At 30.4% G+C, this 72,089-nt stretch overlaps 2 protein-coding genes across 10 annotated transcripts in view; one reads left to right on the forward strand and one right to left on the reverse strand.

The window, feature by feature from the left end:
* Nucleotides 1-24,506: 24,506 nt before the first annotated feature.
* Nucleotides 24,507-57,417, forward strand: LOC111635713 (leucine-rich repeat neuronal protein 1-like). 8 transcript variants are annotated; one of them, XM_023380761.1, is made up of 5 exons: nucleotides 24,507-24,829; nucleotides 43,377-43,456; nucleotides 50,650-50,904; nucleotides 52,399-52,596; nucleotides 52,716-57,417. In XM_023380761.1, the coding sequence occupies exon 5, from the start codon at nucleotides 52,755-52,757 to the stop codon at nucleotides 55,464-55,466; it is 2,712 nt and encodes a 903-aa protein (XP_023236529.1). In that variant the 5' UTR covers nucleotides 24,507-24,829; nucleotides 43,377-43,456; nucleotides 50,650-50,904; nucleotides 52,399-52,596; nucleotides 52,716-52,754; the 3' UTR covers nucleotides 55,467-57,417. The 8 variants fall into 8 exon arrangements, with proteins under 8 accessions (XP_023236529.1, XP_023236528.1, XP_023236527.1 ...); XM_023380760.1 differs by having other exon boundaries at nucleotides 52,399-52,567; XM_023380759.1 differs by lacking the exon at nucleotides 52,399-52,596.
* A 7,377-nt stretch (nucleotides 57,418-64,794) lies between these two features.
* Nucleotides 64,795-72,089, reverse strand: part of LOC111635701 (ran GTPase-activating protein 1-like) — a 71,636-nt gene continuing 64,341 nt past the window's right edge. The window contains exons 15-16 of one of the 2 annotated variants that reach the window (XM_023380743.1): nucleotides 70,644-70,768; nucleotides 64,795-67,266 (exon numbers count right to left, since the gene is read on the reverse strand). In XM_023380743.1, coding sequence (XP_023236511.1) covers nucleotides 67,197-67,266; nucleotides 70,644-70,768 — 195 coding nt within the window. In that variant the 3' untranslated portion in view covers nucleotides 64,795-67,196. Of the gene's footprint in view, nucleotides 67,267-68,098; nucleotides 68,578-70,643; nucleotides 70,769-72,089 lie in introns of those variants that run through there. The other variant, XM_023380744.1, reaches the window with a different exon arrangement.

The following is a 72,089-nucleotide window of genomic DNA, read 5'->3' on the forward strand; positions in this document are numbered from 1 at the left end:
TTAATAAAGCATTTTATTTGTTTTTTTATTCAAGAATATGATGGATGGATGAATTGATACCTTTATTAAACTGAAATAATTCGTGATGAATAAAACAAGTGGATGATGACTGTTGCAAATAAAAGTTTAACACCAGCAAGGAGAATAAAATGAGCCTGCATTGCACAAGTGTGCAATTGGATGTTGCATGCTTGGGAAGGTATTAAAATGGAGATTATTATTAAGTCATTCAAGAAAACCAAAATATCTGATGCTCTGGGTGGTTCAGATGAGACAATCTATGAAGATTCTGGTGATGATGATTCAGTCAATACTTTAGGAATTCAAGAAAAAAGGGATGATGAATCAGTAATTAATGACGTCATAGATATGTTTCCTAATAGGTATAATTTACCAGTAGATAGTAGTGATTCAGTTGAAGAATTTCTTGGCCAGTATGATTAATAAAACGCATCTTTAGACAAGCCCATTAAAAAAGTTTTTTCTAAATTTTTTGTCTCAAAATAGGGGTGCGTCTTATACTTGACAGCGACTTATACTTGTCAAAATAAGGTAATCATCTATATTACATCTTTTGATCATCTTTTAATTAAAATATAATTATATAAAAATGTATAAAAATATTAAAGCAAAAATTTTTTAAATCTCTTTAATGTTTATTGCAAAAGAAGAAAGTACATGCAAGATTTGTTGTCATCAACACAGGACGTAAGGGAACTGATAAAAGAATCAACATAAATGTATTAACTCAATGGCCATATATTATTTTTTCACCTTAATGACCAATGGAAAATGATTAATTAATTTAATGCCTTTTGCTCATGCAGGGCTAGATTTCTTGGTAAATGCAAACATGCTTGCATTTACCAAGAAATCTAGCCCTGCATGAGCAAAAGGCATTAAACAAATTAANAAGAAGAATAAAAAAATCATAAACAAAAAAAGAAAGAAAATTCTAATTCTAAACTATGAACTATAAATTGAAATTATACAATAAAAATATCATATATATATATATATATAAACAGATACATGTATACTAAACATGTATCTGTTTAATATACAGCACATATAATGTATATCTATAGTATATTGAATTTTGAATTATATATTCTATAACCTAGTTATGACCACTAAAGATGGTTGAAAATATTTGTAATAAACCATTTCTAAATTTTTAAATGTATTTTGGTTATATTTCATATATTTTAATTGTAAGAAAATATGCTTTAATTTGTATTTAGGAATTATGAAATATGTTTTATAATACCTTCCATCATCATAAAGTAAGACAGTAGGCTATTCAAAATAAATTGAAATTTCCATAGAATCTTCTTCATATTAGGAAAGATTGCTACTTCATTCTGCTTCTTTTTTTACTCTGAAGAAGACCATCATAATTAAGTCTCCAGTTAACAAAAGAAAAAAATAAAGTTGCAATCTCCCTTCATATGAAGATGATCCTTTGGAAGATTGTCCTCTCAATCACAAATTGAACGATAGTTTGAATAAAGTTTTTATAAATTAAAATTTAAAAAAAATAAAGTCAATTTAATATCAATATTTTTAAGTGCTACAGGGTTATTCTCACTAGTTTTACTACACAGCTCTTTTTCTAGATATTTCTTAAGTTTAGAATAATATTCCTGAAGAACTGTTTATGGTGCTTTTTGATGATGCACAGAAAGCAAGAAACAAACTCTAAATATTCATGCCTGTTACTTCTAACAAATAGACTAACTGAACTATTATTCTTATAAAAGGATGGTAGTTCTGAAACTGTGGTACATGGATTTTGGCATTTGCAAGATACTAGTGGGGTATCCAACACACCCTAGTTCTAAAAGAATTTTTATTTTATTACTTAGCAAATATTTAAAGTATTAAGGCTAAACAATTTGCCTAATTACATTATCCTATAATATAATATTATAGCCAGGTATAATCTGGTCTTAATCGAAAATTAGGTTATTGAAATGTTTATATTTAAAAGTATTAAATGAAACATAAAAAATTTCTATATTATATATTAAAATGTTATATTTTAATGACTTTTTGAAAAATAAAAAAAGTTGGTTCTTTTTACTAAATTTTATAAATTATTAATTCTATAATTCTAATAAAATTTTTCAAATTAACACAATTTAAAACCATAAAAAAAAAAAAAATAATATAAGAAATTTAGAATAAAAATAATTCACTACTTCAATTTAAAATCTAAAGATTATCTTGGAATAGAACAACACTGTTTACTTATACTTTATCATTTTAGTAGTATTGTATTCTAATAGTTTTTTGACTGCACACTGTTGCATACAACATAATAAATAAAAGTAAGAATTTTTATTTCATATTATTCATATTTATCAAAACAGTAATGTTTAAATTCATTTCATATTCCTCCAGGGTGAGTGACATTACTTATCTGGAGCTAATCTTTCTAAGGTCATGGTCTTTACTTATGTAATGAAAGTTCTGTTGAAAAACTGAGGTAGTAAGTTAAACAATTTTGTTTTTAATTAACCATATATGATTTTTATTACTATTTTAAGAGTATTTAAATGATTTATTCTATTCCAGAAAATGGATCATTGGCTAATGAACAGTTGTACATTGGTAAAGCATAAAAACATCTGATGATGACAATGTGTCTTGTTCAACTTTAAAAATAAAAAAGACACCAATTCAAGAAACATGAAAGTATTCTGCAGAGTACTTGTCATATGAATTTACAAGTATTTGTGCTGATACAATTGAAAAACATTTGAATGTTATGACACATCAAATGAATCCATAAAACTAGCAAAGTTGCAGTGTCACCTGGACTCAAAGCATAAACAATATGCCAATAAATCAATTGAATTTTTTCAAATGAATTTGAAGGAATTACAAGCAAACCAAAAACTAACAGAAAAAACTATGACTGATAGTAATAATGAACAGGCCATTACTATATCATATGAGATGTTCTTATGGCTAAATTAGAAAAACCTCACACAATTGCAGAGAATTTAATTCTAACTGCTGCAAAGACAATGGTTATACAAATAGTTGGGAATAAAGTCACATAAGACTTTATTCCCAACTATTTGTGAATTTAAGATGATTGAAATTTAATTTCATTATAAAACACAGCCATTAATGATTGAATCACATAGATGTCTAACAATATTAAAAATCAGATAGAAGAGTCAGTATTATTCACTACAACTTGATGAAAGCACATATCTTTATAATAATACAAATTTAATGGCTTACTTTCTATACAAATACAATGGTAAAATTCACAAAGATTTCTTATTTTGTAAATCTTTTCAAACTCACACTACTGAGCAAATAGTTTTCACTTGTTTAAATGATTACATAAAAAAATAATGAATTGGATTGGTCAAAATGTATTGGTATTAGTATGAATGGCACTCGAGTAGTGAGCAGGATGAATAATTTTAATAAAAATGAAGTACCAAATGTAATCTGACACACTGTTGCAATCATCATAAGCAACTGCTGTCAAAAAATGCCAACAAATTTAGAATCATTTGATTATATATCCCTAAAAATTTTATTAAGACACACTCACTAAATAGTTGAATTTTTAGTTTTATGTAATGAAATGGGAAGACATTATAAACAACTACATACTGAAGTTTGCTGGTTGTCTTATGGTCTTGAATCAAATTTCTGAACTTTATGATGAGATAAGAGTATCTTTAATTGAAGGAAAAATATTTAATTTGAAAGTGTTTTAATGATTTCTCCTGGCTGGTTAAGGTTGCATATTTAGCTGATATTTTTTCTGACTTAAATAAACTTAATTCACAAGGAATGCTGTAAATGTTTTAAATGTTTAAAGTGGATGATAAAATATAAGTCACAATTTAAAAAAAAAATCAATTTCTGAGAGAAATGGATTAAAAATAATTTTTTTTTTTGAATTTTTTCTGACCTTATTTGAATTTGTAAAAACTCTGGAGAAAAAGAGTAAAACAAAATAATTGAAATGTTTATCCTACATGTGAAGTTTAAAAGAAAATTTCAGACATTACTTTCCTCAACCAGAATCTAATAACAAACAGATTATTCAACTGCTTGCAAACAGATTTGTGAAATATATAGAAACAACTAAACAAAATCATGCAAATAGAAACATTTGCTAGCAAACATGTTCATGAAATAATAACTTTGACAATTTCCAAACAGGATAAAACTTGCAGTACTATCATGTGATGGCTTGTAAGAAATTGCTTTCAAACAGAACAGTAAAAAATTTTTATCCAAAATTATCAGGAAAAGCCTCAAAGTATATAATTTTCCTTTTGTACAACTTACCTTTGTGAGTAAAGTTTCTCCATGCTGCTACTATTAAAAAATAAGCAATGAAACTAATTAAGTGTAGAACATGACTTAGAATCAACATGTCAAATAGTGAATACAATACTGTGAATCATGCGTCAAATAATCACCAACACCTTACAACTGACAAATATAATACCTACATTTTATTTTTAATTTATGCTTTATAGTTATTATTTTTATACTTAATATACTATTATTGGTTAACCTACATTGAATTACAATTAACACTATGGCCTAGACTAGATCCTTGCTTAAATTGCACAGTTTTGATTGTCCATCCTGTGGCCATTTTCAAGTGCTGACTCAAAGAGTGAAAACATAAAACCAACCAGAAAAAGAACAATCAAAACATTGTACAAATAACCATATAATTTATTTTTTTAAATGATACACTGTCATTGTAAAACGTATATGTTAATATTATAAGTACATGAAATAACTAAAAAGATTATTATTACTATATTTGATAAATATATTCCACAAATGCACATACCATACATAAATCTAGCTAACAAATTCTAGTACAAGTTTCCCAAAGGAAAGTTAGCATATTTTGACAAGTATAAGTTGAACTTTTTTTACTACTTTTTGGGGCTCAAAATCATGGTGAGTCTTATACTCAACAGGTAACCATTTTTACAGTGAAAGTATCTACAGTAGTGGTCCGTTAAGTAGATGTCCCTCAACTGAATGGCTAGTGTACCTAGATTATCAGAGTAGCGACACACAAGTCATCGCCGCCATGTTCTGTCGACTGTCATTACATGACCTCTGAGTTTACATTAAGAAACTACGATTATTTCAGTTTAATAAAGCATTTTATTTGTTTTTTTATTCAAGAATATGATGGATGGATGAATTGATACCTTTATTAAACTGAAATAATTCGTGATGAATAAAACAAGTGGATGATGACTGTTGCAAATAAAAGTTTAACACCAGCAAGGAGAATAAAATGAGCCTGCATTGCACAAGTGTGCAATTGGATGTTGCATGCTTGGGAAGGTATTAAAATGGAGATTATTATTAAGTCATTCAAGAAAACCAAAATATCTGATGCTCTGGGTGGTTCAGATGAGACAATCTATGAAGATTCTGGTGATGATGATTCAGTCAATACTTTAGGAATTCAAGAAAAAAGGGATGATGAATCAGTAATTAATGACGTCATAGATATGTTTCCTAATAGGTATAATTTACCAGTAGATAGTAGTGATTCAGTTGAAGAATTTCTTGGCCAGTATGATTAATAAAACGCATCTTTAGACAAGCCCATTAAAAAAGTTTTTTCTAAATTTTTTGTCTCAAAATAGGGGTGCGTCTTATACTTGACAGCGACTTATACTTGTCAAAATAAGGTAATCATCTATATTACATCTTTTGATCATCTTTTAATTAAAATATAATTATATAAAAATGTATAAAAATATTAAAGCAAAAATTTTTTAAATCTCTTTAATGTTTATTGCAAAAGAAGAAAGTACATGCAAGATTTGTTGTCATCAACACAGGACGTAAGGGAACTGATAAAAGAATCAACATAAATGTATTAACTCAATGGCCATATATTATTTTTTCACCTTAATGACCAATGGAAAATGATTAATTAATTTAATGCCTTTTGCTCATGCAGGGCTAGATTTCTTGGTAAATGCAAACATGCTTGCATTTACCAAGAAATCTAGCCCTGCATGAGCAAAAGGCATTAAATTAATTAATCATTTTCCATTGGTCATTAAGGTGAAAAAATAATATATGGCCATTGAGTTAATACATTTATGTTGATTCTTTTATCAGTTCCCTTACGTCCTGTGTTGATGACAACAAATCTTGCATGTACTTTCTTCTTTTGCAATAAACATTAAAGAGATTTAAAAAATTTTTGCTTTAATATTTTTATACATTTTTATATAATTATATTTTAATTAAAAGATGATCAAAAGATGTAATATAGATGATTACCTTATTTTGACAAGTATAAGTCGCTGTCAAGTATAAGATGCACCCCTATTTTGAGACAAAAAATTTAGAAAAAACTTTTTTAATGGGCTTGTCTAAAGATGCGTTTTATTAATCATACTGGCCAAGAAATTCTTCAACTGAATCACTACTATCTACTGGTAAATTATACCTATTAGGAAACATATCTATGACGTCATTAATTACTGATTCATCATCCCTTTTTTCTTGAATTCCTAAAGTATTGACTGAATCATCATCACCAGAATCTTCATAGATTGTCTCATCTGAACCACCCANCTTTCAATTTTGCAACAAGTAGCCGCTACAAACATTCAAAAGATACTGTTGATTAGTAAACCTAATTTACTATTTGTATTTAAACATGTATGTTTATTACATGATTGTTATCCTTATAAACATACATTATTATTATTATTATTCATATGTATGCAAAATATTATAATCAAACTTAGTGTTCAATATAAAAAGATATAACAATCAGAAAAATTAATACATTAAAAATAATTAATATATTATTTGAACTATCAGAATTTTATTTGGAAAGTTTTTGATGTATATATTCTTGTTTATATATACATACTATAAAATCTTTTTAAAAAGTTTTCTACAGAATTAAACAATTGGAATTTTTACAAACACAAAAGTTTATCAAATTTACAATATTAAATATGAAAAACTGGTATAAATACTATATCCTTTATGTACTGTATTATACTAATATTAGCAATGCTCAACAACATGTACCAAAATGAAAATCTGCACTGTTAAATGACTAAATATTTCTCATGATTTTTACACATTGTAAATTTTAATGACGTTTGTTGTGAAGCACTCTTGATGTAATATATTTGACAGCCCTAATTACATAATAAACAACTGTATTTGCACGATATGAATAAAAATATTTTCATTTAATACTAATACTGAAAAAACCTAAATGAATAAATTGGTATGACAAAAGTTTAATTTATGGAAATTATTTAGACTATAAAGTTTTAATCTAGCCAAAAATTTAGGGTTTTAATTAATAATCACATGACATTTTGTAAAGACTAATAGTCTAGTCTACTAGGATATAAATACTTTTATGGAATTAATTTTGAGATCTGATGATTTATTTCATTTTCTCAGATAAAAAATCATTTTAAATGGAATCTCCTGAAGAAAAAAGAGATTTAAGTGATATATTAGGAAAACTAGTTTGGCATTTTTTTTCCCAATCTTTTCAAAACCGAAAAATAGTATACTATCAAGTTTCTTTACAATGTTATTAGATATTTAATTGGTAAATAATCTTATGTAATTCACACTTTACAGTAATTTGTACAAATTATTTTTATGAAACAATTAACAAATAAATCTTTTCTATTCATTCATTATATCATCAACAAATATGGTTATATGCATATATATATTATTTGTATGATAATATATGAATCCTTCCTATTTTGCCATAGAAATAATTTACATCATCACAACATCAAAGATGTTAAAAGTCACTTCCAGATAAATTCTCCTAAGATTTTACCAGCTGAGCTAACCAAATACAACAGTTGATGATTTTTAAATATTTACACAACGATAATTGAAAGTAAAATAATTCAATATCTGATCTTTCAGAAATGTATGATAATGATATAATGCAATTAATTTTGAAATTAAATATAATTCGCAAAACTCGTAAGCAATTCAAAATACGGAAAAGTACAGAACTGTCCAAACACAGTATTCTCATATAATTAAAAATGGAAAAATATTTTCTACATTTTAATTACATGAGAAAATAACAACCAGAAGTAAACTGTATTTCTAAAACTTTGATATATCCAGTTGATTAGATTTTTATTAACTTTAATTTTTTTTTAAACTATTAATGATTTATGTAGGCCTACTTAAAATCATAATATATATACATATATATTACAATAATTTTGCAAATTTGTAATTATTACTGGATTACAGCAACTGTTACTATATCACTTGTTAGATATTAGTTATTACAGAATATTTAAACTTAAAGATACTTTATACTTTTCTCTGTTTACTAGGGATAATTTTGGCAATATATTAATCAATAAGGAAAAGAACAGATCATTGGTAAAACCACAAAACAGGTCATAGAACATTTTGCAATCCAACTTGCTTTTTATTATGTTGTATTTGTCTTTAATATAGTTTGTTTGCTCTATATTAATCCAGCATGATTCTTGCATTACAGCTTTAAATTTTTATTATTTAACTTTCGTCTGAAATTTTTAACGGCAACATTTTAGCAATCGAACGACGCCGAACGATCCGGCAAAAAACATACCACCGAAAATAACATCCATACAAGAATACAAACAAAAACTAAATAAAATTATTTCTTAACAAAACTCATAAGCAAGCTATATGTGTATATATATATATATATAAATTTTACACTTAATATTACTATTATCGATAAAGAAATCTTTAGGTATTTAAACTCGATTCGTAACGTACAAGACATAAAAAACAAATGATTTCCCAAGTTAAATGACGGCAATAACAATAATAATAGTTAAATTCGAGCATATTTTGAGGCAATTTCGGGCTAGAACTAAACGGTATCCGCTAGAAGAACTAAACTCGGTATCCATTTCCTATCAACATAAACAAGCGGAGTGGACTTTTAAAAAGTTTAATATATGAATGAAGTGAAATGTGTTGAAGTTACAAATAAGTTATGGTTGTTGATTAATATCATTGAAATGTCCTTTATTAGATAAGAATAACGTGATGTCAGCGTTGCGAGTGTAGACAAGACGAAGCAAATGGGGTTAGGATTAGTTAAAAGGTTAATCGGGTTGTTTTCCTTACCTCCCTGACCCTTGATTCGACATTCCGTGCTTATACCAGCAATTTATCCATCAAGCACATCTCCAATCTCCTCTCTAACTGGATGACAGAATCGATTAAGTTTCTTCATTCAGACAAAATTTGTCAAAATATTTCCTCTTTTTTCTATAAACTAGAAAATGAGAAACACCTTTTTGGATTGTTGACAGGTCACTGCGTCGTTACGGCGTCAGTTTTCTATCCCGATATATATATATATTACATTATTTTATTCACTTATCTCTTTTTTTAATATCTCTATCGCGAATACGAGTCCTTTGGGTTATTCAATGATTCCGATAGAAAAATTATATCTTTCAATCTTACGGAAAACCTATTTCGTCCAAATTAATCTCAACAACATCGAAATACAGTATTACATTTTAACACTAGGGGTCTCCCCGAGAGTTATAATTTTTACCGAAACGAAAATAAGATTAATTGGAGACTATCTCGATAATTCGAAAAAAATATATATATAAATTAATAGTAAATTTAGAAACGGAATTAAAGTTTTATAAATATTTATATTAAAATTTGTAATATTAATATAAGTTTTTCTGTTTGAGTTTTCGAGCATTTTTTAAATTGTTAATATATATGTGGCCTTGCTGTCGGGATAACGGCCTCCCGTTTCGGGGGACTCGAGATCGAATTTGGATGAGTCGAAAAAAAAAACCCGAGAAGTCCGGCAGGCTATGTCGGGCTACCTAGCCTATCCATTGCGGGCTTACCGGTGGCCAAGCGGTTCCGTTCCCTGAACTCTGGGAGTTCGGTTATGGATTCGCGTCTGACAAAGACAATAAAGACGTCTGACCGTCTTGATTGAAAATTTACAAATTTTCAATCAAGACGGGTTGGTCACGTGGAGTTTTCCGGGTTTTCTCCACTTCTGTAACGCCTAAATAGGGGCCAGTTTCCTTTAAAAAGACCTTCCGGAAGGCATCCCCCATAGGCAGAATGCCCAAGTGTTGCGTTGCCATAATTAAACAAACAAATATGAAGCCATGACATCTCAAGATCAACTCGATATTGGCAAGAAAGATCAAAATACTTTAATGTAATTGACAAAAGAAGAAGACAATGGAGAAGATAAAACTGAAGATGGCATTGATCAGAAACTGGCAATAATTCTTGTACTAAACACGTTTTAAGAAGTGCAGAACCCCAAGAAGAAAAGAATTGGCAAGAAGAATACGGTCAGATTTACGCTTAACGACTTCAAGAATTATTTTCAATCTTCAGATATATATTCAATTTTCGGATATAGTGGAACCACGGTATACGACCTTAATCCGTTCCTGGTGTTCGGACTTATGCCGAATAGGACGTATACCGAACCAACCTTTTCCATAAGAAGTAATGTAAAAATGATTAATCCGTTCTCATGTAAAAAAAAATGGCTGGCTTTAAACACCTCGTTTTCCTCGCTAGTTCCTGCTGGATTTTTCCTGAGATCAGTATGTATCTTTCTAGCTTTCTTGCAAATAATTTCTTCCCATACGCTGTCGCCAGAACACTGTTTTTCAGTTATCCAAAGCAAAAGCAATTTCTCGACAGGATCTAATATCTTCGATCTCTGTTTAAAAATTGATTTAACCCCTTTCGCAACGTTAGCGGATTTAATAATATCTTTATTTTTCGCGATTGTCGATATCGTCGTTCTCGGAATACGATATGCAACAGTTAAATATCGAACACGCGTGCCACCTTCATATTTCTCAACAATCTCTTTTTTCAGCTCCATTGTGATTCTAGTCATTTTTTTATTTTTCTGTTGCCTTTTTGCAATTCATGATTAATAAAAATAATAAAATTTTACTTACAAATTAAAATCAGAAGAAATTTAACAAAGTTATAAACCGTGCCACCGCGAACGTCTAGTCTGGTGTAATACACCGATAGTGCAACTTGTTCATAGATCACGCGTATAATTGAATTAAGTCGTATACCGAACAAAATTTGTTTCGTCTAAACAGGACGTATTCCGAATTGGACGTATTCTAAAGCAGACGTATACCGAGGTTCCACTGTATTTCCAAAATTTTTAAAATAATTTCTTTATTTAAAAAAATCTCCAATACCAACAACTGTTAAATAAGTTATATGAAATACAATCGACCCCCCTATAACACTGTTGATAATTTCGTTTTATATGAATTTCATGTTGTACGAGTCACTTAGATTTTACAAATACGTGAGCCGTTCACAGCCCGGCACACGTATTTGTTAAATCTAAGTGACTCGTACAACATGGAATTCATATAAAACGGAATTATCAAAAGTGTTATAGGGGGGTCGACTGTATTCATAATAACTAAATTATTAATTTAATGGCTAACTAACACCTGTTAATCAAAATCCTAAAGTTTTAGATTTAGTGTTTCTTTGTGACAAAACCGGTTTCACGCAACTTTTTGATAAGCGTTTGCGTGAGCTCGGGCTGATTTCTAGCAACTTTCTACAGGTCCGAGTTGAAACACCATTATAATAGCTTACGAAGGAAGTGTGAAATTAAACAAGTGTCGATTTCAGTTTTGTCTAAGCTTCATTGGGTAAGTTTACTACTAAGACCAGTTTCTAGTTTGCCAGAATTGCGACAGAAAATGCGCCGATAACATTGACAAAGCGGTTTTGACCAACCCGCGAATATTTGATTGATTATATTGCGTTGAGTTGAGACTTTTCGTGTGTTTAACATAATATGTTAACAGCTGCATGTGTTTTCTAAATATTGGAATTCATTTCATATAGTCATGACGATGCGCTAAAAGACTTCCGGAAAAAAAAAATTGTCACACAAACTCAATTACTGTACCTACTTCATACTGTTCGTTGTTTTCTGTGGTACTACACACTGTAGCAGACTGAAAACAATATTACATTTCACATAATTAGTTCCACATGTTTTATGTTAAGAAAAAGTTTATGCATTTTATACTTGTAAAGTTGCATCTGGTCGTTTCTTGTTACTTTCCATACATATTTATTATCTACTACATGATAATCTATTACATTATTATTATTTTATATTATAAAATTGATTTTTATGTGCACGACAGAAAGAATTTAAAAAGTAAGGGCATAAGCGGCATTTTCTTTATGCCTATTATTGGTTTGACTAGGCCTACAAGGAGATTTCCTTTTTAAATTATAAAATTTTTCTTTTTTTGTCTTTTTATACATTGACTAGCAGATGAGCTCGGCGTTGCTCGGGAAAAAGTAACTATAACGATTGTATGTGTATATATATATATATATATATACGTTGCAGTCAAAACCCATTTTTAGTTAGAACGCGTTTTAGCAAGTTTAAACTAGTTTATACTGAATGTCTTTGTTAATTTAAACCAGTTTTGTCTAGTTAAAACTAGTTTTAACTAGACAAAACGGGTTTTAACAAAGACATCCAGTATAAACTAGTTTCAACTTGTTAAAACGCGTTCTAACTAAAAACGGGTTTTGACTGCAACATATATATACTAGTAGGCGGCCGGATGGCCGAGCGGTCAAGGTGGCAGCCTACCGCTCTGGGGGACCCAGGTTCGAATCCGAACGGGTCGAAAAATCCCCAGGAATTTTTCGGGGGGTGGTCCGTTCGAATACGTCGGGCCCCGTCCCTCACCACCCGGCAGCCCCATTGTGAGCCTGGCCGAACCCATAATGGGCATGCAAAAAGAGGACGTCCTAGTGCCCACAGGGCGAAAAGAGTTACCAAAAAAATATATATATATATACTATTAGCCCGGGACGCCCCCTAGTGGGCGTTATTTACAAATTTCCATGAGGCACGGTTCCTTTCACTTTTTTGTTATTATCAATATGCTCTACAGTTCCGTTGAAGTCCCAATGGTAAGATTTACCCTCCGAATGAAGGGTTGGCAACCTTCCGAACTGTAGCCCCCTCCCTGTGCGAACAATAAAGTCAAAGGAACCGTACCTCTACTTGCGACCCTTCGCGAGATATAAGCCCCTGAAAATTCGCCTACATTATTTCCGGTCATGTGACATCGTGGTCAAAAGGGAGTCTACCGCGCGAAAAAAAAAATTAACGCGCGCTCGCCCACTCGGAGGTCGCCGACCCGCTCATTCGCAGGGTAAATTGTGGCAAACAGGCGGTCACATGACCCGTAGAATAATTTTCAAAAGGCTATATCTTGGGAAGGGTCGCGCGTAGGGGTATGGTTCATTAGACTGTTCGCACAAAGGGGGATCGCCACCCCCTTCATTCAAAGAATAAATCTTACCGTCCCAATCGCGTCATAGGGTGCGTTCGTTAATAGCGGTCGCTCTGCGTCTCCGCTACTACGGGAGTGCGCTGCTGTTTGTAGGCATTTAGGAACGACGGCGAAAGAAAGAAAGATGGCGGCGCCTGCACTATCGATAGTACAGTGGGTGATCGGTTAACGAACAGATCGGATAACGAACACCTTCGCGAAAGATTTTTATGATCGGACAACGAACACTTCACTGAACAAACACAAGAAGAAGCGCGTAAATAACGAATACCGATTGGTCTTCCTTTGTCTCAGGCAACAATTCGAAACTCTTCGGAGCGCGGGAGACGTCGACAACGACGTTCTACCCAGTATATACTGATCGAATAGTATTCCCCCGAACTTTGAAACTCTCCCTTGTAAGTCCAGCCTTTTATATTTCTGACAGAAACAATTCTTTTACGTTTTCTTCTGAAAATACGGATTTATGCCGATATCTGCTATTAAAAGATCTTTTGAAGAAGTGGGAGGATGTCAGAACAACGGTCTTAAAATGGCATCCAAACCAGGTTGAGGTTAATAGGCCTATAGATCTCTACAATTACAATGCTATTAATTACTTCTGAAAAATCATGAAAAAGACAGAAAAGCAATCGACATTGGACAGATTCTTTAACCCCCACAAACGGAAAAACACGACTAATAAAAATGCAAGCCCGTGTATATATGTATTTTTATTATTACATGTGAATAAACGTAGTAAGAAAGTATATATATTTTTATTTTTTGGGGATCTCCAGAACGAATTAATCAAATTCCCATAGAAACCTATGGTAAATCGATAATCGGATAGCGAACAAAGTCTTGGAACGGATTATGTTCGTTAACCGATCACCCACTGTATCGTGATGGACGAATCTATAAGTCTAAAATATGAGCTTTTAAAGGCAAAAGAAGGGTCCCAATTGTAAAATTTAACCATAAAATGGATTATTTGTTGAAAGAGCATTCGAAATAGCCACGAAAAAAAATTAGAATGCCTGCTACCATCCGAAAAAAATTCGAAAAGACACTTACATCACCGCATGAACTAACTCGCGCTTTCAGAACTTCTAAATTTTCATTCATAAAACCACATAATGCACCCCGAAAGAAAACTGTCTGAGCCATGGAGGAAGGCTTGTTGCTTTCCACCGCAAACTACTGCTACAAGCGGCCGTTTTTGCCGTTCGAAGGCGCACACTCCGACCGGAATTTAGGAACGCATTCTGCAGGAATTTTTAAACGGATGTCGCTCGCGCGGAGTTACGCGGAGGAATAAAAGAACGCACCCATAGAGTGCGTTCTATCTAAAGAAAGATGGCGGCGCCCGCACTATCGATAGTGCGGTGCCGCCATCTTTCTTTCTTTCATCGTCGTTCCTAAATGCCTACAAACAGCAGTATACTCCCGTAGTAGCGGAGACGCAGAGCGACCGCTATTAACGAACACACCCATACAGATGTATATTTCTACCTATTAAACATTCTATAAATACTTTAAAATAGTCTAATTTGTTTATTTACCTTCGCTTGCAAACCTCGATTTTAATCGTAACCGCCATTTTTTCAACAACCTTCCCGTGATTCAATGCGCGACATTCACTGATTTGTGAGACACGGGATGTTGAAAACGTGGGATGCAAGGTTAATCAAGGCATATAATAAGGCAAGGCAAGGCATATAATAATTATTTATACCATTCCGTGGTATAAATAATAAATTCATATCAATAATAAATTCCTATTACAAATAAAAATAATTTATTGTTAATTTAAAATCTTCGCTAGGGCGCCTCTAGTGCCCGTTTTTGGCATCCGTTACGCGGACAGACAGACAGATACCGGTTAATGACTGACGTCTAATTACAGAACGATTCCGTAGTCGTAGTTCTGGTTTTTACCACGAGATGCCGCTAGTGTTATGAGGTTCATATAGCGTATACTTCGTACTGTACGGTGTGCATCGAATTTTTTGTCGATATTTTAGTTTTAAAACCACACTTTATCATCGTAAATTGGTTGCGAAGTATTCCCGCTACGTTGCTAAGAAATCGTTATGGAAAATATTGCGTTGGATATATTAGAAAATACTTATTGTTATTGCGATAAGCACTTCTCCTCAAAAGGAAATCTTACTAACAAGCATGTAGATTTAGAAGATAAGCAAATCCTGGTGGAGGAAAAGTCTATATTCTGTCGGAAGACTTCATGTTCTGAAGGATTTTCTACTTTCCTTCAATTACGTGAACATCTGGAGAAAGTACTGTACCTGTATAGTACATAAATTTGCCTGTGAAATTGAGAAGCTGGAATTCAAAACTATGAAGGGTAAGTAAATTCTGTTCTGAAATTTAAAAATGCTGTATTTAATTAATATATCTTAAAATAATTGTTTTCATGAATATTAACAGCTCATTCAGTAGTACTGTAATTAAAAATATTATGTACTGTATTTGACAGATTTCTACGAATGGAAAGTCACAGATAAGTTGAGAACCAACTAAAGTTAATTGTGTCGTACTGTCTAAAAATTCATGGAATTTATAAATTCTACTCGTGCGGCTCTGGCACATGGGATCATGACTACGCTCAGTTCAGAAATGTACTGTACTTACAAAAGGAAAACATTCAATAACAGATTGTGCATATGAAAATGTTGCAAATGTATAATTTTCAATAAATCTTTTTCATAAAGAAAACATCTTTCTTATGAATACTGTGGCATTTTTTCTTAGCTAACGTTCAAATGAATCATTGCAGATCTGTTAAATCAGGCTACAAAAAGTTCACTAATATTTTAGTGACGATGATAATTTGTTGATGGATTTAAACTACCAATTCAAAAGACTTTACTCAAATTACACAAGATACACTTAACTCTTGGTATTCGCTAGGGTTAGGTTGTTTAAAATTTCGTGAAAACCAAATAAGGATGCCTATGGAGAAAATTGAGTTTGGTTTTGTGGAACATTTCAAAGATAAACGTTAATTGTGAAATAAAATATTGCAAATTTTCTAATATAAAACGTTTAAATTATTTCTAAAAAGCAATGAATAATTTTATTAAATAATACAAAAAAAAAAAAAAAAAAAAAATTCGAGTAAGAGATTGAAAATTCAGCAGGAAAATCTTGAGATTAAAAGAATTTAAGAACGAAAGTCTACATATTCTGTAGTATAACTTTTATAATATACAGTATAATTTTAAATGTTTTGATAAAAATAATGAACAATAATCATCTTATAATATAAACATTGAAAATTAGACAAAAGACAAATTTGACGTTCAACAAACGAACAGTAGAAAATTTTGTTCGTAATAAATTTATTCTGACTGTGGTGTATTTACACCTAGAATTATGCTTGTCCAGCTTCTTGACGTCACGAATTAGCGACATCTCATGGTAAAAAATAGAACTACGGCTCGGAATCGTTCTGTAATTATATATAGATATATTTAAATCTGTTCCGACTGAAAGCTTATATTTAGAAAACGGACGTTTCCGGAAAAATGTCATTTAGCGCTTGGTTTGATTGAGTACGGATCGGATTGATGAAAGGCAACGAGCATCATATGGGCAAGTTGCTAAGGGAGGAGTTCCTCCCAAGAGAACTTTTATGGGAAATTACCAGCTATTTAAGTGAAGAAAACCCGGTAAACTGCACTCAGCAGCCAATTAGTTAGACGTGGGCACTAACTGATGGTATTGCATGGTACTGTGGGCGCTGAGACACGACGCAAAGAAAACACAGAAATCGCCATGTGATCAGTCTAATGGTGAAGCTTGAACCCGCCGCGACTAACTACCAGTGTTCAGTAGTATATTGTACGTGATCTAAGATACAGGAGATGATAGTTTTATGTTCATTTTAGGATGGCTTTATGCCAAGACGATTAAAATCAACCTACTGTATACGTTATAAGGGTCACAGAATTTCTAAATTAACATACAATAGAACCAGAGTACAACAGTAATTAGGCCGATACACGGAACTACAGAAACTTAAGCCCAGAAACGCCTCTAGAGTCGATATTACTGAAAACATCTAATTGAAAAAAATATAACCTTACTTCTCTACTCCATACACCATTTAGCTTAGCAGAAATGTATTGAAATAAGATAAGTAAAATATTTTCAGACTTTGTATTAACAATAACGAATCGATGATTAGGTAAACTATTAATAATTTAGAGGAATTGAGGGCTGGAATCGTCCACTCCATTTCATTTCACTACAATGCATTTACACACACTTGTAAAATATCCATGTCCAATTAATATTACTGATTAAATTATACATTTAGTTACTGTTATTGAGTTTCGGATTGAGAATGGAAACGTACCCTAAAAGTCAATAAAATGCACTGTAGTCGGACTTAGGTATGTTCTCAAAGTTTCAGACTTCTATCTTAATTATAAGTGATTGAAATTTGAGTTGGAAAATTCATTATACATAACAGAAATCAAGTTTAATAAAAGCATTTAATAATTATAGACAACCAAGTCATAAAATTTCTTAGATACTATTTTATTAATTTTAACTTGTCTACACTCTGCAGTCGATGTAGAGATAATAGCAATTGGAAGAGTTAATAAGATTCCTTAATTTCATGCATCACTCTTGAACAATACATTGAAGTTAAACATGATAAATTTTTACAGCGAATGTAGGAAAATATTTTTATTTCATTAAATGAATCGCTTCCTTTTATATCTCGATGGTTTGGTTTTATTATATAGGCCTACGGTAACGCGACACATAGACAATCTGCCGAGGGGGATACTTCCCAGCAGGTTTTTTAAAAGGCAAACTGGCCCCTATAAGTGTTACCAACGTGAAGAAAACCCAGAGAACTTCACGTAATCTGTCACTTCGGTGGTTTTTATCCACTCGGTCACTGATGGGCTTTATAAAATAATATCTAAATCCACACAGCATTTTATTAAAAATTCTGCTATATTTGCGCTATATTTCTACAGAAAAATACGAACTGCTAAATAAAAAAAAAAGTTGCCAATTAATTACATCGTTATCTTAAAATACGCTATGTTTAATTTAACATCAAATTTTATAATAAATAAACAAAAATAACCCCTGCCATATACTGTACATAAAAACTTAACACGCGCTTTTTATATTTGTTATTTGATGATAAATTTAGTAATGGCAAATTGTTTTAAAACATAAAATTTTCAACTAATAGATGTAAAACTGTCGATTGATATAAAAAAAATATCATCGTATAATTATAAAAATTTAACCGTTTACAACATTCTTATTTTTACAGCATTTCGTAAGTTCATTTGGTTTCGGCAACGCGACACACGGGCGATACCTCCCGGAGAGACTATGGGAAACTAGCCCCCGTTTAGGTACTGTATTTCTAGACTAAAAAAAAAAAAAAAATGTGGAAAACTATAAGTTGCCAGCCGTTTCGCGCCTCTCAAAAGGGCTGGAAACCTACAGTTTTCCAGATTTTCCAGGCCACGAAGAACTACCAGTGTTCAATGGTGCACTGCCAGCCCATCAGTGCCCAAGTGGCACTGAAGGGCTTTCAAATTCGTTGATTCAATTCCTATCGTAAATTTCCCAAAGGCTTAAGAGTAATATAGTTTTAATTAATAATTAAACTATGTTCGAAAATTTGATACTTTGCCTATTATATTTAATTTACTTAATTTTTACAAATTACTGAAGTACGGAGCCCAGGGCGAGTGCTCCTTCTGTTAGGAGCTAGGAATGATACTGCTTATTCAAATATTTTAAATATTTTGATTTAGTTCCCTTTGGGTTTTTCTGGATCCGTCACTGACAATAATTACATTTTTTGGTAAATTATTATTTAGAAATTTAGAAGAAAACAGTAAATAAAAAAGGCATTTACCATGACGAACATTGCATTTAAAGTTACAGCATCATTAAGAAAATATTGTTGATATCAAACTCTACAAACGTTTCAAAAATATATATCTACGAAATAATTATAATGTACTGAGTTTTATAATTAAAGAGAGTTTCATAATAAAATTCTGAAATGATTTGAACGCTTCACGAAACCAAAAATCTTACGAGATAATAACGTTATTGTGTAATAACCGGGGGAGTCCGAACTTTATTATTTGTTATAACAATAAAAAAAAGTACTCCAAGTAAAAACTATTATAAAATTTTTTTTTTTAAATATTAAACATATTTAATTTAAATCAAAAAGGTAAAGTAAAAGTAATGATTCATTATCGAAATGAAAAAATGTTTAATAAAGTTTTAAAAATTGTAATACTAATATTATTAATACTAAAAGGAGGAGCAAATTTCCTTTTTTATAGCTTCCCTTCGAAAACAATAATTTTCTGAAATCATCTTATTTAATGAAATATTTGTTTTCGTAGAAGCATTGAAGCATTAAAGATCTTGCATTCGTAGAAGCATTGAAGATCTTGGGGTATTGAAGACCTCAGTTTCTTTGTTGATCATTGTTAAAATTCTACAAACATATAGCAGATATAATTTTAATTAATAAAATTAAGATTCATGACCATAACTCTCATAGATTGCCTATCAACTTCTGATATTATCAGGACAGATCTCATGATCTGTCTTAAAATTCGTACAACTTTGAGGTCTTTTTCCAAGAAACTTGAAAAAATAAGTTGCGTTCTTGCTCTAAGGCTCCTAATTATAATAGAAATTAATAATGGAAGTCTGGATGGTCGAGTAGTTTAGGCGATAACCACCGCTCTGGGGTACCCAAGATCAAATATAAACTGTTCTTAAAACCCAGCAATTTCTCTAGAGTGGTCCGTCCGGATATATTATATCGGGTGCCGTTCCTTATCACCCAGCCGTCTTTATTGTGGACTTGGTTGACTTGCTGAAAAAATCCTATTAATGCCCACAGAGTTAAAAAAACGAAATTAATGAAAAACATTAATAAAACTACTAAATATAGATATTATACAAAAATAGAGAATTACTATTATTGGATTTCGCAAATTACATTAAAAATACTTTTATTTTATTAATTTTATAGTGATAAAAATTGTACTTTTTATGTATAAACCTTTTCACTCTATTAGTCGTTTTTATATCCATCATAGCTTCGGCCAATCCTACAATGCAAAGGGGACGGATGAATTCATCATTCAGCTGAACCGAGACGGGTGAGTGTGTAATTATTTGTTTATTTAGAAATTATTTGAAAAATAAATTAATAGAGATAATTTATCGGTGCCAGATAAGATGGCGCCGAAGAAGGAAAGGATATGTAAGGAAGAAGGCTGATTAGCGGTAGTGAGGACTAACTCATCACGTTCCATACTCCAGAAACAAGAGAAAAGGACACCAGAATCTTAATTTGCCTCTGGTACAGAGTCTAGTTGTGATCCTGAATGAGGGACAGGGCCCGACATATCGGGAGAGATTTCTTCCGGAAAAATTCTTGGAAAGTTGCTCTCTTGAATTCGATCCCGGATTCACCAGAGCGGTAGGCCGAAGTCTTTAATCACTTCGGCCAGATAGCCTACATATAAGTTAGTAGAAGTAAATCTGCATATCTCACAGAATATAACAATGAATTATAGAATATAATAGACTATTCAAAATACTTTTCCTTATACTGAATCTGTGTAGATTTTATACCTTTAGTAAATTTCTCAACTAAAAATTATTTTTAAAAAAATAACGACTCTTTCTTTGTATATTTTTACTCATTTTAGCTTGTGGGCAATAAGAGGGGCTTTTAATCATGCCCATAATAGGTTTGGCCAAACCCACAATTTCCGATGCTGATGAATGAAGCTCGATGTATCCGGAATTAGACCATCTGTGAAAATTTCGAATTCGAATCGCCTTTTTCGAATTCGAATCCGAAGGGGCTCGGGTTAGCAATATATCAGTTGAACAGGGGCAAACTCGCGATCAAGTGTTCAGTTAACCAGTCGATTACTGGTATTTAAGAGTTTGCGCCTGGCCAACCAGCTGGCTGTGTGGGGTTCTTGTGTTTCCTTCTTATGTACAGTACAGTACATCCCTAAACAGAAATGATCGAATGGTCGAGTAGTCCATCGCAGAGACATCGAACTCTTGTTCCTCACTATCCGGCCGAACCTGCGACAGGTATGATTAACCCGTTCGGATTCGATCCCGGTTTCCCCAGAGTGGTAGGATACTACCTTGACCATTCGGCAATCCGGCCTGCTATTAGTATATATTAAAAATAATCTTATAAAATTGTGTTATATTTTTTAAGTAATAAAATTTGACAATAATAAAGGATTTTTCTTAATACGAAGAGAGTGTAACGGAACAAATAATCTGTAGCAAATATTTTTGAAGATACTGTATCTTTAATATTGCTATTATATTATTAAGTTTATAAGCTCCTCTTCTCTGTGAGCATTAAAAAGGTTATTTTCATGCTCATCATTGGTTCTCCTAAGGCTATAAGTAGAGGCGGCCAGGCGATGAGAACGGTCAGATATAACTGAGATTGACAGACTGCTGAAGATGACTTTTTGGGACAGTCTGTCTCTATTTGTTGAGGCTTCTGATCAAGACTCGAACCTGGATTCGTCAGAGCAAGGCTGACCATTTTACCATCCGGCCGTCAAAACTGCCCTGCTGGTCCTCTTATCACGGTTAGGCAAAAAGTATGAATTTCTAATTGATTGATTGGTTAATAAGATGCTGAATGGCTGATTGCCATTAAGGGTCTTTTTTTCAACTTTTCAGTTTTTCCGGTGTGGATCTAAGAGGGCCTTTCTCCAGTTTCATTATGGGTCAGTTAGTATAGATGAGCAATAGGGAAGATGTAATGTTGCTAAATGTTAGAAATTATCCAAACTATATGGAATTTCAATTATTTTTTATAAATTGTTTGAAAAGCGAAAACTGTTCTGATGTTTTGAAAAACGAACAAGAAGTTACTTTTTTTAATTGGTCCTTTTTCCTCATGACAAATTAGTAGAGGAGAAGGTGGTATTATGGAACACTGCGGGTATTATGGAGCCACCCCGTTTCGAACTGATAATAAAGGCGAACTGTAGCGGAATATGGCTAAACTGAACTAGGCAGACATCCATAGCAAGGGGAAAACCCGTTTTACTTCAGTTAAACGGTTGTCCGTATTTAATCAGCAAATTTGTTTTTTTCAAAATTCACAAGTTTTGAATGCTAAGTGAATTTAATTATTTTTAAAATATAAATCGCGTAGTTGTAGGTTCACTGGTGCATGTATTCCGTTCCAGAGACTTAGGGGTACATATTAATCTGTGTGATGTTCACGTTTTTTAAATTTTGGTCTCGACAGACATAAGTTAATTCGAGATGGCGATGCGTGAAATACGGACCCCTTTGGTGCTTTTACAGTAATATGGAACTCAACTCCTCCGAACTCTCTCTTTGCAATCAGACATTCGTCCGGAGCAATTTGGGAAAAAGACACTAGGTAGAAAGTCTGAAAATATCGAAAAAGAGCTGCTGGAATATATATTGTTGATGGAGGTCATATTTTTCTATTATAAAAGCATTTTTGCGATAAAATACATTGGAGTAAATAATTTTGTAATTATTTAACATTTTTTGTCCTTTCCTATTTGTTTTTGGCTACATTAAAGCATTTTTTTGAAAATATACAGTAAGGTTCCATATTACCACCCGATTTTCTCTAAGCCTACTTTCGGACTTTTTGTACAAAAGCCTTCAAAAACCATACTTATAATTACACTAGCGAAAAATCCAATTAGGAACATTTAGTTTATTAGTTACCGGTACTTTTCGCACAAAAAATGTGGGTGTAGTTATGATACCTTGTTTACAATTCACTAAAATGTAATTGGGGTTCCATAATACCACCTTCTCCTCTACCACTAATTGTAATCCAAAAAGTTTTCATTCCCATTAATCCGTTTTTTGTTTTCTATTTTTGTTTCTTTTCTTCCTGTGAACACTAAAAAGATTGGTATCTCCATCAGACCCATAATGGCGACAGCAGTGTGGCGAAGGGCAGTGCTCCAAATATTCTGAACGGTTCATAAAAAAAATACCTTGGTTTTCGACTCGTCCCGATTCATTCCTGGATCCTCCGAGTAGTGGAGTAACACGTAAGATGCTTCGGCCATCTGGCTATCTCATCCTCCTCCTCCTCCTCCTCCTCCTCCTCACATCGTCACCATGGTTGGTTGGTTGGTTGTTTAGTTATGGCAACACAACACGTGGGCGATCTGCCCAGGGAGGGATGCCTTTTAATTAAAGGAAACTGGCTTCTATTTAGGCGTTACAGACGTCGAGAAATCTCGGAAAACTCTATGTGGCCAGCCCGTCCGAGCGAGACGCAAACCCACGACCGAACTCCTAGTGTTTAGGGAACAAAGATTTCTTGGCCACTGGTAGGCTCCGCCATGGAAAGGGAGAAATGCTCTCAAGATTGTAAGCTTTTTCGTTTGTTACTTTTTCAAGTTTGTTTTTTTCACATTATGTTTTTTTGTTTTTAAATTCTTTTTGCCCTGCGGGCATTAAGAGGACCTCTTTTTATCAAGCCCATTATGGATTCAGCCAGGCCCACAATAGGGCGGCTGGTGGTGAGGGACGGGGCCCGACATATCCGGACGGACCACCCCGAAAAGTTTCTAGGGAATTTTCGGATTCAATTCCGGATCCCCCAGAGCGGTAGGCTGCCACATTGACCGCTCGGTCATCCGGCCGCTTGTATAACGCAATATAAATCATTCAATATTAAGAGTGGAATTTCTAACATAAATAAATCACTGATAATGTTGTTAAGTTACGTATCATGACGTTTTTCACCGAATAATTCATATTTTTCTATATATAATATTAATAAAATAATTATACCAATTTTACAAATATTTCTACCGAAAACAATTGATTCTATATTTAAAAAAAAACACGCCATTAATTACCGTAAACTTTTACAACAATTATTAGATTATTATTACGCGTGATATTTTAAAATCAAATATTATATATGAAATAAAATTTTAAATAGTAAAATTTCTAAAAACGCAATTCATCCGTAATCGTAGAGGTATAGTTTATGTGTCCGTAACGTCGTAACGAAGACACGTACATTTCAATATTTTGCCGTTTTAGCGCTGTTGTCGCCTTTCGTCAACGCTAGTGTATACTTTGGCTAGTGCAGGGGTTTCTCTTTGCCGCTTGTAAACTTAACAACTTATGATAGCTCGTATAATATCACTTACGTTCGATTAAAATACTCGAGAAAGAAATAACTAATTTAAACAGAAAAACGAATAAACAATTTGCGTGTTGTCGCAATAGAAAGAAAAAAAAAAAAAAAAATATAATAAAAAGGGAGAACTTGAAGAAAAGAAACAACTTGACCTTGACATCAGGTGAGGAATTCAGATCATTTTCGATTACTTTTAACACTTTAATAGAAAATAAATGATGCATAGAGACTTATATTTAGTTAAATACACGTTAATTGTATAATTAAAACCTGTTTAAATAGGAATCGAATATTTGGCAGGTTCCTGTTTAGGCAGGTTTCCGTTTTATACAGGTCTTACCGTACTATAACTATAGCAAAATGATACGTCTGCAATCAAGGATTGTGTTGTAATCTGTTTAACGTGGCACCAAATATGTTTCCTTGATCAACTTAGTTAATGTGTTTTCTATTACGAAAAGTATGTACTGTACTGTACTTAAAAGGAAAAATAGGTTGATAAGTATCAATAGATTTCTTTTTAAATCACTATAATTCATCCTGTTTTGTTACTCTATACGGGAAGTGGAAAAAGATTCATTTCTATATATATGTCGATTTTGTTTTTAAGGATTTGAATCGGAGGAAATCGTGTAAATTCTCTCGATGAATGTTTTTGTCGTAAATTGTGAGCACGAAGAGTGGCTTAATCTATTCATTTTGATAAGGAAATGTGCCGATTAAGCCGAATGTCCATATTCTGGGTTATTATTAATTAATCGATTTGATTAATTAATAAATAGCTTAATTTTAAATTTTGTGCATAGCATCTTTGTAATCCAGAGAAAAGGTTCTTGGTAGATGACCAAACAGCAGTTGGTTACAAAAAATTACAGTTTATTTTATAAAAATTTATTTAACTGTAATTTTTTCGAACCAATTGCTGTTTGGTCGTCTACCAAGAACCTTTTCTCTGGATTACAAGGATGCTACACACAGAATTTGAACATACAGCAACCATACCTTCTACATTAAGAAGCTTAATTTTAGTCCAGAAATAATCCTGCTTATATTTGGCTTTAAAAAATCTGGTTACAGTTGTTTATGTCTGTAGCAAATAAGACACTTTGTGAAAAGTAATTCCTTCCTTTCTTTTCGGTTATGAAGTGAATGGTGGAAAAATCATTTTAAATAGTACATTAAAAATTATATTTTATTTGGAACAATATTTTTTAAACTGAGATATCGATGCTTGAAAGATTAAAATGCTTGATGCCTTTTTGATAAAGTGATCAAGTTTTTTTCTTTCAAATATCGATATGCATTTGACATTTAAAAGTCAACGACAAAATCCATGCAGGATAATGAAATTTTTATGCTGATGAGAAAGAAATTATCTTGCATGTATTTGATATTTGACTTGATGGATATTACATAGATACAAGACAATCTTTATCGAGTAAATAATGAACAGTTATCGATGTATTTTGTATATATTTGATATCCATCAAGAAAAATACTAGATTTGTACAAGATAATCTCTTATTGGTATAAAAATTCTGTTTTGTTGTTCTCCTAATGAACAATCAAAAATGTCTAGGATAATCTCTATAAAATTAAGCAATTTTATTAGATGTTAAGAAAACTGAGTAGCACATACAATGATTGCAAGCAACATCATCAAATATTTTGTGTGTAGCGTCTTTGCAATCCAAGCAATAATTTTGGTAGACGATCAAACAGCAATTAGTTAGAAAAACATTACAGTTTATTTAAAATATTTTTCTAACTAATTGCTGTTTGATCATCTACCAAAATTATTGTTTGGATTGCAAAGACGCTACACACAGAATTTGAAGATACAGCAACCATGTCTTCTACATCATCAAAGATGTTTACTGAAATGCTCTAGAAGTCTAGATCATAGAGAGAGTACTGTACACTACTCAGAGGAATCCTTCCCTTCTCTTTCTATCGCTTCACCCTCCTCCTTCCCTTTCCCTCTTCCCCTGCTTTCTCAGGCTAAACACTTTGTGTATGACCATTGTCTTTCATAAAAAAAATGATGCTCTAGATCAGAGGTGATGAACCTGTGGCTTTTCTTGGCTTTTAGTGCAGCCTGTTAAAATATAAAATTATAAAATTCATGATAGCAAAATTAACTTGTTAGTTATGAAAATGTTTTCCATTCTTTTTTCAGTAAAGAAAAGACATCTATCAAAATACAATTTATATATAGATCTACTATTGGGCATGTATACTAAATGTGTATACTTATTCAATGTGCAGTACATCAGGTGGCCTTAAAATTCCTTTTGAAATAGGATATGGCCTTCTGATTAAAAAAGTTCCCTACCTCTGTTCTAGATATTAGGAAAACTAGAGCTGATTAAAATTATCACTACAAAGTTTTGTAATAGTAATTTTGAGCTTGGTGATCTGAGATTACAAAGACAAAATTCTTTGGATTTGATTTGTTTTGAAAGAATTAGATGTGCATCAAACAATAGATAATATTACAATAGAAAAAAGACATAATGACCTAAACTGCTCTTTTTGCTGTGCAGAGGAGGAAAAAACAAAAATTTTTTTTCTTGTAGCAGATGGAAAAGTGATATATGATGATCAAAAATTAAAATTGACACTTAACCTAATTCACTAATGAAACACCAAAGTCAATGCCAAAAACAAATCTGTCTGGAGAGTATAGTGCTCAAATTGCTGGATATCCTACAGATTTTTCATTCTAGTTCAGCGATAAATGATTTCTAATGTCAATAACTTGATCGATTAAATCAAGTAATAATAGAATTACAGCATTAGCAAGAAAAAAGGCATTGTTCCGCAACATAACGTAAAACCATATTTTGCGAAATTATTGAAAAAACATTTGTGTCTGACACTATATTGTATTCACTATAATACTCTTTTGATATTTTATTATAATTTTAGTTTTTTCATTCAATGCAAACTTATCTCACAGGATAAAATTTAAAAATTTTATTGATGTCAAATAAGTTTTTACAAAGGAAGTCCAGAAAATTTAGATTCAAAATAGGAAAATATAATTGAAAATGAGAGATGTAAGTTGATTAGAAAACATCCATGCATAAAAAAAATAACATGTAATAAACATGATAAAACTCTGGATTATTTGATTACTTTCGTAAATAGATTAATTTATCAGTTATAACTAAACATTTGACACACTTTACTGATTCTATTATAAAACTTCAAAAATGATTAAAATACTGGTAATTTTCAGAATCACATAATTAGAATTTAAAAATTCTAGTTATAGCTTCTTTTCTTATACCATAAACTGTTGTAGCATAACAATATCAGTAATTATCTTACATAATGATATTTAAAATATAATATACTGTGCAATTCTACATTTAAACTTGCATATCTTCTGGATTCTATAATTATTTTGAAAATTCTGTTTTCTGAAATTTCTCATACTAGATATAAATTATTGTAAAAATTTCTAAAGTCATTTCTTCTATATTATATTATGATAGAATTATTATTAGTTTTTCTTTTATTTATTTTATTTCTGTTAATATGATTTTCTTATTAATTTTTATTCACTGTTTATCTTTGTTACTGGTTTATGCCTGTATGATCTAATGAAATGACATATTTTACTTACATTTTTATTTTTTTATTAACAAATGTAATTATGTCATAAAACCTTAGCATTTTATAGCTACTGCACTTAAACATTGCTTTTAATATCCTATATCTTAAGTAGATTTTTCATGTATTGAAAATATTTTCAATGATTTTTCTCACTGAAAATAAATTATTGTAAATATAGATTTATTAATATAATACACACTTAATATTAATTTGAATGTAAAAACACATTTTGTAATTATGAAATAAATTTAGCAGATTTAAGTAAGTAATTAAATAAAGAAGTTATTATTGTTAACTGCAAAGTAAGGAAAATTATCTAATATTAGTTCTAATTTGAATATTTGTTTTTATTTTGTTGAATTTTATATTCTCTGCAATTCAAAATTGTCTTGCTTGTTAATCTACTCTTAATATAGTGATATTTCTAGTATAATTTATAATGGATAACTCTTAATGTTATTGAAATCAAAGTTATGCATTATAAATTACATAAGAACATATTTATATTAGCTACATCTTTATTATTTATACATATCATATAGGAATATATATATATTAACCAAATAAATTTGATTTTTCTACAACATTTTTAACATATATACATAATGTATATTCCAATAACCAAAGCTTGATATTCTTTTATCTAAATATCTATAAGCTGAATGTAATTTAGCTTGTAATTTTGTGTAATATATTTTCATTGGTTTTAATAATTTTGAAGAAAGTCTTACATTCATTTTGTTTGAACACTTGAAAGACTGGAAAATTAAGTTCTCTGTTATGTTAGATTTCAGTTTTTAATCTATTTACAGATGATAAACAATTAATACAATCTAATGATTAAAAGTAACATAGATTCATATCATACAAGATAAAAACAATCTACAGATCTTGAGTGTAAAGGTTCATGAAAATTATTAACATATGAATATATTTATTCCACTCTAATATTTTACAGTATTTTCAATAAATGACAGAATTACTAGACAGTTAATTAGAAAATCAAATTTTATTCTTAAATATTTTCAAATTTGTTGACTCAGCTTTAAGAAAAAGTTTTATGTAGCTGAAATAGTCAAAGCAGAATAGAATGTTTTGAGCATTACAAGTCAAATGAAATTATACCTTTTGAAACTGGTGTAGGCTTTAAAATATTTAATATTATTCTCATAGTTTACTTTTTTATATAGTCATTTTATTATTCAAACAGAATTAAGGAAGTGTAAAAAAAATCATTGAATACAATTTTCTCCTATGGCTGTATTTCAAAACTAGCAGTTTATTGCTTGTAAAATTTTATAGCACAAAATATGACACTGAAAAATTTGTTGCTTGAAAAATTCTATAGTGAAAACACACAGCGTTTTAAAGTTGTATTTTTCACTGTTAATTCTTACTTGTACCGTAAAGAAAACTTATAGAACATTGTAAAATTTACTATGTAAGATACTGTATGTATAAAAGTTTACTTTGTGAACTTTCTCACTGGACAGATCTCAAACAGTGCCAGATGAGCTGTCATTAATTTTCTGTCGTTTTGAAAATATAATTTTGCTATCTGGAAATTGAATGTCATTCTGATCAGAATTATAATTTCAATACATGTAAGTCACATTGTAGATTAATGCATTAAGCTTATTTTGTATTTCAATTAATGTTTATTGTTTGATTCAATAACAAATGTGATCATTGTGTTGTATGACAGGAAATAATTTACCTAAGTTCATCATGGTTATTGTGAACATCATATTAGTTAAACTCAATTATTTTAAAATAACTTTATAATGTTCCTATTGTAAATATAGTATTAGATGCTTTCATCCCTAATTACTTTTAAGAATCTGGAATTTTTCTAGTTTCTCTAGTAGAATCAAGATTGAGTAATACATCTCACTCTCTCTCTATTAGGAAAATATTTCATTCAAAAGTTCTACCTGCAGCAACAATAACACCCTCTGTTTTGGAATGTGGAGAAAAGCTGTTTAATTTTTGTGGAACATTACTGAAAACCATATCTCTCAATCTGATTTTATGAATTTGTAATAGTTTTTATAATCAGTTAATTCTTAGATATTTTGTATTTTCTCATTTTAACATATCAAGATAATGAAGAGTCATATTTTACTTTTAGCTGATTTTATTTCATCTGTAGCTGGAACCAAATAGCTCCAAAAATATATTTTTAATAAATTTTGACTTCTGAAGTTAAACTCTATCATTTTTCAGATAATGAAAGTAATATATTTAATTGGGCTGCAATTTGAAAAAATTATAGAGCTATGAATTTTCACTGTTTTCTGTTTGTCTTTCCTTAATCTTGAAAATGAGTTAGATAGTTGAAAGCCGAGACCAGATATGGAAAGATTGGGATAAGAGGCCCCAATTAACTATATATGAACGTCCAGTTCAAACTGGAAGTTACGCTATTTCAATTAAAAAAATTTTTGCCTGAAAGGAGTTAGATAGATGACTGGTATGACTCTATTGCTAAACAGAAGAGTACAGGGGCAAGACACTACTAATTTAAATATGATTTTTATTCATGGCTGGCACAAGGTAGCAATGTAGCAATGGACAGTATAGTACATTTAAATCAGTCAGTAAGGATGTTTAAGACATTTAAGGATTAGCAGACCTTACATCAAAATATAGTTGTCCTTTTAAACATACAAGACACCTATATCAGCATACCTCAAATTACTAATTTTTACTAATGTTTTCATCTGTATATAACAGACATCTTCAGGTATATATAACACAGAACAAAATGGACAAATTAAAATGAAACAAATAAAAAAAACCTTGTTCAATTTTAATTTGTCCATTTTGTTCTGTGTTATATACAAGGTCTGTTCAAAAAGTATCGGACCTTTGGTCGGCAAAAGTACATTTATTGATTTTGAGGTACAAAACACTAATCCCCTTCAAAGTAGTCTCCTTGGTAATATATACACTTCTCCCAGCATTCCTGCCATTGCTGGAAACACTGCTAGAACGCATCTTTTGGAATGGCCATCAGCCGGTCCGTCGCATTCCGCACGATGTCTTCTCTCGACTAAATTCGGGTTCCTTTTAGCGGCATTTTCAGCTTGGGAAATAGCCAAAGGTCAAACGGAGCCATGTGGGGAGAGTACGGAGCGTGACGAACCACAGGAGTATTGTGTTTGGCGACGAAAGCCCGAATCAGATGCGCAGAATGGGCGGATGTATTGTCACGATGGAGCTGCCAAGTTTTGATCGACCACAGATCCGGTCATTTGCGTCGCACAGCATCGGAAAGACGACGAAGGACCACCTGGTAGTACTCCTTTGTGATGGTTTGGCCTTGTGGTGCGTACTCACGACACACCACCCCACGAGAGTCGAAAAAACCGTCAACATGACCTTTGATATTGCTGTGGACCTGCCGCGAGTTTTTTTGGCCTCGAGGATCGTCCCCGAAAGCCTGCCGAATCTTGCGAATGGTTTACGCTCGGGTATCGCCAAGGTTTTTGGCAAAATTTGATGTAATATCGCTGCTCACGTTGTTCAGTCATTCTCCAGCTTAGTGGAATCCGACGAGAGCGCACTACATGACCTCACTCATAGGCCGATTGCCAACGACTGACGCTTCCTGCTGGCGGGAAAAAATTCAGGGCTGTGCATGACTGTCCCCTCCACAACTCCATCAAAGGAGGCCTCTCGCGCATCATTGGTTTACGCGGAAAAAAAAAAGGTCCGATACTTTTTGAACAGACCTCGTATACCTGAAGATGTCTGTTATATACAGATGAAAACATTAGTAATTTGAGGTATGCTGATGTAGGTGTTTAAATTAATATATACTAGTTCTGGAAAGTTATGGTTGTTCTTTATAATGGCACAGTTAAATTTGTTTTTATTATTTTACTGTGGCATTACCATTGCTCACAGGCAATTGTACAGACTGTATTTGCTTACCATACAGATTTGCAAATACAAACAGCATTGTATGTGATCAGGAACATAGACAAGTAGAATGAAGTGAGAATATATCAATAGCAACCAGCCTAGCCCTAATATTCCCAGTATATTTATATAGTGCAGGCATACTGTACTAATATGATAGGTTAGGTTCCAGACTTCTACCAGAAAGCAAATGTTGCCTTAAAGTGAATCACAGCCCTTTTTTAGTTGCCATTGCATGTTATGGCCTAAACATATTTTTACATCATCATTTATTAAATGCATAATAGTGCTAATACTAAAAAAATGAGGAAGAAGTAGAAATAATAGAGGGTGTTTAAATGCTGAAAATAATAAATATGAATATAATTGAAAAGTAGACATATTATTATAATTTTGTTTGACTTGTTTTGTTTCTTCACCAGAAGACACTCAAGTATATATTCACGTCTGCTTGAAATTTAACTAAGTTGGACCTGTTCTGATTATTTCTTAATTAAGCTTGGAAGAATATGTGGCTAGTGTTGTGGGAATATGTCTTTGACATTGGTCTCTTATTCTTTCAATCTACAGATTTGTATTTAAAATTACTATGTAGATACTAAACTATCTTCAAGATGTTATTTGGCTGTTTATAATACAACCTTGTTTTTCAACAGTTTATTCCATAGTAATTTATGATGATGATGTAAAATTTTGTAGGTGACCTAGAATAGAATTTAAACTTTGAATTTAATAAATCTTTTGACAAAATCAAAACTTGTAATTAACTTTTTAGTGCTTTAACAATGTCATTTTACTACATATATTTCAAACATTTTGGGTGCTTCTGTTATTAGATAGACAGTAGATAAAAAGAAAATAAAGGCAAAACAATAGCGGAAAATCCAAAACTTTTAGAATATTTTTGTTCTGTTAAAATTTAAAAATAATAAGTAAGCAAAAAATAGGATGACATTGCCAAGCAAATTTTATGTATTCTAACCTAGATAATCTAAGAAAACTGTAAACTATTAGTACGTATTGATTATTTTATAATCATAAGTACTAATTGTTTATAGTTACATGATATAATAAAAAAGTTAAGATATTTTCTGTTTAGAAGACAAAATAGTGAGATTCGTTTTACTTTTATATCCTATTTATTATTCTTTCTTTTACTGTTTTTAATATTTCTATAATGAGTCTATTTTAACTCATTTTTAATAGTGACTCTTCATAAATTCTCAATTATTCTGTTATTCTGTAATTGTCTTTTCATCATTTATGAAGGTTATTTAATCAAATTTAGTACATTTTAAAATGTCTACTTTTCAATATTACCAATGATAAAATGATAGTTGTTATTTATATTTTGTTCAAAGTTTATTAGAGAATCTGACATTGTGTATAATTTATGGTAGAATGATGACAGTAATTTATAGATAGATGCTTTCAATTTTCTAAGTGAATTTTCAGATATTTATGAACGAAATAAAATGAACATAAACAATAACCAAGCCTGCTTTATTAATAGCCAAACGTCAAATCTAGGTGAATCGTGTCTTCCATTTAATTTAAAATTAATAATTAGAAATTAAAATTAACACAGGATAGTAGCCTAACTGTCTACTTGTATAGTTTTATTTGATAATCATTAGCTTAATTACAGCATAAAAATTCAGCAGTTGATATTTGGAAACAATAGGATTTTTGTAATAAAAACAAAAATTAAATCAATTAACAGCTTTGAACAAAATAATATAAAAATGTGGATTTTAACATGTGATTAAACAAAATATGGTTTAGTAAAATACTAAATAAGCATGAACAAGTAACCTACATAGCCTAGCAATTCACTTAATATATGAATAAATAATACATTACTTTTTATATTGCATTTATAATATTTGTTCTTTTATATAAATTGTTTTGGAATTTTATGGATGCATAACATAGCAAATGTTTATTTAAATTTTATATCATTTACTTTAAGAAATTGTAGCCTTATAAATGGTAACTAAAGGTAATAAAAAAAACACTTCTTTATATATTAAATGAATTGTTACTTTATATATATTGTTTATTCGTGAATATCTAGTGAAATAACCAGTTTAAAGATTTATCAAGATCACACTGTGTACTCTGATCTGTGTACCAGTTTTTTGGGACAGAGTCAAAAGGCAGATTAAGTCAGAAATAATAGATATTGATCAATAAACAAATGAAAGAATGCTATGCATAGTTATTTTCAAAAATTATTCATGTATTTTTATTCCTATAGCAATTTGGATAGCAAAACTGGAGGTAGAAAGTAATATTGAAATGAAAGACTTTCAAATTAGAGATAGGAATAGATTATGTTAAATGAATTTAACTTTTTTTTACTGTATAATTTTTTATAAATACATGGTTTAATGTAAAAAGATTTAGTAGGATTAAGTAAGAATGCTTTCCACTTGCAGTGTAAAGATATCTTATCTAGAACCAAATTAGAAATGTGACTATCAAATTTTTTTTTAAGTCTAATTAGATTATAAGAATTTCTATGTTAAATAATAAATGTAGTTTTCTTTACTTAATTGTTTAAATTAAAAAATATTATAAGTATTGTATAAAACAATCCCAAATATTTTAGCCCAAAATCTACTTTCAGAGATTTATAGTTCAATTGTTAGAAGCTATAAAAATTTAATAATTCAATCAGATTTTTTTCACTTTTATGCAATATTTTTAAAAGAATACAAGGAAGAAATTGTACTGTCTTTTGGCATTCAATTTATTTACTTGAATTAAATACACGCAAGTATTTTCAACATTTCAAAAATGTCATCCTCAAGCGAAGAAAGAATATATAACATTTTTTTTTTCTCATACTATATTTGGCATCGTATGTGAGTACATAAATTTTAAAAGAATTATTTTAAATCAATGATTATATATTATTATAGAATTATATAAATTGGCTTTTAAAAAAATAAATTTAATTATTTTTCTGACCTTATCAAATGTAAAACAATAAAAAATTAGTATAATAATTTGCCAAATATTAATAATCCGTAGTTAATAAAAAAAAAGTCAACTTTATCTTCCACATTAAACAATGGTGATTTTTAATACAAAAATACCATATGAAAAAGCACTTTTGGTCTTTGGTTTTACTAGCTAAGCTTCCCCAGTTAACGAAATTGTGAAAGTTTTACCTTGTATTTTTCTTTTTTTCGTTAAAAGTTTCTACCATTTAACATTGAGTTGACTTTTTATTAACTACTATTTAGTAACATTCAGTGTATCAATTAAACCATGACCTGAAAGTTTTTATGTCTAACTTTCAATAAAACAATATATTTATAATTCAGAAAAAGTTTTAAGGGATTTATAGTGATATATCATGTTTAATATAATATATTCTTTTTCGAAGTATTATTGTAATGTATATGAAAGCACAATCATAAAAATTATATAATAGAAACATAAACTTCAGAATGAGCATTTTTTTTACAACTATAATAATAATAATTTACTTTTTTTGATTGATTGCAATTGCTAGAAATGTGCTATTGTTTTCAAGAACAATCGTAAAAACATAAATTTATAAATTTTGGTATGTTTTTCCTTAATGTGGCATTGAATATCAAGTGTTATTTAGATATAATGAATATTCAAAATAATATATGTGTGTTTTCTTATTTTATTTATATTTGAATATATTGAAGAAATGCTTATTATTATATATTATGACACAGCAAAAATATGAAGTTATTCTGATGATAATTTATTAAATTCATCTTCATATTGTCTTTCTACTTTTCAAAACGTTTACATCGATAACTGTTTATTGATTAGTTACTAATTGACTGAAGGTTATTAATAATTTTATTCATAATTTATCCTTCAAATAATTTATATAAAAGTTTAAATTTATCTGTATTATAACTTGATACATTTGTTCCTGAATATAAGTTATAAAATTAAAAAAACACCAGGATTGAAAAGTGTACGTGTATTTAGTTAGTAGAAAATCCAATAAAGTAAATATTTGGTTCATTTACACATTGATTGGAGTTTAATTTTGAATTGTGGAAATATATAATGATAGTTGTCTTCTAGAAGTCTTCAGTTTGTTTTTGAGCCACATTGTGAAGTTAACGAGTATCACTCCATCTTCAGAATAAATTTGTACAAAAACAGGAAAAATAAATAAAACATTCACAATTAATAACAATATCAAATTTAAGAAAATAAGTGCAATTTTCACACTTCTCTATAATTTATTATAAAGCTTTTTAAAACTTAAACTTCTGGAAGAAAGCTATATTTTATTTTTAAGAATATTAAGAGATTACTGTATTACCAAACAAATGCTAATCAACCAGAATTATGCTTTCATATACTGTATATTATTATGAGAATACTTGGTTGTGTCAAAACATCAATACTGCACTTGTGAATTTTATGTTAATGTATAATAATCATGTATTGATTATTATTATTTTAGATCAATTTAATTATACAATCTTTTGAAAATAAGATGAAAAATGTTTATTGCATGTTACTGTGTGTTAGATTTTCATAAATTTTAATAACAGTGTATAAACAAGCACTTTTTGTATAAAATTTCCTGTGTTAAAATGCTATTTGAAAGTGCTGTATAAGCTTATATTTTCCCCGTAAGGCAGTAAATAATTTTTTTTTTTGTTAAATGACTTTCCTTATTCTCTACCCTCCTTCTCTTGCTGTAATTTAGGTCAGTATTAATGTTACTTCTCTCTACTTGTAAATTGTTTCAAGTACCTTTATGATTAGTTCCAGATTTATTTTTAAGAATAGGATTTAGTTAATAATTTACTTATTTGGATTTGAAGTCTTTGTAAAGTACAAGATTTTCAAAATCTGAATAAGCGAGGAAAAGTTAATTTTTTTAGCCTAAATTCAATTATTTAAATGTAAGTAAAATTAATTTTTCTAACAGAAGCTTAATAGAAATATATTTATGCTCAGAGTTAGCTGAATTTATATTAAGAATAGACAAAGTCCTTGTAAAATCTAAATGATGCCAAAATAGCAATATATTTCTTCTATATAATTTAACCTTGTAAATAACCAGTTTAACTTTTCCTGTAAACTGGATATTTGTATTATAAAAAGTAGTTTTAATAATAATTTAACAAAATAATTAATAATTTTTTTTTAAGTTAAAAATGGAAAGGAAGCATTTCTAAAACAATATCTACTCCATCTTCATATCTGAGTATCAGCTTCCAAATTTTTGTGTTTGAATTTGAAGATGAGCAGAGCAGCTCTGAAAATATTTAATCCAGTAATAAAGTTTAACATTATAAAAATAAGCAAATATTTTGATCCCTAATTTGAACAATATAGAGTGAAATCTATTTGAAGAAATTCTATGGATTTAATTAAATAAAAAACATTATCATTAATATCAACTCATAAACTTATAAATATTTACAAATCCATGAGTTGAGAATGTGTGTATATTATACACACATTCTCACAACTCCTGGATTTGTAAATATAAGTTTAAACACAGTAATAAAGTTTAATTTTATTACTTTATTGTTAATAAAATTAAACTTTATTAATATTGGGTGATTCAAAAAGGACTTTTCAACTATGAAGACATATAGAATTTTAATCAGAACTTCTTATAGAATTGGTTGAGGCATTAATTTAAAGCAAAACACATCAAGTTCATCTTAAACGGTGCTGTAGTATTGGATTCTGTCACTGGTGTGGAGTGTCCATGCTGTGTTTTGATTTGTGGAAACAAAATCTGCAACAATGATTAAATGGATTTTTTGCAATTGGTATCATAGGGATCCTTTAGGTAGATCTAAAATTTACTCTTGGCACTGAAATTTTGTTAAGAGCTTGAGACCAGTTATTCTATTTGCCATGACAAATCCTCTGATTAAATACATGTTTCTGATTGTCATGGAATAAGTGAAGGTGAGCTTTGTGCATAGTCCTAGGAAAACAATACAACAGATCTCGTGAAAGTGGCATTTCACAATTATCAGTTTGGTGAGTTTTACAAAAACATTTGCACTTATAAACATATAAATTTTCAATGCTTTTAAAAAATTACTGATATAGATAATGTGATTTGTCAGGAATTTTGTGCAAAAATGTTGTGTAAGATTGAGGAAGGTGAGACATTTCTGGACAATATTATTTTAAGTGATAATTTAATATTTTCTCTTAGCGATAAAGCCCACAACTACAAAATTTGGGACTTCAAAAATCTGTAAGCCTCTGTGGAACATGTTTGTGACAGTCCAAAAGTGAATGTGTTCTGTTCTCTTAACAAAGAGAAAGTGTTCCTTTTTTTCATGAAGAAAAAGGATATTAATATTGTATATCCAGATACATCATACCGTCAATGTATCTGGAAAGTTTCTTGTTCCACCACTAAATTGTGATGACACAGAAGGATGCATATACTTTCAGCAAGATGTTGCATTATCCTGCTGCCATACAGATGTCTGAGATTTCCTCAAAAAACACTTAGATTGGTGGATTAGTTGAATAGGACCACCTTGTGCTGCAGATTTGACATATGTCAATTTTTTTTCTGGGGTTTTGTTAAAGATCTAGTGTTTATTAATGCTAGATCTTTAATGAACATCCTTAACTGCAAACTATATTATTTGAACTTAGTAAATTGTAATTTGACAATGATCACTTGGAAACATTTGCTTATTTAGAATATTGGTGAGGTATATTAGCTGGGTATTTAGATAAAATAGTGATGGGATGATCAATCAGAATTAGTACCAAGAATCAGAAGAATTGAGCATTTTCAGGAATCAGAATCAAGAGAAATTTATCATGATTTGTGATTTTAAAAATAATTCTTTAATATTTAATAACAAAATTAGTTTTTTTATTTCAGGCAATAATTAAAATTGTATTATTATACACTAAAGTTTCATTTTGTTTGCTAAAAGTAAAGAATAAGCATATATTATTTAGCATATATATCAATAAAAATAAAAACCATTCAACCATCATATCTTGTGGAAGGATAATCGCAACATCAAGCATTTTATAGATCAGATAAACAGAAACCTGTATGGTTTAACCTTGGAATTGGAGCAACAAGGGAGTAGTAGCATTAATTTCTTGGATCTGACTATAACATGCATAAAAGGGGAAGTCCGAACCAATATTTACCGTAAACCGACATCTATACCCATCATTATCCCTAAGAATTTGGTGGATCCGGAGCATATTAAAATGGCGGTATTTCGATCTTGGATAAGGAGAGCACACACGCATTGCACAAATGTTTGCGATACTGTTAAGGAGTTACAATATATACAAAGAACTGCCATGCAGCATGGCTACGGGAGAAGAAGAATAGAGGCTCTCATTAAGAAAGATAATAATCTTACAAAGAGGCAAAAGCAAAACCACCAAAAACAAAAAATGGTCCTCGATTATATAGCCTTCCTTAAACCGATTATCAAGAGCGTTTCCAAAAGTAAGAACTTGCAGATAGTTTATCGATGTAATCCCACTATATACAGAATGTTAAGGAATGACAAGGGGGGTTATGAATGCAACTCCTTAACAGGAATATACTCGATACCGCTAAGAGACCGCAGGTTCAACTCTAACTTAGTATATATAGGCGCAACTTTGAGGAATTTGAAAAAAAGAATCAATGAGCATAAGCTTTCAGTGAACAAAACAATTGACAGCACGGTCCTTGCCACTTATGCTAAACAACAAGGCATTACTGTTTTCTGGGACCAGGCCTCTATAATAAAAGCCACCACATCTAGACACACAGTAATATATCTCGAAAAGCTGGAAATCCACAGGGCACAGAAGAGCGCGCAGTGTATCAACTATAGGGATGCCGATGGGTTTTCGTCCGCTTGGAAATCTTTTTGCGACGATTTGGCATAGATCTATATAAAAGGCTCAATCAGGCTTATGATGATCGTTGATGGATATTTTATTTATTTATTTATTTGTTATTATTATTATTATTATTGTTTATTAAGCACACGAAAATTTGTATATAGCACTTTCGTTTGTAACATGTTACCTTTTAATTTTTTACATAAACGTTATTTGGAATTTCCATTGTGTAATTTTTCGAATTTCACATTTCGAATTAGAGAAATAACTGACGATGAACGCTTAATGCGTTTGAAAACGTTTTTAAATTATTAAAGAATTTTGCTGGATAGTTGAATGGTTTTTATTTTTATTGATTTTATTCTCCAGTAAGCAAGTATACTATTAGTTATTTAGCATTGCCAGTTGAGACATTCATTACACAAAATTAAACACATTGTGTGTGGGATATCACATTAAAATCTGAAATTGTTATTATAAGTAATAGTAACACAGACTATCAGAACTAATCAGTAACCAGCATTGCCAGGTTTGACATTTTTAAAGGTTTTTTTTAGCATATAGAAAAATTTGGAATGCCAGACCCTATTTTGAATTACATTTGGCCTAAATTAAATTCCCCATTAATATATTGTCAGCAATAATAACAGTTAGAAGTAGATTACAATTTTCCCCAAACTGCTATTGAAATGCTTTTACATGCTTAGCTTATTTAATGTCTTTATGTATATTTTGATATATCTCATTGAAAACTTTTTAATCCACCAGTTGATTATGCCAAACAAGAAATCAATAAAGTAATTGCTGTTGAGTTTTAAATAAAAGTTAAGTTTTTACAATATGTCTGTTCAATATACTGTTTTGTGTCATTGATTTGTAATGTAATAATTCAACTTACAACATTTCAGGGTAAAAAATGGCAACAAAAATAAAATTTGCATCATTTGGTACATTTATGCAATCTGTTTGACACGTTTGAATGAAAACAACCTAGCCACCATGCAAGTAACTATGCAACTAGCACTATTGAATTGTTAGTTGAGATTATATCCAACTATACTTTTGAAAATAATCAGAATCAAGACTTTTTAGTGGAATTGGCATTCGTATCAGAATTGTCAGAAATTTTAGTATCATTCCATCACTGATATGAAGTAATTTTTTCAGTTTTATAGTGTTTTACAATTTAGTAGATATTAAAATAGATGGAGACATTTTGAAAATTTTTCAGTTCACTTTCAAACATTTATTTTTGACTCATTCAGATACTATCTTAGCTCAGGGCTGGCCCATTCATATAGGTGAACTAGGTGATGGCCTAGGGTGCTTGAATTCAGGGGGCGGCATGGTGAAAGTACGTGCATAAATTACAATAAATAATGAAAAAATAAATTTTTTTTTATCACAATCCTTTCTCACGCGTTGATCCATGAGTCGCCATTTTGAAAGTAGCGCTGTAGTCTCACGATCGCGATATTGCATGCTGCATATTGAATAAAAATTAGATACTCTTGGGGCGACGTCAAATCCATTTGCCTAGTGCACTGAGTTTGCTCGGGCCGGCAGTGTCTTAGCTCATATATTTACTAATTCCATATGATGTGTAAAAGACAAAGTGAAGGTATTGTTGATCTTGTAGTTTTAATTATCATAATTAATGTCATATATTTTTTATTAACAGTCATTTTATAGTTTAGTTATACATGTATTTAGTTATAAATTTCATTTAAAAAAAATTTTATATTTTCATTGAATATTTTGTATTTTATTGCATGTATATTACCTTTCATGATTGTTGTATTTTAGTGGGTTTTGTTATAAGGGGTTGGCCATTATTGTCAAAAGACATCGCCTGTAATTTTGTTGTATAAAGAATAAATATTAATTGTATTGAGGATATTTGAAATTGATGATAAACGATGTTTATTAATCTGATTATTGGTTATAATATCATCACTAATTATTTTTGTCTGTATCTGTTTCTTTTCTATCAATTTTTAATATATTCTAGATGAAAATTATTTTGTTATTGTCAATTATTCATATTAATTTAGTTATCATGTTTATCTCTTCTCTGATATTATTTCTTATTCATAAGAGAACAAGTGATTCTCATATTGCTGTGCTTTGTCATATCTACCTGATCAATATCTATACATCAATAGTTCTTACATATAAAAACAAATAAATTTTTAGAATTGATACAGTACAGTATAGTAATATCGTAAATGCCCATTTATGATATTACTGTACTGTATGATATGCAAATTTAATTCATGGAGTGTAAGAATAGAATAATAATAATATGATTATCATTTTATTTTAAAATTTTCATAAAAATTTTCTTCTGTTAGAAATAGGAAGAACTGTGTTAATTGAGTTTCTTATTATTCAAATAAATTTTGAAAAAATATTTAAACAGAAAGTAAAGTGCATATGCTTTGAATATGTATTTATTAAACAAGGTAATAAATTTTTTAGTAATTTACTTCTATTGAATCTAATTGTCACGATGATTTAACTGTAATAAATCATTAAGAAGTACCTGTATTCATTTGTGGTAGAGTGCTTTCTTTATGAGCATTTATATATTCATAAAGAATGCATTATCTTTATTCAATTATCTTTTAAATTTAAAAATTTTTATTTTCTATCTTTTACTTTGTTCTGCTCTAGTTTAGGTTTAAGTAGTATTAAATATCGCTCTCTTTTTCCCTCTATGGCAATTTGCCAAAATGATCAAACAAATTAATTTAGAAGAAAATAATTGAAAAAAATTAAGAAATAAATGATAAATTATGATTTTGTAATCTGTTATTAATGAAAAATAAAATGCTTTTTTTCATAGCTTAATCTTTTCGATGTTTAAATTATCATAACTTATATAATATTTTTTTCCGAATTAATATTAAAACATAAACTAAACTCAGTTATACTTTTTTATAGTCTGTTGCACATAAAGAAGCCTTGTTTTAAATATAGGAATTTAAAGTTTGTTAACTTTGAACTATTTTTATTTATACTTTTCTATTTTTATTATTCAGCACTAAAACTTTGTAAGCTAATTCAAACTCCTGAAATTGAAGTTTTAAGAATTGATGGGTCTTCTAATAAAAAATATAACGTACTTTTCTAATCAATTTTTTCTTATCAAATATTTTTATGATGTTTCAAATCTTGATGCATTTTATTAATAATGAAAGTTTTATTGCTTAGCAACTTGCGATACATTTGTTCAGACCGATGCATTTAAACCACAGTGTGATAATTCAGTCCAAAATTTCTTGCAGAACAAGATGGCATTTATGTGTTTCTTATAAGAGTGCATCATAGATGGCATTTATGAAGCAGTAGTGGATCATAAAAATAGGTATGAATGTAAATAACTTAGTTAATTAAATATGTGATATATGTTATATTACAGATAACTGGTTTTTAAATAATTAACTTATCAGTGTTTTAGTAGTTTATATCTTAAAAATGATTATATATTTGTTATGTACGTAATAGTTTTATTATAGTTTTTAATGGTATTCCAATGTAATAGTGTGTGTTTTTCATAATGAATAAAAAACTGGTATAATAAGATTTAATTTAAGGAAGGTTAATGAATTTTCTAATAAACTTACTATAAACTGAGAAAAAATATGATATTTGGAGAGGGAAATATATTATAAAAACACATTGAGTTTAAGATATGTTTTTACTAACTTGTAAATGTTAGCAGGCTATCCTTTTAATCACTTACCACTAACTGTTATATAGAAATGAAATAAAAATAATCAGAGACAGTGATAAATATTTGTTGACAGGTAGTCTCAGCTACAACGTGAAAGGTAACAAAAAATAAGATTGATAACTTTTTTAATATTATGTATCATCATTTAATGTAATAAAAATCTGGATAGACTGGATATGACATCTAGATAGATTTATTGAATGTTTTTCTTTTTTTTAATGATATAAAATATTAATTGTCATTTTTAGGAATAAAATTTTATAGAAAATAGGGAATGCAATCTAATTAAATCTATACTTAATTTTTTATTCATAATTTATAAATCTTTTGGAAAAAGATGTAATTAATAATCTTAAATTCATAAAAGTAAAATTATGAATATTGTGAACTAAACGAATTACACAGGAGCATAATTTAATCCTAAAATATTTTTAGTTTTAAATTATAAAAATCAATACAATAGCTTCTTGTTATATCGTGCTTGAAGGAGACATACCGAGTATACGAGCAATATATCAGATAGTGTGATGTAACTGATATATCCATTATTAACCGAAGAGTTTTTATATTTGGGAGACCAAAAAAAAAAAAAAATGCAGTATATCTGAATGTGCAGACTACTATGTTTTGTAAGTCTTTCTATCTTTGCTTAATCTGAAACAGTATTAATTTCTATTTTTTTATCACTATTATAGAATATTTCACAGATTCAGCTGTATTCACAGAGCATTGCTTAGAATTTAAAATTTAAATAACTTTCTTTTGAAAAATCCTTTTACTTTGATTTAATTTCTACAAACTAAAATAATTTGGCAAAAAGTGTTCATTAAATATTCTAAGATTAATTAGGCTACTTTATTATTCATTTTGCTTACAACATTGTTTTTATGAATTTAACTTTATTGATAACAAGCTGTGCCCGCGGTTTCACCCGCGTGGAATTCAGTTTGTGACTATAACAGTATCAATTAGATATCTTTTATGAATGTTTTAGGAATGCATACGGGATAAAAGATATTCATTATTTTAAGCGACAACAAATAGGCAAATGTTCAGCACACGTTCGGACACGTGCACTGCGTATCTCACCGACCACGTGACTGTGCCGTGTGGTTACCTATCTTGTATACATATGCGTCTTGCCCCTCACCACCTGCTGACACCAAAAATATAATGCTTACCTAGATGATATCTTTTAATTTATATTAATGTTTAATGGAATAATATACGGCCTATGTCCACGCTGAAGGTCCACTCTAAATATTGGTGAAAGAATTTTTGAAATCGGATGAGTAGTTTCGGAGATTACCTCCTACATCCAAACTTACAAACTTTACCTTTTTATAATATTAGTATAGATTACATAGAATTTATATGACATGTACTCTTTACATCAGTCTATGATGCTGGAAAGAATATTTTTGAAGATTATAAAATATATAATATATTAATTTTTATATTATTACTTCTGAGCTTATTACAGATGTGTAAATAGTTTACAAGTCAAACAACATAAAATAATAATTTATGATTCTGTAAAAATAATAATTTATGATTCTGTAGAAATAACAATGAATTAACAAAAGAAAGCATTAAGTCTAAACTAAAAATAGCATCTATATAAAATTCATGACATTGACTAAGCAAATTTGACATTTTTATATATTTGCAGAAGTTTTAGTCGAATATTTTACATAAATAATAGAAAAAATGAACAATTTAACCATATAAGGAATTCTTTTATATTGTTTTGTATCTAGAACTGGCCTAATAACAAATAGAAAATGTTTGCATTAAGCCAAACTGTTAACTGTTGTTAAAGATGCATTACTACTTTATTCGCTTTAGTCCATAAAGAACACAAGAATAACATAACTGACTTTTCCTTGTAGTTGAATTGGTTGTTAAAAAAATGATAAAATATCTGTTTAAAAAGAAATGAAAAAATATCATTTTAAGAAAAGGAGACAAAACACCATTATCTTAAGGCTGATTCATACAGGTAGAAATATTAAAGTGACGGTAAGCATCAATCTAAGATTCATTCTTACATTGCATGAATGTATACTGTTTCTGTCTCTAATTGTTTTTAAATTAAAAGTTATATTAATTATTGTCATATTGTTAGATATAATTTTTAAAATAAGTTATTGTTAAACAATAGTATAATAAACTATTTTTAATTGTGTAGTGTGTGTGCAACAAATGAAGTGAAACTACAAATTATGCAAATCTTAAAAACTAAAGCTAATTCAAGGTTGTGTGCACAAGAGGTTTGGTGGTTTATTATATTTGACTTTATATTTTAAACATTTTTATTTCTTTCTTTATTAAATATTGTATGGACTTGAATTGGTCTACAATGCAATTTTTAGTTCACTGTTAATTTTTCAATAGTTTTCAATTAAAATAAATGTAGCACATTTAAAATAATAATATAAAAGTTTGAAATTCAATAGTTTTATCATTATAAAGATCTACAAGTACACACTAAATATTTATAAAGAATATATATACAGTAGAGCATTGATTATTCAAATGTTGATCAACCGAAATGTCAATTAACCAAAAGCTTTCCAGTCATCATATTTAAATTTCCACTAGTGCTGTGGTGCTGCAATCTTTGGCTATGTCTTGGGCTACTCCAATATTATTTTTGTTGATGTGCATGTTTTAGCTGGCAGCACTGGCGCGACCACGAGAGGGTACTTAAGGATGTGCCAGGATTTGAACGAATTTCAACATGTGATAGATTAATATATTTTTTTGTACATAATCGGTTATTCGAAAAATCAATTTTCCGAACAACCCCAAGTCCCCAATTGATTCAGATAATCGATGCTCTACCTGTATACATATATGCATTTGTGTCTGGATTGAATCCTCAAATTTTCTTGAGTGATCTGAATCCAGTATATCAGATGCTGTCTCACTATCTGATCATCCTATTGTGGGCATAAGATGAAAGCCCATTTAGTGCCCACAGAAGTAAAAAAATGTGATATTATACCTATTAGCTAAAGAATTAACTAAAACTTTAAAAAATTTATAATACAAAGTATAATATTTCAGAGATCTAATAAATGTATTAAATATATACAGGGTGTTAAAGAATTAGATTGACAAAATTAATTGGGTGGTAAAAGGTACAAGAATTCTGGTCATATGAATGGGGACTATAGCTTCCTTACAAGACAGATGCCTGAAGTTTTTTGTTGCCCAGCATAGCATGTATGTAGTGTAGGAAAGCCCATTGTCATTATCACACACCTTATTTTGTGGTGTAGCAGTTTAAAAATGTAAACATGTGCAGCTCAGAAAAGTAAAAACTGGAATCACAACAAAAAATGTCAGTTATTTTTTTTTACTGATAACACACTTAATTGCATGATAAATTTTAAGTGCAATTAACAATAAACAGGTTGTAGTCAGGTAAAATATTTTAGCTACATGAACAGTTACTACATCTCTCTTACCATCAGACTGTACAAGACTTTTAAGCCCTGCAGATTATCCAGCACAGTGTGTTTTAACAATGATAGTTAGAACTGTGTGAATTAACAGCATTCCATGCATAACTTTAACAAATGTTAATAGTAATGTCAGGCTTCTCTGTATGATATTTTTTCATCACAGGGCAGCAAAAGTTTAAGAGCCTGTATCTTGTATTGGGACTTCAGCAACTCCCAGTTTAGAGAACTAAAATTACTTATATTGATCCCCTCTATCATCCATTTCATTTTGTCAATCTAATTTTTTAGCACCTTGTGTATTATTAGACAAATAAAAAGAGCATATCATTACATAACATGTCAGCCAATCTTTGTCATTATTAATTCATCAGCATTCTTGTATCATAGGTGTGTGTTTTAGAAGTATTATTACAGGAAGTTTAGGATAAGTTTTTTTTAAAACAAAAGCAACTAGATAATTGTTTTTAGTAAAATAGAGGACACAATAAAAAAAACCTATTTATTTTTTATTGTGTGTTTACTAATCAATTTTTATTTTGAAATATTATTAATCTTGAAACACATAAAGTACTGAAACTAATCAATAAATCAATATTATTAAATTGATATAGTTCGTTGGAAAATTGTCTGATGTTTCCATAATTTTTTTATCATTTAAGGTATGTAATTATCAGTAGTTAAGAATAGTGAAATTAAATTGTATATTATTATAAACTTATATTAATTAATTTAATTTTAAAATTATATTACAGTATTGAATAAGTTATTAATTAATCTTGAATTTTGATTTAATTAAATATTTCCAACAGTTTTATTAGATTATTAAATGAAATTTTTAAACTTATAAACTAATAATTGTGTTCTCAAAGATAGCAAACAGCCTTCTTTTAGAAGTCTTTAATCTTTGAATTTCTTGTATATTTTTAAGGAATAAATCTCATCTTAAGAATAAATAATAAAATCTAATATGCAAGGACCTCAAAAGCCAGTTAACTGAGTGATATTTTATGATTGTTTTGAGAATGATTTGTAATTCAGTTGCTCGTATGTAAATTGAAAACATTAGTCATAAATAAACGCTTACTGGAAGTAATTCAGGATTCTTTTGTGGGGATTTCTTATTTTATAATATAATCTCCAGCCTCTACAAGAACTAGAACTGTAGATTCAGTTGCTTCATTGGAATTTGGTGAATATTATTCTGCTTCAATCTGGTTTTAACTGTTCTTAAAATGCATTTTTGGTTAACTGGTTTTTGGGGTCACTTCGTATTTCAGATTTTTGACATCTCAAAACTAATTAATGCTAATTTACTTTTCTAATTACTTCAAAGGCCATCTAGAAATTTTAATAAGAATTTACTCTTGATTTTCTTTGATGGTATTTTAAAATGGATTAAAGAAATTTTAATTGTAATCCCAGACTTATATTTACCTTAATAAACACAGTTTTAAATAAAATTAAGTGTTTTATTGTATAATTTAAAAGTTATCAATGTATCCAAATTTAGTTTATTTAATAGTTAACAATTATTATTATTATTTGGTAATCTGAGTGTTCAATCATCCAAGTTACAGTATCCACTCTTGATCCACATTACCTTAGTTAATTATGAAGCTACTCTTTTCACAGATTGATTGATATTACTTTTTATTGAATTTTTAAATTATTAAAATAAATCAAAAATTGATGAGTATTTTCATTTTTATTATTCAAAGCTGCTTCAGATTAGATCTAATATGAAAATTCTGCTTTCAAACTTTTGTATTGAATCTAATTAGAAGATGCTTTGAATAATAAAAATGAAAGTACTCATTAATTTTTAATTTATTTAAGTAAAACCTCCAAAATCACCTTTAAAGGTTCATTAATCACTTTAATTGCTAACATTTTTGGCTGCATTTAACTTACCTTATTTGAACACAACTGTCATTTGTTTAGTAAGTTTATCCTGAAGAAGGTTGGTTAAATATGGCCGAAAATGTTAGATTAAAATGGTTAATGCAATTTTTAAGGTTTTTTTGGAGTGTTTACTATTCAGCATTGGATTTCTCAGTAGTTATTTTAAGTAATTTAAGAAAAAGTATTACCAATAACTGTATGAGTAGCCTATGTAGTACTAGTTTTAAGGTATCAAAAATCTTATATAATAACATTTGTCCATTTATTCTGACGATAAAGAGAAGATGCTTTGAATATCTTCTGATTAGATTTAACACAAAATTTGGAATGCAGAATTTTTTGAGGATATACATGGTAGGTGCCAAAAGTTTCCAGCCAATGTTTTATATATGTATAAAACAATGATGTCATTTTTTGATATAGTTTCCTTGCAGTTCAACATACATATTACATCTTGGAATTAGCATTTCAATACCCTTGAAAAAATAATCTGAAGTTTTGTCTGCAAAATGCTCATAAACTGCCTCCTACAACTCTTCATCACTTTTCAGAGGTCTTTTTTTTTGAATTTGGGAAACATATAATTACTAGGAGCCAGGTCTGGGCTGTAGGGTGGATGGTTAACTCCTCAAACCCACACGCCTTCACAACTGCCTAGACACTGGCAGTCATGCACTGGTGCATTGTCATGCAAGAGGCAAGCATGATGCAAATTAATGCATCAAGTGTAACTAAAATGATTGTTTCCAAGCAACTTATGCAAATTTGCAAGAAAACCGTTTTATTAGTCCACGTACAGATGGCACTATTTGATACTATCATTGTTTTATTCCTATCATGTCTAAAATACAGTTAGGCCAGAAGCTTTTGTATCTACCTCATAAGTGTATGTTTGAAGTCACAAACCAAATTAAAACTAATTTCATTTCATTGAAGATTTAAATTTTTTGACATACAGTAGAGTCTCCATAGTTTGTATCTCAATAGTTTGAGGCACTAGCACCTAAACAAAAGTGCAAGTACTCATCCAGAATGTGTATAAGTTATGTATTTTGGTAATTCAACTCAACTGTGTGACAACATATGCTGAAATAAGCATGATAAAAGGTCTAACATTGTCTTTCAATTTATTTCATTTGTGAAATGATATGGTTACCAGTTACTTCCAGATAGCTACCACTTGCTCCATCGTATTTTGAGCATAATATATTATCATCATTATCATTACTAAAGCAATATTTTAATATAATATAATGGATGTATCATTATCATTGTACATATACTTTGAGGTTGTCTCATTCTTGATCAACTTGAACTATCGAGCCTACTGTATTTGTATTAATATTCAGGATTGCTTTAATTTATAATTCTCTCTCGATAGGATGTCTTTTTATTATTAGAATCTTAAATATTATTTACTTAATCATATTTAAAATTGTCTTTTTTCAGATACTGATTTTTAAAAAATCATTATTAAAAGTGACTACTGAATATTGAAATTACTAACTAGAAACAAAATGAATACTATATTGCAGTTGGAAAAATATTGAGCGGTATGTCAAGATTGGAATTTCAGCCAAGTTTTTTATATAAATCAAGTATATGGTTACAGTTAAAATTTTATTGCTGGATGCTTTCTATGAAGAAAGTCAATATATTAGTTATGGTCTGGTGACAGTAAAGAATTTACAGCATTTGAATTGGGTATGTATGTTATGGAATACAATAAACCATAAATTGATTTTTAGTCAAAAATATTTAAATTCCAAATTAATTATAAGCTATACTTAATTAATTAAGCTAGAATTAATCTAGTACAAGATAATTAAATTGCTATTCTGTGCTAAATTAATGGTTTAACCCCCATTAGGTCAAAGGTAGGTCAAGTTTTACATTACATGAATTAATAATTAGTTTAATTCTAGCCATATAATCTATCTGAAATATAAGTGTTAATAATTCCATAAACATAAATAATTGTTAATTCGAGAAAATTATCTAGTAACTTAAATATATTTACAATTTATTTTTATACATTAGAAAAATTTAGCAGTAAATACATTGTTTCAGTGATAAAATAATTTTAGATGTTAAATATGTGAAAATGTAGAATATGTACATGTAAGAGAAATACTAAATTATATCTGAAATATCTATTGTTTACTTTCTACAAATTTCTTATCATTAAACTTGTAGCTGTAAAATATCATATAAATGGCAGATTGCACATAAAAATTATTTCTATATAATATAATATATGATGAGAACAAACTGTAAATAATAAATGCATAATACTTCTGTCAACTTGAAAGTTTAGCTTATTTGAGATAGTTATAAATGAACCAAACTTTTGACACAGATTTTATTATGTAACACAGAAACTCATATGCCACATCACTTTCAAAATAAGCTCCTACTGTAGCTACCATACTATTCTATCAGCATACATATCACTTGTCAAAGCAATTGTGGAAGCTGTTTTTTGTGATGTCTTTTTAAGGGATCACCTTGTTGCATCTTCCATTTCTGTTGCTGATTTGGAACTTGCAACCTTCCTTTCATTTTAAGAACAGCTACAAGTCTGCATGGGCAAGATCATAGAAATTAGAGATTCAGGTAGTATTGTTATAATCTTCATCAGGTATTCTTTAACAAGAATAACTGATGGAAACTGAGTACTAGATGAATATGGTGTTGTGAAAGAGTATGTAATGCTTAAAAACTCTGGGCCAAAGTCAAAAATGGTTTGTTTTATTCTGCTTCATGTTAGTGACTTAACTCAGTTAACTTTATATAGTTTCTATTAACAAGTTTATAAATTTGTCATTGAAAAAGTTTTCGTAACTTCTTGTACTTCAAAGGAGAAAAATCAAAAAGAACAAGATAAAATATCAAACAGAAATTACAATTTAAAGCAAAATCTAAAAAAACTTGTAAATATAACAAAAATTTATTTTAAGGGGGAAATACTTATAAACAGTTTAAATAGTCTAATTAAGAATAAATTGTGCAAGAAATTCAATATAACAGTAACTATGATGTGGCATACATTTTTCAAGTTTATTGGCTTGCTCAATAAATTCCACAATATCTATTTCATTTTCTGATAAGTCAAATCTAAGTCTCAGCATCAAACAATGTTTCTAGTTTGAAATATAAAGGGAAATCAGTTTAAAAAATTCTGTTGTTTTCTTGCAGATCGTATCTTCAAAACTGTTCCATATATTGACTGAGTCAAAAAAACTGATTATATATTTTCTTAGAAGTGCTACCAATATCTTGACATAGATATCTTAGGCAAAACTAATAACCATATGTTAGAGCTGACGTGTATCATATTGGAAGCAAGACGTGTAGCATTGGATAAGTAATAATTTAGCTTTGAATTATGAACATGTAATTATTAATAAGGAAAATAAAATAATAATTGGAATATTTATGAATCGATAAAAATTGAATAACTTACATTAAATATAAGTTTGTATATAATTTTATATAAATTTGTATCTTTGCAGATATATGAATGATGCAGAAAGTCCATAGATATAAATGAAATGGCTATTAAAGAAGTTTTTATATATAAAATTCTTCTGTTTCTTCACATCTCATCTTTTTCAGTTTTGTGTGTTTGGATGGAAAGTCACAATGCTAAAGTATCCAATACGATGACTTTAATTCACATTTTTAATAAAACAGCTGAAACTGATAAAAACTGTCCTATCATATGCAAATGCTTTTTTCTTCAGACATCCGTAAATGTTGATTGCATTGAAAAAAGCTTGAATTTACTACCAAAAAATGTTCCGGCTAATGCAACACAACTATTACTTAATGGAAATAATATACACAAACTTGACAGTTTGTCCAAATCTCTTCTATATCTACAAGTTCTCGATCTTACGAAAAATAATATATCGCTTATTACAAGAGAATTTTCTGCTTACATTCCTAATCTTCATTCATTGAATATAAGTTTAAATTATTTAAATACTGTCATTCTTGAAAACATATTTCTAAATCTTTCCTCTCTCGATACACTAAATATTTCACGGAATCAGTTAAATAAATTAACGCCCTATTTATTTCGTGGCTTGCGAAAATTAAAAATCCTGGATATTAGTTATAACAGCATTGAAACAATTGACAATTATACATTTCATTTTATGGAATCATTACACTATTTAGACTTAACTGGAAATAAACTCAAAATTTTGAAACATCAATGGTTTCAAAATTTAAACAAACTTTCTGTCTTAATATTACAACAAAATCATTTGCAAAATATCAGTAATCTTGTATTTTCAACACTACATAATTTATCTTATCTTGATCTTAGTAAAAATAATATTGGGTCTGTTGGGCTGCTCAGTTTTAAGGGCCTTAGTAATTTAAAGTATTTAAATTTTAGTTTGAATAATGTAAGTTCTTTGCAGGAGGGAATCTTTAAATCTGCAGATGGAGTAGAAGTAGTTGATTTTAGTCACAATCCACTCATAAACATAGAAAAGTCATTCAGCTATTGCCACAATGTAAAATTTTTACGATTGGTTAATACTACGCTAAAAACTTTAAGCAGAAATAGCTTGTTAGGTTTATCAAATCTTCAGCAGTTACAGTTAAGTGATTCTTCAAAACTTTCTTCTGTTGATAGAAGAGCTCTTTTAGTAGCCACTAAATTAAATGATTTAGATTTAAGTAAAAATAATCTTTCAACTTTACATTCAGAATTTTTAAAACCACTAAAGGAATTGAAATTGATCAGATTGGAGGGAAATCCTTGGAAATGTGATTGTCATATGTATTGGATATTATTGTGGCTTCAAGATCAAACTGAGACCCATTTGACATCACCAGATGAAACATTTTGTAAATATCCTTCTGAATTAAATGGGCATAGTTTGCTTGATGCCCTCGATCATCGTATTGTATGTACTAATGCAACTATACGTGAGTATTCAACTCAGGCACATTTTCATATTGGATCAACTGCATTACTTCAATGTTTTGTAGAAGGAAATCCCACTCCAGTATTAACCTGGATTACACCTCATAATTTAGTCTTCCATTGGTCAGAACAATGTTGTAATGATTCAGATTGTAATGTGACTTCTTGTAATGTCAATCATCCTTCTGTTCATACCACATTAAAACAGTCTGTTCCAAAAGATGTTTTAAAGCGATTTCTTATCCTGCAAAATGGCAATCTACTAATCCGGAATGTACAGAGACAGGACTGTGGTTTTTATCATTGTGTTGCATCAAATCCTATGAGTAATCAAACAAGAACAATACATCTTACCTTGGATCATAGCTTTTTAAATCACATAAAAATTGTGAGTATTTTGGTTGGTTTAGCTATAAGTTTTGGATTTCTACTTGTTACATTACTTTCGGTATTCATACAACTTATTTTAAGTCGCTGTGGAATAGAATGTCCCTGCAGTACATCACCTAAATCCCAACAGATAAAACGTATCTTGGATGGAATGGAACATTATAAACGTCAACAATTGGAGAGACTACGTGAGAATTATAATTTTCAAGTGCAAAGGATCAAAGATAATTGTATGCAACAAATGGAAAAATTAAGAGAAAGCTATTCTTCTCAAATAGAGCGTCTGCGTGATATTCGTGACTATGGAACATTACAAATCGACCGTATTAGAGAGAATTATTATCTACAGGTGCAAAGAGTAAGAGATTACAGTGCATCTCAGATTGATCGTTTGCGTGAAAATTATTTTTTCCAGCGTAGTAGAATACGTAAATTCAGTGCCCACCAGCTTTATAAGTTGAGAGAGAATTACAAGTTGCAACAACAACACTTCAATAAAATATTTGAAAATCTTAATATCGAAAGCTGTAGGAATGTTTGTGCTAGAACTGATTCGATAATCTTTGAACCGGAAATAACAGTCGAACCTATCTTTGTAACGAAGATATGTTCTCTCGAACAGACGCCACATGATCAAACTCCAGATTCTGGAGATAGTTCTAGTCAGGTTTCTGCTTACTTCACACCCGATGAGGAAGGTTCAGAAATATCACAGGGGGAGGGGGAAACAGATGATATTAAATGTAATGATATCTCAAAATCTACCAGAGAAATTTCAGGTAAGATGAAAGAAGACCAAGCCTTGTCCATTCCATCCAAAATCAAATCGACTTCTAAAAGTCTCGATTTCCAAGACATCAAACAAGAAGTTTCGCAAGATACATTTCCTATAGACAAGTCAGAGCAAAACGAATCTGAAACTGCAGTTTGATTTTTGTGGAAATTATTTTCTTAATGAAAAAAATTACATACATACATACATAATACATATATATGTAAGTAACAAAATTTATTTTCAAGTATAGTCACTCTTCTCTAGATTCACCTTTATCTGTTTTCATATTAAAACTTAATTGTATTAAATTTCAGTTTTAATAAGAGAAATTACTTAAAACACTCTTACAGCACTTTATTAGTAGGAAATGTAGAATTAAGTGCTGATGTTTTTTGAAAGAATTCACTCGTACTTCTGTTGCTAAATTATTAACGTCAGATAACATCTGTGATATAAAAATTTACTTCCACATAATTTCAAGAATCAAGGAAAATAAAAGTTTGTTAAGAGTTTTGTAAACAAAAATTGAATTTTCTTCAGGTATTTTAAATTGTATTCTATTAATGCATGTGTATATAAAGACTTAGCAACAAAATAAATGAGGAGGAGGAGAAAAACATAAAAATTTGATTTACAGGAAGTAGTGTTAAATACTGCACTAGTTATTTGGAGTGTTAATCAAATTTTGATGCTAGAGACTATATTTTTGTTTCATACAAACATGATTCTTAAATAAAATAAATAAAAAAAAAATGAACTGTATTTGAGTGAATGACTTTATTTATTTTTGTCTTCTGTGAATATTAATTTTATCTTTGCCTGAAACATTAAAATTTTAAAAAAGCAGTAAAGATAACATGTTGATCTGAAGTAAATGGGTTTCATGGGACAAATTTTCATGGGTGATTTGATATTGGACTCATCATTACCCACCCGTCTGTCTCATTTTGGGCTGGAATGAACCCATGATGGACATAAAGTAACACCCTCTTAACGACTAAAAGGAGTTAAAAAAACACTGATAAAAATTTTTAGCATATATTTTATAAATTGTTGATGTGAGCCACAATGTACAGTAGCCACTAAGGGGGACTTTCTTCATGCCCATCTTTGGTACATCCAGGTAGTGAGAAACAGGATCCAACATATCCAGACTGACCCATGCATGAAAAATTGAGCCTACTCGGACTCAAACCTAGATCTTCCAGAAAACAGGGTAGTGATTGTTTGACATTCTGGGAACCTGGGTTCAATTCTGGATCCAAGAGCCTCAAGAATTTTTCATGGGAACTCTTCTGGATAAGTTGGGCACTGCCCTCACAATTCATGAAAGATGTGATTAAAAAAAATTCTCTTGGTGTCCGCAGGGGAAAATGGTTAAAGGCTGAAAATAAAAAACAGCAAGCTAGTGTTTTACTGCCCAGTTGTCAAGAAAGGATTTATTTTGGAAGTAATTCAATTTGATGATGATGGTATTTTTTTAGTAAGTTATAAGTTCACTATATAAGTTGAACATTTTTGCACGCTTATTATGGGTTTGACTAAGCTTACTGTAGGGCATCCGAGAGATGGAGCCTGACTTATCTGGCTAAACATGTGAAAATTTGAGCCAACCCAAAATTTAACTCTGAATTCTTAAGCACAGCAGGTTGGCATTGGCCATTACACTAACATACTACCAGTTCTGTAGCCAGAGTTAATCGTTGGAGAGGTTACAGGGGCAAGCTGAAAAAATGCTGACTGATATCTTTGTTTTCCAACAAGCACAAGATACAGTCAAACTGTAAAATGTAACAGTAACTTAAGTTTTTGATGAAAACAAAATCTTATATCTTCAGTACTTCTGGAATGAAAAGGAGTTTTGACCTTATACCTAATTAAAATACTATAGTTACTGCTGTCACTTTGCTGGTACTTTAGGACTGATCAGGTAAATATTCATTTAATGCATATATAAAAAACTAGAACAAAGAATTCTATTTTGATATTTCATCAAAATGTCTTTAGTCAAAAACATTTGTTCAATTAGATAATCATTTAATTATCCAAAGTAAGAATAGAACAAAGTTTCAAAACATTAAAACATTTTGGAACATACAGTAGACCCCTATAAAACAGGTTCATATAATACAGATTCATGTAATATGGCAAAAAAATTGCGATTGTATTTGTATAAACATGCTAAAGAGACTTATAATACAGTAAAACGTCATCACCGATTCGTGTTGCGACAGACTTGGTCGAATCTAGACCAATAGCAGATATTGCACAAACTGTTGAGTTTAAACAAACAGCGGACCTACTAAAAACCATTTATTATTTAACGGCCATAAAAATTGTATTTATATTAATGTCTCCAAAGTTCAGCAAATTTTTCGTAGAATAATAACTTATCAGGAAACACGCCCGCCGTTCGATGTGCTGCTCTGAGACAAAAACAAACTTAAGCAATGGCGTTGTCGTACGGTGCACACTTGGTAAGTAATCCTACAATTTTTTGTTTATAGCATAGATTATATGGATTAGTCCCAAAAAATTGTGTTTTGGAAATGTTGAGTCAAATTAGTCTAGAATCGATTAATTTTATGGAAGAAAATCTTTCAAACAGCCGTAGTCCGTAAACTGCATAAGTGCGGGGCTGTGATTGGCTCATGTATTTAAGTGATCGTAAAACATGGAATTGTATAAAACGGAACATATCTACCATATTATAGGGGGGTGTACTGTACTGTGTTTTTATGGTAAAGTGATTAAATTCGATTACATGATGGTTGAAGACATTTGTTAAATTAAATAGTCATTTTGCTGGAATATAAAGGTATGTTTCTAATATTCATTTAACACTTTCAACTTTATGAATGTACTGTATCCCTAACTTCAATTGTCTGTTCAAGGTTAAATTTATCAATCTATGTAGTGTTATATATGCACAGATTAAGTGTAACTTAATCTGTGCATATATAACATTGCATAATAGCAAACTTACAAAAATATTGTGTGTTTAAGTAGTTCATATACAATTTCTTTTTATAAACTTGGTAAGTATGTGGAAGCTGCAGTAAGGATCTAGAAGAGTCAGTTTGGCTACCATGGCCACATAGCCTACAGCTGCACTTAGTCTATTACAGAGTATTTAATTGGTACTAAACTGAAAAGTTTACTGTAATTAATTTCAATTTATAAAAATTATGTCAAGAGAAATGTAGTATAGGGACTAGTTTGGTTTGATGGGATAAGGCAGGGGTGGCCAACTTTTGTGTACATAAGATCTACTTTTTATCTTAACCCTTAACTGGTTTCGTAAATTTTACAATCATAACTGGTATCATGGGGGCTGCGCAGCCCCCAAGCAAAATTTGCCTTTAGAGAGCAAGTTTAACAATGTGACAGTTTAAAAGAGCATAAATGCTAAATGGAACCCTTCTTTAGTATAATCAACTTTTATTTATTTATATAATTTTCTTTACTTAATTATTACAAGAAATCACAAAATTGTTACAACTTTTGGTGTATGCTTTTTTTAACAATACAAAAATCTACCCTATTGTAAGTTTTTACCAAAGATATTTTGTTTTCTTATTCTNCAACTTATGTATGTGAATAGTTTTTCCCGCAATGAATTTAGTAAAAATTAAAACGAGAAACCGGCTAACAGACTCGCCTTGAAACTAATTTAAAACTAGCAGTGACTAATATTTAATCAAATATTTTCGATACATTACGTTTACATCAGTTCTAGAAGCTAAATTAAGTATACCTATTCTAATTTATAATTATATATAAATAAATAATTGTGATTTACCGGCTTTCCCCCCTCTTTTATCTTGTATGCGGCCCACGTCAGTTCAAAAGTTTTGAAATGCGGCCCTTACACAGAAAAAGGTTGTCCATCCCTGGTCTAAGTGGCGAGGGGGAGGGAGGTGTAAAATACATATTATGTTTAGATAGATAAGAAAAGCCACAATTTAATTTAAAACACGAAGAATAAGGTACAGTACTTGCATTTTAAACAAGAAAAATTGAAACTCAACATTGTCACTTTCGAGGACCACCACTTCACCCTTTCTCTCTTTACCGTATCCTGACCTACTCTCTCTGTCCCTTCTTTTTTTCAGTTTACGACCCTTTGTCTACATTTCTTACTCCCCTTTTATAACTGTATGCAAATGGATTGCACACGGACCGACAAAACCGCATCTGAGGGAGAACGAGAAGGTCCGATATCACTACAGTTGCATTTGCGTGTTACGTTCACGCGTTGCGTTCAGTTACAACTTACAAGTGTAACACATTAAGTCAAGACATCGCGAGCGATCAACCAAAATTGGTTTTGCGATTGACTTGTTGGCCACCCCTGGGATAAGGCAATTTTAATAGGGTTATCTGCCTCGGGAGGTTTTCTATGCAAAAGTGACTAGATGTCAGAAATGTGGAGGAGCAGGGATTGGATGTCAAAGTGATGAGAACACATTTTCTACAGTTGAAAGGCACAAAGCAAGCTTTTTAACAACACTAGTGCAGTTAGAAAGCTTGGAGATGAGCACAGAGATTGAGGGACTGCAGGACTGAAAACTACTGTCAAAAGTCTGTTGGTTCTGCCTACAGCTTTTCAACAACATGATCCTCTTAGTGTTGAGACATACATACATACATACAAGACTTTGGCCGTACATGAGGTATTTAGCCAGTAGAAGAGGGAGAAGAGATAGACAGTAGAGAAAGGTAGGATCCCTCTGAATGGCGTACATAAGGCTACAGTACCCTCTGATGTTGGCATGCAGTTTTTAGGCTGAAAGGCCAGTCCCCCAAAGGGTCTAAAAGAAAACCTGAGTATAGCAAACGCCAATAATTGAGTGCCATCATGAATAGCTAAGTGTAGAAGTTAGTAGGAAGACTTATATCTACTTAATACAATAATAAAACTGAATGCGATCGAAAATCTTAATACTACTTAACAGCTAGACAGACAGTGTGAAAAGCAAACGAACACAATGACAAACTAGATGAGACAAACAGGCAAGACCCCAAAAAATTATTATTTTTTTTTTTAAAGTTAACTTACTAAACTAACCTACCATAACCCAGGAAGAACCTAACCAGATGACTAAAGATAACAAACCCTAATCTAATTTAACCTAACCAGAAACCAAGCTAAGAGTCCCTAATCTAACTTACAACTAGAACTAACTGAATTTAGATTGAAAAAGAAGACAGAAAATAAGAATTAAAATACAAAGTTGAAAGGCAACTATATACTGATAGTTGAAACAAAGCAAGGAAAGTTTTGTTTTAATTGCCATCCGTGCCCCCCGGAGTGAGTGCTCTCAAGAGCCCCATTAAGGGATATGAATGCGAGTAGATGATGTAACATTGTACAGTACATGTGTGAATGAGTTGGTGTGGGTTGCAATGCCAGTTGTATCTTTCAAGAATAGGAATAGTTTAATGAGAGCTGATAATATGATTGTACCTATTGCAGCAAAAAACTAAGTGAAGTGGTGTTTGGTCCTTTTGAATACCAAAATTGCATTGTGGATTGTCCCAAGATTAAATCTATGCAAGTATTGCTTAAAGTTGCTGTGTTCTGTAAGTAGCTGAGTGAGGGTGTAACTAGGGTAAAAGTAGCAAAAAATTGCAGTAGTGTCAATCTTGGGGATGAAAGTGTAGGTGAGCCTACCAGTGGTGTCATGGTCCCAGCTGTCTTGCCAGAGAATGAAGATTTGCTTTTTGACATGATTGTTGATGTACAAAGTAGGAATGTAACTGAAAGTAGTAGTGATGAAGACTTTGCAGCTTGTTTGGCAAGATGGTCAGTGGTCTCGTTGCTGAGAACCCCACATGACCTGGGACCCATTGGAAATCTATTCTAATGTTGTTGTCTAACTGTCTGAGAATGTAGTGTATAAGATGGACAAGTTTTAAGCGACATTGCAGTCCTGTGTAAAGCTACCCTACTGTCAGAATAAATGCAATAGTGTAAGTACAGTAATACCTCGACTTACGTGATTTTCAAATCTTGTTGATTCGTCTTTTGTTTGAGCACCACGCAACTCTTGATTACTCACTCTCCCACACTATTGTTCAGCTTACATATTCGGACGTGTTGCGCGGAATCGACACATATCTACTATTTATTTTGTGTTATTTATTTCTGTGTTTGTTATATCTACAGAGACTTGAGAGAGACTATGTGGTGATTTCTTGTAACCGTGAATGAATCAAAAGACGAGATAAGATTCACGAGAACATTTATTAGCTTACATACATCCGACTTGGATTTTACACAAATTGCGAAATTATACCCCAACTTACGCGAATTCGACTTAAGTGGTTATCGCTTGGTCCCACCTATCACGTAAGTTCAGGGTATCACTGTAGTATCTTTTGGCCTTCCTATGCTTAATATGAATTAAGCTCATATAAATAGCTAAAGTTTCTGCCTGTGCTATTGAGCAGTGTGTACCTAGACAGAAAAAAGCATTATGAAGCTCACAGCCTTAGAGTAAACTACAAAAGCGGCATCCACATTGTCACCCATTTTGGAACCATTAGTGTCGAGACAGGAGAATGAGCTTAGCTCCCTCTGAATGGAGTTACATTCTTCTTACATAAGAGAAATATGGCCCATGCCCTGCTAAATAATCCATACAGACCTCTACAAGTGGAAACCAAAAGATCTGCTGGCCAGGAAGGTGAAGGCAGTAGGCAAAACTACACAGCTGAGGTGCCAAAGCAAATGCCTATCCAACCCGCATTGGAACATATTCGCTTTGCTTATCTCAAGGACAGGAAGGATAGCAGCAATACAGTGTGAGAACCAGGGATGGATTTACAAGTAAGCTATAGCTTAGGGTATTGAGTTCCAAGAGTCTCAAAAATTTCCACAAAAAAGAAAAATAAAAAAATTTTATTACAAAAATTTGACTTAACAATAGTATTTAGTGAATTGGACAAATTTCTCTGCTTATGTTTAATTCTCTTTATGATTGACTTCTTAAATTGTAAAGGGGCCTCACACACACAGTTCAGCTTAAGGCTTTGAAATGCCTAAATCCAGCCCTGGTGAGAACACTTGAGATTTACATGTTTTTCCTTAAGCTGAAAATGTGCATTAAAAACATCTGCTAGGTCAGAAAGAATGAAATTCTGCTTAAGTTTGCAATCAAATGGGACATCCAAATGCTTCAAAAAGAGTTCATGGAAGCTGGAGGTGTCTTTCAGCTACCTCAGAAGTATCAGCTCAGTTATAATATAAAATGTCTACCAGTAGTGACAAGCTGGCAGAGATTGTCAGCCTGTATGCCCAAGTCATTTTGACAATCTAAAGCTTAAGTTTGCTATGAAATGAAGAGGGTTAATTAATTAATTGGGTCTGTGAGGTTAGGGTTTCTCTATTTAAAAGGCTCCTACACTGAAACTGGATTGGGGAATGTTTTGCTATAACTTGATGCCCATAGATGCAACGAATTTGGACACGAAGTCAGCGGTCCAAACCCGTAGTCACTGCTGTGAAGAGCATTCTTATAGAAAGTGCAAAGCAACCAAGTTTCAGTATGGCAATTGCTGTAGCTGAACTCCAGCCATCCCCATTTGAGTATCAGATGCCTCTCACCTGATGGAACTCAGTGGTTAAGCCAAGGACTATGCTTGTAAAAAGATGGGAAGTACATTTGAGACTAAAAGGAATTGATGGTATTAAAGTAGAGATCTTTTACATCTATGGCTCTGGGTAGAGCTCTATAGTTAGATCTTGAATCCCTTTGTTCAGTATAAATGTTGGGCCACTTAGAAAACCACAAAGATATGCTAAAGCCAATATAGGTAAGGCTAGTAAGGGCCAATGATGCTTGTTAACTAGGGTTTCTCATTTCCCGGTCATCCTGGGATTCTAGGAAAAAAGTGAACTATTTCCCGGGATTCCAGGATATAATTAATTATTTTCAAGATATAGAACAAATCTTAAAATTGAATGATATAATGGTAATAATTTATTATGCTGTCTTTTAAAGTTTTTTGGGTAGTCTAAATTATCATTTTTGAACCATTTTGATTCCCAACACTCCAAAGATGATAGATTTGGTACATTATTAATTAAAAGGAAAGGGCCTGCTCGACAACCCTGAATGTAGAGATGTTGGGTCTTGAGCAGTATAAGTTTTCAAAATATTTGGAATTTCATGTTCCATTTCTCAGTTATGCCATTCCTTCAATTTAACAATGCCAATTCTTTTTGGAGACAGAACATCTTTGTCATTGGATGATGTGAGTTAAAATTTCAAGCGCATGAAGTATACCAAAATGAAATTTATCTCTTTCACTAATTAAACAATGCCAAGTAGCTAAAAAAGACGATAAGTTACTTTATAATTTCAGAATTTATTTGAAATTATTGTTAAAGTGTCTCGCTAAGGACATTTCCAAAACATTAAAATAAAAATTAGAACAATTTTTGATTGATCACCACAGTGCACGCAATTGTCAATTACATGCTTCATTTGTTGTACGTAATTGATAATTGCTTCTTGCTTATGTTTACAAGTTTAATTTTTGTAATAATAAATTTTGTTTTTGGTTGTGTGTGAAAATTTGTAAGCATCAAGTGGAATACATTAGGTATTGAGATATTGATTAGTAATGTAGAGAAATTGCAATCTTTACTTGCATGTTGAAAAAACCCTACATTAGTTTTATCTGGAAGGAAATACATAATTTTAAAATGTATCTCATTTTAAAATTCTCCAATTTGTCAGAGAATTGCAGAAAAACTAATTTTAATTAAAAAAAAAAAATCCAAAATACTCCCTCCCCTAATCGTGCAAAGAGAGTTTTTACTAGTCTTATTGATAATACATTTTTGCACTATTTCCGTTTTGCAATACATAAATGGGGCTCAGTTGTTGAAATTGCTGAAATAAAATTAAATATCACACCATCGGTAGATGTAATAGATGTAATCTATTGATTTTATCGGTATGCCGAGCAAATAAAGACACGACACACACTTATAGAATTGGAACTCGCGGCTCAAATTTTTAAATTAAAAACAAACCTGTAGACACAAAGGCTCTTTAAACAAGCCCATTAAGGGGCCGGCTGGGAACCACATGGCTATTGCTTTATGAAAGTTTAAAATTAGAAGAAAAAACATTTATGAATGGTTTAAAAGTGGTTAATCCAGCAGTTGTCAAATAAATAAGATTTAAAAATCTAACAATGAGTTGCTTAACATTCCTGGCAACATTTGGTGGCACCATCTATTACGATATCTTATTTAAAAACTTTCTATGTTATACTAAAATGGCAAAAAGCTTTATTTTGAGAGTAGAGACAAGTTTTATAAAAGAAAAAATGTAAATGTAAAATCAATATATAATAAGTAAAATCAAGTCCAACTTCAGTTGAGATATGACACGACCCTCTATTGCCCCACTCCCTCGACCCCTAACCACTAAAATTTAATAACATCAATGTCCCTTATATAAAAGCTATACCATGCCAAATTTTGTTTCTTAATCATTACCCCATCCTGAGATATTAAGCAGGCCACTAATGAGCTCTCGGGACTAGTGTTCAAGTTGGACTTCCAAATTTCGTGGGCATGGAGCCTATAATATGTTCATATTTTAGGTTCCATGTAGCCAAGTTTGTTAGGTTTATGTATATCCAGCTAATGAAATATTAGCTGTGTTCTTGTTGTGGACCCGACTGTACTTGCAGACCTGTGGAAGGACCGTTTTGGTGTCTAGAGTTGAAAGAATTCAGAAAAAAACCACTCCCTACCTCGAGTGAAAACAGCTTTTATTTACAACAGGAAACTTTTTCAAATTAAATTTTTGTTTGAAATTTGTGTTTGTGGAAAAAAGATTGTACAACTGTGTTGCTGGGTATTTCAAGACTTTTATAACTTATCAAAAGCTTTGCATAAACAATATTAGAGAGCAGAGTAAGAACTACATTTTATTTACATTAATGAAAAATTTCATATAAAACAATTTCAGCTTTACTAAATATTTCCACATTATAAAATGACATTTTATGAGATTTGTCGGCTTCAGTTTATTAAATTCATATAAATATTTATTGTTGACATACAGACTATATACTGCAACATTGCAAACAATTACAAATATACAAAAATTTATCAAAATCTGTATATCCTTTTTTGTGAAAAATCACACAATTTTCCTTCAAAGTTCTTTTACTCTACAGAAAATGAAATCTTTCAAATGATCTGACTATTTAAAGCATAAAATATGCTAGACAAAAGTAATTTTCATATATATGGGGTGGTTCGAAAGTTGGTTAACCAAGATATATTGACCACATCACAGCTAACTCTTAGATTTTGACTTAGTGCCACTTTTCAACCAGCACTATGTCAAAGTATGGTTCTTAACTGAAGCACTTCGATGGCCAAGCAGTCAAAGGTTCTTCAGGTATGATGGTATCCTACTGCTCTGGAGATCTGGGATTGAATCCAGATGAATGAAAAAAAGCCCCAGGAATTTTTCAGGTTGGGCCCTGTCCCTCACCACCCAGCTGAACCCACATTGGGCTTGCTAAAAGAAGCCCTCTTAGTGTCCACAGGACAGAGTTAAAAAATAAATAAAAATCTGAAAAACTTCGAGTAATAGGGATTGTGATAGACTTCATTACTACATACCTGGTGATCATAATTAAAGTTGTCCTATTCAGAGAATGCTGTAGCTCTAACCAATAATAATGTATTTTGCAAATAAAAATTTTAGTTCCAAATTACCCTGATTTTCTTAAAAGAGCAATTAATGCATGCTCTGGCAAAGTGATGGCCATCCTAGCCGTAGCCAATAAGAATGCATTCGCTAGTTGTCGGCATTTTTATACCCAGTCTCGGATGCATTCCACTTGGTAGCGCATGTCATACTTCTTTGCTTTCAGTGCCATTTTTTCAATGGGACCAACTTTAATTATGATCACTCTGTAAAAGTTTGAATTTGAAATGCTGAATTGATATCATTTACAATGCAAACATGCAGGTACTGAAGGTTATTTTCAGTATTTGTTACTGCTTTACAACAGCATGACTATTTAGGTAGGAACTATATCAAGGTCTGACTGTATATTTTAAACAATCTTGATTAACTGACTCTTAAGCCATCCCCTACATATATCTTCATATACATACAATATATAGTGTGATTCCAAAATAGGGAACAAACTTTGGGTGGCAATTTCTGCAAGACAAGAAAGAAAACTGCTGCTATAAATGTGTCCAGAAATCCATAGTACAACACAATAAAGACATTTTCATAAAACATGGTTGTTCTAGAAAAATGTGCGAATGCCATCTGTAATGCTATTTGGATACAAGCAAGAACACCTAAAAGGATGCGGCAGTCCACATTTGTGTAGACACATAGGGGACACTTCAAGCATTTGCTGTGACTGGCTAGGTATTACATACTGTTCTGTAATTTTATGCAGTGAAATAAATCCTTTAGTATGTTTACAGGAGCATTTTTGTTTCTTGTCTTGGCAGGAATTACTGCCTAAAATTTGTCCCCATATTTCAGAACTACCCTGTACCATTTCTTATATGTTTATTGAGATCAGTAACTTTTCTTCCCTCATACTAAGATATAATTTTGATGCTTTATGTTACATAAGATTTTATTAACAAAAACAATTTATTTTCAGTTGTAATTTTTGAAAGTTAATATAAGTGGGATCATTATTATAAAAAGTTTTGAAACCTTTCCAACTGTGTTTATTTTTTGTTTTTGTTTTGTATCTACAATCTAATATACAGAATCTTGAAAAAGTTTCCATTTATGGAAAACATTTGGATAAATATGTATAACGATAAGAAATGTAATTTTTATTCAATTGCACACTTAACACAAATATTTAAAATTGATATAAACTCCGCATCAGAGAATGCTTTATTTTCCCACAAGCGTCCACCGCCTTGATTGGCCTGCAAATATATCAAACCGTAGATAAATAGTTATTTTAAAATAATGTATTAAATGGTAAACAATATAGTACGTGGTTTTGAAAAGAAAAATATACGATCAATGAATAAAAAAAGTCTGCAACAAGTTGCGTAACTTTCTTGGCAAAAACATTTAGAACTAAGTGTGGCGCCATATATTACAATATTTTGTTAAATAAACTTCATATTACAGTAGATCGTCAATTATCAGAATCAATTGGGGACTGGGGTTATATGGAAAATCGATTTTTCGGATAACCGATTAGGTACGAAAAAATACATTATTAATATAGTATATTAATATGTCCCATGTTTAAATTTTTCTCAGTTGCATTGAATTTTCGTTGACGTTAAGTCTAACAAAAATTTTTATAATAATTATCGTGTCTATTGTATTGTTAAAAATTATTTCTTTATTTTGTTTGTACAAAATATATTGAAAAATATAAAAACAAAAAAAAAAATTATACTTTAGAAGTTAATCTAGTATCAAGAAGGTTCGATTCAGCACGACACAGTGCGACTGGAACATTTTCAGTTGATTGGCATTCGGATAATCGACGCTCTACTGTATTACAAATTGGCAAAATTGCTTATTTTTTTTTAACAAGTGGAAACTGATTTCCTAACTGATGGCCATCTATATAGACAATCTCGGTGAAGTCAGAATTTATTCTAATAAAAAGTTATGCAAAATGTTTATTTTGCATCAATTTTATAATAAAATTATACTCTTATTAATTAAGAACTTAAAAAAGTTTTAAATTTTTAAAGTATTAGAAATTTTTCAGCATCAAAGGTTTAAAACCTAACTTAAAGCAATTTTTCTTGACATACATGCATAATTAATTAATACCAACATTTAACATAATATAAAAATACAATGAAAAACATATCAAATTGGAAGTAGTCATATTAATTTATTAATGTATTTTATAAGAGTAATAATTTTTTAAAATTCTAATAATCCAATCATTGAGCAAAGCTCTGCATAAGTCAAAGTGTTTTGTCTGTGTTTGAAGTTTAAAGGAACTGCACTGCCACTAAACATGATTTTTTACGAATACAACTGGGCAAGGCCACTGTTGCAACAAAGCCAGAATTTTGAAATTCACTCTACGGGCCAAGATATTCGAGGTCAAAGTTTGCCATGCAAAGTCTATAGGCCGATTTCCAGCTGTAAGCAGGTTGCATGCTACATGTCAATTTTTTATTTTAGATTTTGATCAGTTTTCCCTATTTTTTTTTTACACAGTTTTAGTTTTCTATGCCTTGGAGCTCAGTTTCATTTTCCTAGAAAATATCCAGTATAATTAATCTTATTGTGTAATAATTTTATATATTTTTTTAAAAGTTATAGAATATATATTAACATTATCAAAAAATTAAAACTTAATTCTTGTTTAATACTGTTAATATTAATATATTTAACTATGTGAAATTACACCAAATGATTGAATTTACCAAAAATATTATTTACTTTATTGATAATTATCTTAAAATTTTTAGTTTTAACACTAAGTAAACTGAAATAAGTTTATTAATGAATTATTCTTTTTTTGATACGTGCTATTTTTGGTCTTTTAAATGAAAATGATAAACTGATCTTATTGAAATTATTTGTTATAAATATTACAAAAAACACTTCAAAAAGTAAAGCAGTTCTTGATTTTTGGTCAACTTTGTTCCTTCATATAAGATACTTTGATACTCCTAAATTGCTATTTTTGTATGGCAAATTTACATTTCTGTACATTTTCAGCTGATAAAACTTTCGTGCTATTATTCATAGTGCTTTCTGCCAGTTTTAGTTTTGATAATAAAATCATCTGTAAGAATTAATTTTTATTGTTTGTTAACTATTTAATTTATAGCGTTAACACTAAACTGTTGTAACATATTCACTGCAAAACACAAATTTTTGTACAAATAATAAGAGATTTTATAATTTTCATTTTTAGTTCTCTGTACATGAAATTCTATTGTTCAACTTTCACTTATGTCTTTAGAAACATCCAAAAGTTGGGGACAGCCCGTATATAAATGAACTGCTTTAATTGAAGCACAAGAAGGAAAAAGTAAATACGTACTGTACATGTTTTCAGGTTATTAGCTCAATCTTTAGGCATAGAAAATTCAATTCAATGACATTACTATGGATACGGAACGGTAACATATAAATGTATTGAAGGTAATAAATTAAAAATAATTATTATATAATATTACCATATTTTTGTGAAATGACCAGCATGCCGGTCTATCCGGGCAGACCATAAAATCAGATATTTCTGTATGGTTAAAAGTGGCATGCCGGTTTAAGTGAGGTTATGCATTCCTCTCTGGAGGGAGCATAAAAAAAAAAAAAAAGTTGTCACATAACAAGGAATGAGTTTTTATTCTAACAATATGAAAATGTTAACATTACATCAAAAACTACAATTATATGTTTAATTTCTTCATTTTGTCTTCTATCTAATGATGTAAAATACTTGTGGAATTCCGAAAGTGCTTTTTTTATACGTATTTTGTTGTTATTTGATTCAAAAATGCAAAAACAAACACATTAAATCTAAGAAACTGGCAGTAAATTATCTCATCTTACACAGATTAATATTGGCTTTGAATGAAATTTTAGAGGAAGGTGTTATTTTTAAGATCAGTGTAGTCCACACTGACTAACTACTGCTACTATTAAATTGTTAATTGTTTTATTGGCTTGTAAACGAAAACACTTCCTGATTTTAAGCTGGTAAAATTACAATGTTGTTATTTTATTGTACTCAAGAAGAATGTTTTCTTTAACATTTAATTAACAGCTAGTTTTGTTAGATTGATTAATTTTTTTATTTTAGTCACGGTTTAACCAGCATGCTGGAAACTCCGGATTATCTGCATGCTGGTCATTTGCAAAAATATGGTAATTTAATGTTAATTTGTTATCTTCAATATGTTTATGTTATTTCTGTGTCCATATATCTTTATCTTTATCCATAGCACAGTAATATCATTTGATCAAACTGTTATTTTTTTTGTTATGCACAAAGTTGAAAATGTTGCACATTTACTTTTTCTTTATAGTGCTTTAATACACTTTAGTTTTTAGTGATTTTGTTGTTATAATGTTTATTAACAAATATTTTTGAGAGAACCAACTTATTATCATCATATAAGACAACAAAATAGTATATACCAAAAAGAATAACTCATAGCTAAACTGAAAAAGTGAATCATATTATCTTAAAATTTTTAGTTTTTAATGACTTCAATATTGTAGAAGAGTTATATTTTCACAAATTTTATTATAATATTCATCATCTTGAAATATTACGGTTAGATAAGTATTTAAAAATTCAACAAACCTTGAAAGAAATAATTGCAAGACATCTTTGGTCATTTTGCTAAAATATTTTTGTTTGACGGCATGCTCTAAAACTAATAATGGTCCTTTAAGGTTATTTGGTGGTGTAAAACTTTTATCTTCACTCTGTAATAAACATATAAAATAATAAAATAAACAAAAAAATGTAAAAAGAAATATCATTAATTAGGTTAAAATAAATATTGGAAATATTACATGAAAACAAACATTTTCAAAATGATATGGTATTTAAGAAGAAACTTGGTAGAGCATATCCTACTTGGCTTATATACTGGTGCCTAGCATTATAACAGAACAAGGGTAAGTACAGAACAAACTGCTATTATGTGCTGTTAGTATACAGTCGACCCCCCTATAATGTGGGTTCCTATAACGGAAATTCCTATAACGTAGCGAAAAAATTGTAGCAATATTCGTATAAAGGAACTCCTAAGACATCGTCGTCGTCACCGACTCGTGTTGCGACAAGATTGATAGAATCTGGACCAACAGTGGATGAGCAGCCGAACTACTTTCCTCTGCCCTGCGCCACGCTACGGAGAGTTTAGGCGGCTAAATTGACTTTGCTATCGTCTGTACAGTATTATATATAAATTAGGTACTGTACATATAATTATATATTAATTATATATAAATTAGGTACTGTATATATAATTATATATTAACTTAATTTATTGTAACTTTATTATAATTATATATATACTTTCCGCCGTCTAGCGCCACGCTACGGAGAGTTTAGGCTAGTAAGTTGAGTTTATTATCGTCTGTACAGTATGTAAATTAGGTACCGTAAGTCTAATACAGCACTAATTTTATACATTTCTTGTGAAAGAAACATTTCTTATTCAACGGCCATAAAAATTATTTATATTAATGATGTCTCCAAAGGTCAAGTTATTTTTCTGCGAAAAATCCGTTATCAGATATCGTGCCCGCCGTTTCTGCGCTGTTCTGCGACGAAAACAAGCTTGAGCAACGGCATAGTCGAACGGTGCACACTCGGTAAGTAATCCTACAATTTTTTGTTTATAGCATAGTTTATATGGATTATTCCCAAAAAATTATACGTGTTTTGGAAATGTTGAGTGGAATTAGTCTAGAATCGGTTAATTTTATAGAAGAAAACCTTTCAAACAGCCTTAGTCCATAAACTTCACACGTGTCGGGCTGTGATTGGCTCATGTATTTAATGATTCCTACGTAAAATTTGATTAACGTGGAACGTATCTAAACGTTATAGGGGGGTCTACTGTATATATATATAAATCTGAGTTTAAGAATTTCTTGACACATGTTTATTATTATGGCAGCTTTCTGTAATGTTATGTTTTGCTATGAAGTCCTAATGTTTATGACTTCATAACAGAACAACTAATGTTGACTTTTGTGTAGTATGTGTTATGATGCTTAGTGCTATGCCGATAAC

Source organism: Centruroides sculpturatus, unplaced genomic scaffold, assembly GCF_000671375.1.
Source record: "Centruroides sculpturatus isolate CEXI.00-Female unplaced genomic scaffold, Cexi_2.0 scaffold1028, whole genome shotgun sequence".
NCBI classification, from domain to species: Eukaryota; Metazoa; Arthropoda; class Arachnida; order Scorpiones; family Buthidae; genus Centruroides; species Centruroides sculpturatus.

What these genes read in the sequence shown, in the direction of transcription:
- LOC111635713 (XM_023380761.1), top strand. Translation starts at nt 52,755, where the DNA reads ATGGCTATTAAAGAAGTTTTTATATATAAAATTCTTCTGTTTCTTCAC.